Consider the following 72,089-nt stretch of genomic DNA (forward strand, 5'->3'; position numbering starts at 1 on the left):
CATCCACATCCTTCTGGTAATGTGGTGACCAGAACTGTACGCAGTATTTCAAATGTGACCAAGCCAAAGTCCGATATAATTCTAACATGACCTGCCAACTCTTGTAATGAATACCACGTCTGATGAAGGAAAGTACACTATAAGTCTTCTTGACCATTCTATCGACTTGTGTTGCCACCTCCAGAGTACAATGGACTGGAACACCCAGGTCTCTCTTGCCATCAATTTTCCCAGGGCGTTCCATTCACAATACAGTTTACTCCAGATTTGGATCTTCCAAAATTCATCAGATCGCCTTTGCCTGGTTTGAAATCCATCTGTCCCATTCTCTGCCCAACTCTTCAATCTATCTATATTCTGCTGCATTCTCTGACAGTCCCCTTCACTATCTGCTACTCCACCAATCTTAGTGTCATCTGCAAACTTGTTAATCAGACCACCTATACCTTCCTCCAGATCATTTATATATATCAAAAACAAGTGCGGTACAAGCACAGATTCCTGTTCTCCATTTTGAGAAACTCCTTCCACTGCTACTGTCTGCCTTCTGTTGCCCAGCCTGTTCTCTATCCATCTAGTGAGTACGCTCTGGATCCCATGCAACTTTAATTTCTTTATCAGGCTACCATGGGGAACTTTATCAAATGCATTCCTGAAATCTATGTGAATGACATCCACAGCCCTTCCCTCATCAATCAACTTCATCACTTCTTCAAAAACTTCTATAAAGTTGGTAGGACATGACATTCACTGCACAAGTTCATGCTGCCTATAACTGATAAGTCAATTTTCTTCCAAATGTAAATAGATCCTATCCCTCAGTATCTTCTCCAGCAGCTTCCCTACCACTACATCAGGCTCACTGGTTGATAGTTACCTGGATTATCCTGGCTACCCTTCTTAAACATTAGCAATTCTCCAGTCCTCTGGGACCTCATCCATGTTCAAGGTTGCTACAAAGATATCGATTAAGGCCCCAGCTATTTCCTCTCTTGCTTCCCCCAGTAAGCTGGGATCGATCCCATCCCGACCTGGGGACTTGTCCACCTTGATGCCTTTTAAAATACCCAACACTTCCTCCCTCCTTAAACTGACTTGACCCTGAGTAATCAAACATCTATCCCCAACTTCAACATCTGTCATTTCCCTCTCCTTGGTGAATACCGACGTAAAGCACTCATTAAGAATCTCATCCATTTTCTCTGACTCCGCACATAACTTTCCTCCTTTGTCCTTGAGTGGGCCAACCCTTTCACTAGTCATCCACTTGCTCCTTATATATGAATAAAAGGCTTTGGGATTTTCCTTAACCCTGTTTGTTAATGATATTTCGTGACCCCTTTTAGCCCTTTTAATTCCTCATTTCAGATTGGTCCTACTTTCCTGATATTCTTTGAAAGCTTTGTCTGTTTTCAACTACCTCGACCTTATGTATGCATGTTTTTTCCTCTTAGCTAGTCTCACAATTTCAACTGTCATCCAGCGTTTCCTAATCCTGCCATTTCAATCCCTTATTTTCACAGGGACATGTCTGTCCTGACTCTAGTCAACATCTCTTTAAAAGCCTCCCACATATCAAATGTGGATTTCCCTTTAAACAGCTGCTCCCAATCCACATTCCCCAGCTCCTGCCAACTTTTGCTATAGTTGGCCTTCCCACAATTTAGCCGTCTTTCTTTGGGACCACTCTCGTCTTTGTCCATGAGCATTCTAAAACTTACGGAATTGTCGTCACTGTTACCAAAATAATCCCCTACTGAAATTTCAACCACCTGGCCGGGCTCATTCCCCAACACCAGGTCCAGTATGGCCCCTTCCTGAGTTAGACTATTTCCACATTACTCTGTAAAATCCTCCTGGCTGCTCCTTACAAATTTTGCTCCATCTAAACTTCTAACATTAAGTGAATCCCAGTCAATGTTGGGAAAATTAAAATCTCCATTACCACCACCTTGTTACTCCTCTCTCTTTCCATAACCTGTCTACATATTTGTACCTCTATCCCATGTTCACTGTTAGGAGGCTTGTAGGATAGCACCAACATCTATCTTTCCTGTTTCTGAGCTCTGCCCATATTGCCCCACTGCTCGAGTCCTCCATAGTGCCCTCCTTCAGCACACCTGTGATATCCTCTCTGACCAGTAATGCAACTCCTCCATCCCTTTTACCTCCCTCTCTTTATCTGCCTGATGCATCTATATCCTGGGATACTTAGTTGCCAATCTTGCCCTTCCCTCAACCAAGTCTCAGTAATAGCAATAACATCGTACTCCCAGATACTAATCCAACCCCTCCCTCCTGCACCATCTCTCAAGCCACGCATTCATCCTGCCTATACTTTCATTTCGACTCTGATGAGCACATGGCACTGGTAGCAATCCTGAGATTACTACCTCTGAGATCCTACATTTTTAATATGGTTCCTAACTCCCTAAATTCTGCTTGTAGGACCTCATCCCATTTATTACCGATATCATTGGTGCCTACATAAGCCATCACAGCTAGCCGTTCACCCACCCCTTCAGAATGTCCTGCAGCCGATCTGAGACATCCCTGACCCGTGCAACTGGGAGGCAACATGCTATTCGTGAGTCTCGCTTTTAACCACAGAATCACCTATCTACTCCCCTTACAAAGTCCAAATTAACCATATCCACGGGCCCCCCTTAACAACTCCACTCACGACATCCTCAAAAAATTCCAGTCAATTTGTTAAGCAGTTCTGTTACTGTTTTCAAAGTTCTAAACTATAAAATATTTTATAATGAACTTGGGCATTTTCTCCACTGCTGATTTCCATCTAATTCATCTAAAATTTCTTATTTTCCCCCCCTCTCTCTCTTTTTCAATAGACATGTTAAATTAGCTTTCTCCACTCTGTAGGACCTATTCCACAGTCGATAAACAGATAACCATCAACGTTTCTAATATTTTACAACCACTTCCTGAAGCATTCCTGAAAATAGATTATTTGGCCCTGCTGATTTAACACACTTTAATTTTTCCAGAACCATTTTCCTCCAACAACTGATTTCCTTCAGTTCCTTCCTCTGATAAAACTCCAAGTTCACCAACATGTCTGAGATTTATTTGAGAATTCATTTGTGCAGAAAGATCCAGAATATGTTTATCTGTTATCTCTTTGTTCCAAGTATAACATTATAACACTTGTGTGGAATGTCCTTGAATGTCATCTGGACGTCCATATAAACAACACATTCCCTTTGCTCACACATCAATGACCTCGTTAAAACATGTAACCAGGTTAGTTAAAGATGTCTGACGCTTTTTAAATTCATCCTGACTTACTCTGATCAGTTCATATTTGTCAGACATTCTGTCTCGAAAACCAGATTTAATTACTTCCCAACAATAGACATTCAACGGAGACGTTATTGTGAGTGAGGTTAGTAAACACTGACACGAGGGGCTGAACAGCCTCCTCCTAGAGTCATACAGATGTACAGCATGGAAACAGACCCTTCGGTCCATGCCGACCAGACATCCCAACACAATCTAGTCCCACCTGCCAACTCCTGGCCCAGATCGCTCCAAACCCTTCCTATTCATATACCCATCCAGAAAACTTTAAAATGTGGCAATTGTACCAGCCTCCACCACTTCCTCCGGCAGCCCATTCCACACTCGCACCACCCTGTGCTTGAAAATGTTGCTCCTCAAGTCTCTTTTATATCTTTCCCCTCTTACCCTAAACCTATGCCCTCTAGTACTGGGCTCCACCACCCCAAGGAAAAGACTTGGTCTCTTTGCCCTATCCATGCCCCTCATGATTTTATAAACCTCTGTAAGGTCACCCCTCAGCCTCCGACACTCCAAGGAAAACATCCCACCCAATTTAACCTCTCCCTATAGCTTAAATCCTTCAACCCTGGTAACATCCTTGTAAATCTTTCCTGAACCCTTTCAAGTTTCACAACATCCTTCTGATAGGAAGGAGACCAGAATTGAATGCAATACTCCAAAAGTGGCCTAGGTGACCTCCCAACTCCTATACTCAATACTCTGACAATTAAAGGAAAGCATACCGAATGTCTTCTCCATTATCCTATCTACCTTTGACTCTACTTTCAAGGAGCTATGAACCTGCACTCCAAGGTCTCTTTGTTCAGCAACACTCCCGAGGACCTTACCATTAAGTGTATAAGTCCTGCTAAGATTTGCTTTCCCAAATGCAGCACCTTGCATTTATCTAAAATAAACTCCATCTGCCATTCATCAGCCCAATGGCCCATCGGATCAAGATCCTGTTGTAATCTGAGGTAACCTTCTTCGCTGTCCACTACACCTCCAATTTTGGTGTCATTTGCAAACTTACTAACTCTACCTCCTATGTTCATATCCAAATCACTTATGTAAATGACAAAAGGTAGTTGACCCAGCACCAATCTTTATGACACTCCACTGGTTATAGGCCTCCAGTCTGAAAAACATCCCTCCACCACCACCCTCTGTCTTCTACCTTTGAGCCAGTTCTGTATCCAAATGGCTAGTTCTCCTGTATTCCATAAGATCTAACCTTGCTAACCTGTCTCCCATGGGGAATCTTGTCGAATGCCTTACTGAAGTCCATACACATCCTGTCTAACGCTCTGCCTTCATCAATTCTTTCTGTTACTTCTTCAAAAAACTCAATCAAGTTTGTGAGACATGATTTCCCATGCACAAAACCATGCTGACTATCCCTAATCAGTCTTTGCCTTTCCAAATATATGGACAATCTGTCCCTCAGGATTCCTTCCAACAACTTCCTCGCAACCGACGTCTGGCTCACTGGTCGACAGTTCCCTTCCCACCTTTCTTAAATAGTGGCAACAATTAGTGAACCTCCAGTCTTCTGGCACATCATCTGTGACGATTGAGGATACAAATATCACAGTAAGAGGCCCAGCAATCTCTTCCCGAGCTTCCCACAGAGTCCTCAGGTACACCTAATTATGTCCTGGGGATTTATCTACTTTTACGCATTTCAAGACACCTAGCACATCCTCGTCTGTAATATGAACATTTTTCAAGATGTCACCATCTATTTCCCTACATTCTATATCTTCAATATCATTCTCCACCGCTAAATTGAAGCAAAATACTCGTTTGGTATCTGCCCCATCTCCTGCGTCTCCACACAAAGGTTGCCTTGCTGATCCTTGAGGGGACCTATTCTCTCCTTAGTTACCCTCTTGTCCTTAATATATTCATAAAACCGCTCCGGATTCTCCTTAACCCTATTTGCCAAAGCTATCTCATGTTGTTGCCCTCCTGATTTCCCTCTTAAGTATACTCCTACTGCCTTTGTATACCTCTAAGAATTCACTCGATCTATCCTGTCCATACCTGACATAACCAAACCCTTGTCATCCAATATTCCCTACACCTACCAGCCTTTCCTTTCACCCTAACTAAAATATACATTCTCTGGACTCAAGTTATCTCATTTCTGAAGCCTTCCCATTTTCCAGCTGTCACTTTACCTGCGAGCAACTGCCCCCAATCAGTTTTTCAGAGTTTTAGATTAGATTACTAAGTGTGTAAACAGGCCCTCCAGCCCAACAAGTCCACATTGACCATCCGAAGAGCAACCCACCCAGACCCATTCCTCTACATTTACCACTTCACCTAAAACTATGGGCAATTTAGCATGGCCAATTCACCTCACCTGCACATTTTTGGACTGTGGGAGGAAACCAGAACACCCGGAGGAAGCCCACGCAGACACAGGGAGAATGTGCAAACTCCACACAGACAGTTGCCTGAGTGGGAATTGAACCCGGGTCTCTGACACTGTGAGGCAGCAGTGCTAACCACTGTGCCACCATGCCTGATACCGGCAAAATTAACCTTCCTCCAATTTAGAACTTCAACTTCTGGATCTGGTCTATCCTTTTCCATCACTATTTTAAAATGAATAGAATTATGGTCACTGACCAAAAGCGTTCCTCCACTGACACCTCAGTCACCTGCCCTGCCTTATTTCCCAAGAGTAGGTCGAGTTTTGCACCTTCTCTAATAGGTACATCCACATACTGAATCAGAAAATTGTCTTGTACACACTTAACAAATTCCTCTCCATCTAAACCCTTAATACTATGGCAGTCCCAGTCTATGATTGGAAAGTTAAAATCCCCTACTATAACCACCCCATTATTCTGACTGATAACTGAAATCTCCTTACAAATTTGATTCTCAATTTCCTGCTGACTACTGGAGGGGGGCTATAATATAATCCCAACAAGGTGATCATCCCCTTCTTTTTTCTCAGTTCCACCCAAATAACTTCCCTGGATGTATTTCCGGGAATATCCTCCCTAAGTCCAGATGTAATGCTATCCCTTATCAAAAATGCCACTCTCCCTCTTCCTGTGCCACCCTTTCTGTCCTTCCTGTAGCATTTGTATCCTAGAACATTAAACGGCCAGTCCTCTCCATCCCTGAGCCATGTTTCTGTAATTGCTATGATGTCCCAGTCCCATGTTCCTAACCACGCCCTAAGTTCATATTCCTTCCCTGTTAGGCCTCTTGCATTGAAACAAATGCAGTTTAATTTATCAGTCCTTCCCTGTTCTCTGCTTTGTCCCTGCCTGCCCTGACTGTTTGACTTGCCTTTGTTCTCAACTGTAGCAATCTCAGAATGAAATCTTTCCTCACTATCTCCCTCGGTCCCACCCATCCATCTTACTAGTTTAAATCCTTCTGAGCAGCTCTAGCAAATTTTCCTGCCAGTATATTAGTCCCCTTCCAATTTAGGTGTAGTCCGTCCTTCTTGTAAAGGTCACTTCTACCTCAAAACAGCTTCCAAAAGTCCAAAAATCTGAATCCTTCTCCTGAACACCAGCTCCTCAGCCATGCATTCATCTGCTCTCTCCTCTATTTCTGCCCTCACTAGCTCATAGCACCAGGAGTAATTCAGATATTACTGCTCTCGAGGATCTCCTTTTTAAATTCCTGCCTAAGTCTCTGCAATCTCCCTTCAGAATCTCAACATTTTCCCTTCCTATATCATTGGTTCTAAAGTGTACCAAGATATCCTGCTGGTTCGTCTCCACCTTAAGAACATTTTGCACCCTCTCTGAGACATCCCTGATCCTGGCACCAGGGAAGCAACACACCATTCTGATTTTTCACTGCGGCCACAGAAACGTCTATCTGCACCTCGGGCTAGAGAGTCCCCTAACACAGTCGATCGGTTGGAACCCGACGTACCTCTCATTACATTAGAGCCAGTCTCAATACCAGAAACTTGGCTGCTCATGCGAAGTACCCCTGAGTTTCCATCACCCTCTACATTTTCCAAAACAGCATACTTGTTTGAACTGGGGATAGCCACAGAAAACTCCTGCAGCTACTTGCCTACCTCCCTTGCCTTTCCTGGAGTTATGATAAGAGCCCATGGGATCCAAGGCATTTTGGCAAATTGGATCCAAATATGAGGCAAAGAGTGATGGTGGAGGGTTGTCTTTGTGATTGGAAGACTGTGACCAGTGGTGTAAGACAGGGATTGGGGCTGGGACCCTTGCTGTTTGTAATGTACATTAACAAATTGATGGTGATTGTATAATTAGAAAGTTTTCAGAGGGCACATAAATTGGAGGTGTTATTGATATTGATTTGATTTTTATTTTAGTTTATTGTCACATGTACTTGAGTAAAAAAGCATTGGAGTACAGTGAAAAGTATGTAACGTCACCTCACAAGGTGCCATCTTAGGTACAAGGACCTCAGTACAGAATCATAAGAACAAGGTAGAAAGAAAGAATAAAGTTCAAAGTTACACGTTGCAGATCTTTTTAGTTTTAAGTAGAAAATTAAGAAATAAAGCTGGACGTTCAAGCATTAAAGCCTTTCTTAAGAACTTAGTTACCATGGGATCATACTTTAAGTAATCATCTCGAGACCAGAAGTCCGCGCTGAGGCCTTCCCAGGTGGAGAGACCACCATATACAGAAAGAACCACTATCGCCACACTAGGCCGAGTGATCATCATGCTGGGCTGAGAGGCCACCACATCGAACTGAGAGGCCACCATGTTGGACCAAGTGTCTGCCTCGTCGGGCTGGAAGGTCTCCCTGCCAGGCCAGGACACTGCCACACCAAGCCAAAAGGCCACATCAGGTCTGCACTAGGTCAGAGGCCTGGCGACTGAGGCTGGAGGTCCGTGCCTGGGAGAAGAAATAAGGGAGAAGGACAAAAGAAAAACACAAAAGAAAAGGGAAAGAGAAGTGGAATAGAAAGAAGAAAAGAAAACAGACGGAGCAGATGAACTCGGTCTGAAGTGTCCTACTCTGTTGCCATCTTGGATTACTGGATCTCAGGTTACAGTCTGATATTGATCAGCTTGTAAAATGGGCAGAACAATGACAGATGGAATTTAATCCTGATACCTTTGAGGTGATCCAACTTGGGAGGTCTAATAAGGGAAGGATATACACAATGAAAGGCATGTGCCTTGAGTGTCCTTATGCATGAATCACAGAGGGTTGGTCTACAGGTACAACAAGCAATTCGGAAGGCAAATACAATTTTGTCCTTCATTGCTAAAGGGATTGAGTTTGAAAAGCAGGAAGGTTATGTTGCAGCTGTACAGGGTGCTGGTGAGACCACACCTGGAGTACTGTGTGCAGTAATGGTCTCCTTACTTGGAAAAGCCTATACTGGCACTCAAAGGGATGCAGAGTAAGTTCACTGGGCTGATTCTGGGGTGGAAGGGGTTGGCTTATGAAGGGAAACTGCGTAGACTGGGATATATTCATTGGAACTTAGAAGAATGAGGGGAATATTATAGAAACAAATACACTTATAAAGAGAATAGTTAAGACAGAAGAAGAGAGGATGTTCCCACTGGCAGGTGAAATTAAAACAAGAGGGGATAGCCTCAAAATTAAGGGGAGCAGATTTAGGACTGAATTGAGAAGGAACTTCTTCACCCAGAGGGTCACAAATCTATGAAATTCCTTACTCAATGAAGAAATTGATGCTACTTCAGTAAGACAGATTTTTTTAACAATCAAGGAATTAAGAGATACAGTGAGAGCAAATGCCAGGTCTTGCGCTTTAGAAAAAAGACTACAGACATAGTCTATTTTCTAAACGGTGAGAAAAGTCATAAAGCCAAAGTACAAAGGGATCTGGGAGTGCTAGTCCCGGATTCTCTCAAGGTTAACTTGCAGGCCGAATCTGTGGTTAAGAAAGCAAATTTCAGGTTGTCATTTATCTCAAGAGCAGAAAAATGTGTTGCTGGAAAAGCACAGCAGGTCAGGCAGCATCCAAGGAGCAGGAGAATCGACATTTCGGGCATAAGCCCTTCTTCAGGAATTCTCCTTTGAGAAGAATTTAAAACTTCCCTTCTAGAATCAGAATTCATGTAGAAGACCAAAGGGAAACGACAGTAAGTCGAGCAGCTAGAATGCCTAATGATTATAGACTCTGTTAAATCCAAAACCCTGTAGATGCTGGAATCCAAAGTAGACAAACAGGAGGCTGGAAAAGCACAAAAGGCCAAGCAGCATCAGGAGGTGGAGAAGCCACCTGATGGGAAACTGATCCGGAAACCTTTTTCCCATCAAGACCAGAAATGGAGAAAAATAAAAATTGGGAGAGTGTGAGGAAGGCAGGTAGCCAGGGGAGAGAATGGACAGTAGGAAACAGCCCGAGAACTCCTGGATAACATTGGAATGGTCACAATTGGAGTCACAAAAACATGGTTGTGAGTTTCAGTGGCTGATAATTGTGATGTGGAGGATTTGGGCCTCAAATCAGCCCCAAAGATGAGGTCAAAGTTGTAAAGAGTCTGGTTGAACAGCAGACAGTGCTCAGGGAGAGGGACGGAGTTTGTACCAGGAGCTGAAGAGGATGGCTTTGATCCTGCCAATATGTTTCACAGTGAGCCTGGCTCCTCAGACCTGATTGCTCTTAGCTGCTGTGATTGTCACTGATCGGACACTTATTATTAGAGATTCTGACCACAGCAAAAAGCCCCAGTGTAAAAAATAACTGCAAAAATTGTCAGATCGCAAGGTTGAAACTTCACCAATAGAGGAAGTGAAAGAAGGAGCTCGGAGCAGCTGGACGTTTGTTACTGAGACGGGAGAAAACTGTGAACCGTCTGCACTCCCTGGAATCTGACAGGACAGGAGGAGGCCAATCAGCCCATCATGTCTTTGAATGACCCAGTTAGTCCCACTGCTCCCTTCTCTCTCCCTGTAACCCAGGAAATCATTCCTTTACAGCTCAATCTCCAATTCCCTTTTAATAGACCTCATGTCCACAGAGTGAGACTGCCCTGAACCTGTCACAGAGTCATACAGCACAGAAACAAACCCTTAAGCCAAACTTCTACATGCTGACCAGGTTTTCTGAAGTGAACTCATCTTATTTGCCTGCATTTCACACATATCCCTTGAAACATTTCCTATCTATGTCTATTGTATCCTATGTCTTTCTCATCCACTCAAAAAGCTTGATACCATCCAGAGCAAAGCAAACAACTTGATTGGCATCGCATTCTCAAAGCATCCAACTCACCGTCACTGACGCTCCATAGCATCAGTGTGTATTATCTTTAAGATGCACTGCAGAAATTCATCACAGATCGTCAGATAGCACCTTCCAAACTCATGAACAAAAATAGAAACCTGGGCTTCAAATTGGCATCTCATTCATTCATTAGATGACAAACTGTCTGAGCTGGGAAATGGAGCTCAGGATCCTGAACATTCCCTCTCCCCTCCTAAGGAACACTTCATTTGGTTTTGCATATTCACTTGTGGGAAGTGGGCTTCACCGGCTGGGACAACATTTTTTACCCTGTCCCTCGTTGCCCTGGAGTAGGTGGTGGGAAGCTGCCATCTTGAATTGTTATTGTCCACAAGCTGTAAGTTGACCCACAATGCTCTTGGGGAGGGAATGCCAGCATTTTAACCCAGCCTGGCTGAGGGATCAGCGACATATTTCCAAGTCAGCATGCTAAGCTTTTTCGATGGGAACTAGCAGCTCACAATGTTCCCATGTATCTGTTGCTCTTGTTCTAAATGGAAGTGAACATGGGTTTGGAAGGAAACCAAAGTAACTGCAGGTGCTGTAAATCCGAGACAAAACTAGAAAGTGCTGGAAAAGATCTGTAGGTCTGGCAGCATCTGTGAAGAGAAATCAGAGTTAATATTTCATGCTCACCCCGAAATGTTAACTCTGATTTCTCTGCAATTTGCTGCCAGACCTGCTGATCTTTTCCTGCAATTTCTATTTTTGTCCATGAGTTTGGAAGGTGCTATCTGAAGATCTGTGATGAATTTCTGCAGTGCACAAACCAACCAGCTCGATCAGTAATGCTGCTGCTGAGCCACTCTCAGTGGTGGACATTGAAACCCCTCACCCAGAGTACACTCCCTGCTGTCATCACCCTCAGTGCTTCCTCCAAATGTTGTTCAACATCCAGGAAAGACTGATTCATCAGCCAAGGGAGCAAGATATCTTGTAATCACCAGAAAGGTTTCCTCGCCCATGTTTAACCTGGTGTCATGAGTCTTCACGGGGTCCAGAGCCAACTTTGAGACTTCCCAGGGTAACTCCCTCCTGGCTGTAGAGCACTGTGTCATCAGCTCTGCTGGGTCTGCCTTTCTGGTGGGACAGGACACACGCAGGGACAGTGATAGTGGTGTCTGGCGCATTGTCTCGAAGGTATGGTTCTGTGAGTATGACTGTGTCAGGCTGTTGCTTGAGTCATCTATAAGGCAGCTCTCCTGAATTTGGCACTAACCCCCTGACGTCAGTAAGGAGGATGGAGCAGGGTAGACAGGGCTATTTCTGTCATTGTCTTTTCAGTGTCGAGATCGATGCCTGTGGTCCGTCCGGTCTCATTTCTTTGTTGAAACATTGTCATAATTGATACAACTGAGAGCCTTGCTCAGCCATTTCAGAGGGCAATAGAGAGTCAACCATATTGCTAGGGGACAGTGCAGTGTACCCTGGCAGTACATTCCAACCTCCCCCACTTCCCCATTCTGTATATGGAAGGCTAAAGCCTGCCAGCAGGATATTCATCCGCAGGAGCTATCACAGCCAGTGCGCAATTCTGTCCCCACATTAAATCCACACAAATCTTGAGTTCACATAGCGCCTTCAATGCGCAAAACATTCCAAGAATGTTCACAAAGTTGCAGTAAGAGGGATGGGGGAGGGGGTGGGGGAACATAAGAACTAGGAGCAGGAGCAGGCAATTCAGCCCCTCGAGCCCGCTCCACCATTTAATACAATCATGGCTGATCCCGTCTCAGACTCAACTCCACTTTCCTGCCCACTCTCCATCATCCTTTAACCCATTACCCATTAAAGGTCTGTCCATCTCCTCCTTGGTGTGAGACAGGGAAGGGACCACTCCATTTCAGAAAAGACTGACCGTGGAAGGGGAAGGAGAGGGGAAAGAATTGGAACATGTTGTGAATGGACGGGATGGGTCAGTGGGTCAGAGCCTGTCCTATCCCTCCAACTCACACTGATGGCCTGAGGATCTCCTCTCTCTGCTAGGCCTTCATGAAATGAGGTTTGTGTCCAAATCAGTCCCCAGTGAGAATAGGCCAACAGCACAGAACAGCACAGAACTGTCCTTCATTTGACAAGAATCTGTCCATCTTCTTGAGAGAGGCCAAACCCTGGTCGACGTGGAAATAGGGCCTTCCTTCAGGAGAAGACAGGGGTCAAGGGTTAACATCCATTAGTGGGGCAGAGCAGGGGGAGATTTATCCTGCATTCAACTGTCACCACCTTGGACACTGTCAGAAAGAGAGAGAAGCGAGACAGAGAGAGAGATAGAGAGAGAGAGATGCAGGGAGAAAGAGTTTGTGTGTGTGAGAGAGAGAGAGAGAGAGAAAGAAAGTGAGAGAGAGAGATAGAGGGACGAGCATCTGATACGGTGTCAGATATGTGAGGGGACCGAGAGAGGTAGAAATGGTGAGGTTGAGGGATAGAGAAACAAGATGTGAGACAGTGTGACTGAGAGGGATGGAAAGAGACAAATAGACAAGGAGAGAGAGAGAGAGAAAGAGACAGGATGGGTGTGAGACCAAGCATGAAGAAAGTTCAGAGGGAGGGTAGGGTTGAGAGAGAGAGAGAGAGAGAGAGAGAGAGAGATGAGAATGGGTAGATTTAGAATGACAGAGAGAGAGGGAGAGAGACTGTAAATTGGGAGGTAGAGAGGGAAGGAGAGAGAAAGAGGGAGGAATAGAGTGACAGATAACAATTGGAGGCTTTTAATTGAAGTGAGAGAGGGAGCGAGTAATAGAGACAGTGAGAGATGGAGAAACAGATGATGAGACGGAGTGAGAAAGCATCAGTGAGTTGGAGAGAGTGACTATGAGACAGAGTGTGAGAGAGAGAGAGAAGGAGAGAACATGAAAGAGATTAACAGTGGGAGAGAGAGAAAGAGGGAGAGAGAAAGAAGTGGCAGATGTGGGTCAGAGAGAGAGAGAGGGACAAGTCCTGGTCACCACCTTCTGGGAAGAATGTGATTGCACTTGAGAGGGGGCAGAGATTTCCCAGGATGCTACCAGAATGTGAGCTTTGAGAAAAGATTGGAAAGGTTGGGATTGTTTTCCTTGGAGCAGTGAAGGCTTAAAAGGGACCTGGTAGAGAGGGATAAGATTATTCAGGACAGTGATAGGGTGGGTAGGATGGCACTTTTTACATGAGTAAATGACTTAATAACCTGGGACAGAGATTGAAGCTAACACAGACATGGACACATAGACATTTGTAGCAGCAGTAGGCCATTCGGCCCTTTGGGTCTGCTCTGTCATTCAGTATGATCACGGCTGTATCAATTTTTGAATGTCATCATTTCTTCGAGGGTCGGTGTGGGTTTGTCGGGCCAAATGGCCTGTTTCCACACTGTAGGCATTCTATGATCTATGGCTGATCCTCTCTCTCAAAGCCATATTCCTGCCTTCTCCCCATTCTCTTCAAACTGTTAAAATGCAAAACAATTATCTCTCTCTTTTACTTGAATAGATTCAGTTCCTTTCCTCCACAGCCTTCAGTCGTAAAGAATTCCACAGGTTGACCTCCTGTGGAAATGTTTCCTCATCTCAGTCCAAAATGGTCTACCATGTATCCCCCTGAGATTGTGAGCCCTGGTTCCAGACTCCCTAACCAGGGGAAACCTCCTCCCTGCCCAGCCCTGTTACAATTTTATATGTTCCAAATTTTATATGTTCCTCTCATCCTTCTGAACACGAGTGAGTCCAGGCCCAGGTGAGTTGGAGAGTTGGAGAGTGAGAGGAGAGTTGAGAAGAAATGTTTTCACCCAGAGGGTGGTGGGAGTCTGGAACTCACTGCCTGAAAGGCTGGTTGAGTCACAAACTCTCATGACATTGGAGCAGTGTTTAGATATTCCCTTGTGTTGCTGTAGGCTCCAGGGTAATGGGCCAAGAGCTGGAGGATGGGATTAGTATAATCAGATCACTGTTGACCAGCACAGACACTATGGGCCAAATGGCCTCATTCAGTGCTGTTCACATCAATGACTCTCTCCGACAGAGAGAGAGAGAGAGAGAGAGGAGGAAGTGTGAGGGGCTGACGTGGCTCTCTTTGCCTGATGCTATTTACATACTGAGGGACACCCAGTCAGACTCTAACAGGCTGCAGCTTTATAAAGCAGAGCCCAGTGAAGGGAGAGTTTATCAGGAACCAGGCACACGGACAGGAGCACACACCATGATTTCACACATCCAGCTGATCTGGCCCCTGGCATTCTGTATTGCAGGTACAAATCTCTCTCCTTCCACCTTGAATCTTTAGCTGCTCTCCATTTCACTCCAATTTCACTGACTTGTGATTGAAGGGAAAATGCTGAAACCAGAGGAATGCTCAGTGACTCCAACAATCTCTCATTTGACAGGCTCTTTCTGTGACAGTTCTGACTTCACTGTGTTTGTCTCTGACCCCTCAGGTATCAGTGGGGACATCACCATGACCCAGTCTCCCCCAGTGCTGTCAGTGGGTTTGGGCCAGACTGCAACCATCACCTGTACGGCCAGTCAAAGCATTAGCAGCAACCTTGCTTGGTACCAGCAGCGAGAAGGTCAGAAACCCTCTCTCCTGATCTATTATGCAACAGAGCGATTCACAGGAGTCTCCGATCGATTCACCGGCAAGGGCTCAGGGACCAGTTTCACCCTGACAATCAGCAACGTTCAGAATGAGGATGTCGCTGACTATTATTGTCAGCAGGGTAGCAACTACCCTCGACACAGTGACACAGAGCTGTACAAAAACCTCAATACATGAAGCACTACCTCCTGTACTGACACATCCCAAAGTTATATAAAATGTACAATAATGGACACACAGTCCCACTGCCTGAACTGACATAACCCATAGTTAGATCGAAATGAAATTGAACAAATTACCTCATGCTGAGATTGTCACTGTCCACGACACACTCCAGTCCCTGTGGTGTCTCAACGCTAACTGAAGGCCTCAAGTTTCCCTCTTACACTCCATGGCCACATGTGAAGTGCAGCTGCAAGATTTAACATCGAAAAATAAATTTCACAAACCTCCAGAGCCCTGCTAGAATCAACCGAGAGAGACAGAGAGAGAAAGACACATGAATGAAGGAGAGACAGAGAGGGGCAGGGAGAGGGTGAGAGTGAGTGAGAGACAGCCAGAGACAGAGAGAGGTTGACAGTGATAAGAGGGAAGCAGAGAGCAGAGGTTTTTGTACAGCCTCTGCACAGGGAGCTTTCACTGTGGCTTACGTTCGGTAAAGGAACCAAGCTCAGACTGAGTAAGTAAACCTCAATCCTCTGTTATTAACCCTGTCAATACTGAAATACACTTTCTAAAATACAGTTGCTGAATTGTTGAAGGTGTTAGTGGGGAGCTGAAGTGAATGAAATGGTTGATTCAGAAGCACTGTGTCTAAAAGGGTGTACAGCTGTATTTCTATAGTTCCATTGCCCCCTTTAAGCAGCAAGATATAAGTCAGTCAGTTTTACTCACCGTGTGGAGGAGCTCTGTCCATTTGCAGCCTGTGATCCCATTCCTGCAGCATGGAGTGAAATCAGTGAGTAACCTCCTGTCAGTCTCAGTGTGACGGACACGGGCAGAGTTTGATGTGAGCTCTGGCTCCCTGTCCCAGTCTCTGATCTCACTGACCTCAGCAGCAGCAGCAGCAGCAGCAGCAGCAGCACAGTGAGACACCGAGCTCCCACCTCCCCCAGCTTTAACTCTGCTCAACCACACAATCACAGGACTGTTACAGTGCACAAGGAGACCATTCCATCCATCCTGTCTGGACTAGCTCTCCGAATGTGCAATTCAGTGAGTGTCATTCTCCTGCCTTCTCTCTGTCACCCTGCACATTGTTCCTTTTCAAATAACATTCTCATTCCCTTCGGAATGTTTCAATTGAAGCTGCCTCCACCACACTCTCAGGCAGTGCATTCCACCCCTTAACCACTCACTCGCTGAAAATGCTTTTCCTCATTTCACTTTTGTTACTTATCCAATTACTTTAAATCTTAATCCTTTCACAAGTGGAATCATTTTCTCCCTATTTACACTGTCCAGGCCCCTCCTGATTTTGAATTTCTGGAACAATTCTCCTCGCCACCTTCTCCAAAGACTTAGAGGGGACAAAGTTAAAAATCACACAACACAGGTTATAGTCCAACAGGGGCTTTATTTGTAAGCAGTGGCTTTCGGAGCGCCCCTCCTTCATCAGGTGGTTGTCAGCCGTGCTCCAAAAGCTAGTGCTTCCACATTAACCTGTTGGACTATAACCTGGTGTGGTGTGATCTGTAACTTTCTCCAAAGAAGACAGATTGGAAAATTTGGGACTATCTTCATAACTGATGGTCCTCATCCCTGGAATGATCTTTGTGCATATGTTTGCCAGCGCTACAAAACATTCATCTCCTTCCTGCATTATTCACATTATTTATGTCCCTCATGATATTATAAACCTCTATAAGGTCACTCCTCAGCCTCTGGCACTTCAAGGTAAAAGGTCTCAGCTTTTCCAGCCTCTCATGGTCACGGACTCATACAGCATGGAAACAGGTCTTTCGGTCTTACTTGTCCATGCTAACTAGATATCCAAAACTGACATCATCCCATTTGCCAGCATTTAGCCCACATCCCTCTAAACCCTTCCGATCCATGTACCCATCCAAACCTCTTTTAAATGCTATAATTGTATCTGTCTCCAGCACTTTGTCCAGCAGCTCAGTCCATACACGCATCACCCCCTGTGTGACAAGTTACCCCTCAGGTCCCTTTTGGATCTTTTGCCTCTCGCCTTAAACCTGTGCCCTCTAGTTTTGGACTCTCCTTCCCAAGGAAAAGACCTGGGATATACATCCAGTTCATGCCCGTCATGATTTTATAAACATCTATAAGGCCACCCCTCAGTCTCTGATCCTGCAGGAAAAATAACCCGTCTATTGAGCCTCTTCCGACAGCTCAAACCCTCCAGTTCCAGGCAACATCCATGTAAATCTTTTCTGCAGCATTTTAAGTTTAACACCATCCTTCCTATCACATGATGATCAGAATTGTTCACATTATTCCCAAAGTAGGCTCACTAATTTTCTGTACAGCTGCAAATGGTGTCCCAACTCTGATACTTAGTGCAGTGACCAATAAAAGCAAGTGTACCCAACACCTTCTTCATTGCCCTGTCTCCTTGTGACTCCACTGTCAAGGAATAATGCACCTGCCCCTGCACCTGCCCCTGTCCCTGCCCCTGCCCCTGTCAGGCAACATCCAAGGAGCAGGAAAATCGAAGTTTCGGGCAAAAGCCCTTCATCAGGATTCCTCTAGTCGAGCCCCCAGATTCAGTGCAGCCCTCTAGACCTGCAATCTTCTTCCCGACCTCTCCACCCCACTCCCTATCCAGTCTATCACCCTCACCCTCACCTCCTTCCACCAATATATTCCCAGTGCCCCTTCCCTAAACTCCGCCCCCCCACCTTTTATCTCAGCCCGCTTGGCACACCAGCCTCATTCCTGAAGAAGGGCTTATGCCCGAAGTCGATTCTCCTGCTCCTCGGATGCTGCCTGGCCTGCTGCGCTTTTCCAGCATGACACTTTTCAACAGAGAATGTTGGGAAAGGGTTGCTTTTCAGACTGGAGATGAGTTATCAGCTGTGTGCCACAAGGATTGGTGCTGGGTCCATGGCTTTTCATCATTGAAATAAATGATTTGGATGTGAATATAGGAATTATGGCGAGTTTGTAAATTTCACCAAAATTGGTGGGACAGTGGATAGTGAAGAAGCTTATCTGAGAGTGCAGTGGGACCTTGATCATTTGGGGAAATGGGCAGAGGTGTGGCAAATTGACAAAAGTGAGGACTGCAGATGCTGGAAACCAGCGTTCCAGAGAGACCACTCCCTCCGTGACTCCCTCGTCAGATCCACACCCCCTACCAACCCAACCTCCACTCCCGGACCTTCCCCTGCAACTGCAAGAAGTGCAAAACTTGCGCCCACACCTCCCCCCTCACTTCCCTCCAAGGCCCCAATGGATCCTTCCATATCTGTCGCAAATTCACCTGCACCTCCACATACATCATTTACTGTATCCGCTGCACCTGATGTCTCCTGTACACTGGGGAGACAGGCCGCCTACTTGCAGAACATTTCAGGGAACACCTCTGGGACACCCGCACCAACCAACCCAACCGCTCTGTGGCTGAACACTTTAACTCCCCCTCCCACTCCGTCAAGGACATGTAGGTCTTTGGCCTCCTCCATCGCCAGACCCTGGCAACACGATGCCTGGAGGAAGAGCGTCTCATCTTCCGCCTAGGAACCCTCCAACCACAAGGGATGAATGTAGATTTCTCCAGCTTCCTCATTTCCCCTCCCCCCACCTTATCTCAGTCCCAACCCCCGGATTAAGCACCGCCCTCTTGACCTGCATTCTTCTTCCTGACCTCTCCGCCCCCACCCCCTCTCCGGCCTATCACCCTCACCCTCACTGACCTTACTAACCAGTCTGTCATGTGGAACCTTGTCAAATGTTTTGCTGAGGTCCATTTAGACAGTGTGTACTGTTCTGCCTACATCAATCATCTCTTCAAACAACCTCAATCACGTTAGTGAGACATGATTACCATGCACAAAACTGCATTGATTGTCCAAATGCATGTAAATCCTGTCCCTCAGAATTCACTCCAATAACTTACCCAGCAATGACATCAGGCTCACTGGTTTATAGTTCCTGGCTTTTCCTTACAGCCTTTCTTGAATAATGGCTAACATTAGCCAACCTATCTGGTTCTCCAGCACCTCACTCATGGCTGTTGATCAGAAACATACCTCAGCAAGGGGTCCAGCAATCTTTTTCCTAGCTTTCCACAATGTCCTGGGATACACCTGATCAGGTCCTGGAGATTTATCTACTGTCTTGCACTTTAAGAAATCCTCTTCCATAATTGGACTTGCATAAAGACATTGCTATTTACTTCCCAAGTTCCCAAACTCCCATGTATTTCTCCATGATAAATACTGACCCGGAATATTCATTTAGGATCTGAACCATTTCCTGTGGATCCACCCAGAGGTACATTGTTCATCTTCATGGGGTCCTAATCTCTCTCTAGTTACTCTTCTGCCCTTTTCTTATTTACCATATTTCTACCACGTTTGCCCTCGAGTGAGTTTAGGAATTGTTTGCCCTCCCTCAAATATACCTTGACTATCCGTGGTCCACATCTTCTTCAGGACTTTCCTGACAACCTTTGACCCTACTTTATTCAGGTCCAATACATCCATATGCCATGAAAGCTGGCATTTTCCCCAGTCAGTATGTTTGACCCTGAAAATGCCTTTGTTCTTTTCCACTGTTGCCCTAAACCTTGTGATACAATGATCACTCTTCCCTAACGGTCCTCTCACTGACACTTGATCCACTTGGGCCTCCTCATTCCCAAGATCCAGATCTAGCAGAGCCTCCTTTCTCATTGGACTGGAAACATGCGGCTAGAGAAAATTCACCGGAACACACTCTCACAACTCTGGCCCCTCTCTGCCCATTACACTGCTACTACCCCAGTCTATATTCAGAAATTAAAGACACCCCTTCCACCCTAATTACAATGACTCTATTATATTTGCAGGTCTCTGTAAATTCTTTGCAAATGTATTCTTCCACATCCTTCCAACTGAGTGGTGACTTTTTGACTGCACTGAGGATTCTGTGGACCTTGGTGTTCCTCTCTGATATTCCGTCCTGGCTCCCACAGTCCTGCCAAGTTAGTTTAAACCCTCTCCAACAGCACTAGTAAATCTCCCCAAAGGAACTCAGTCCCAGCTCTGTTCAGGAGCAACACTGTCTGGTCTGTCCAGGTCCCATCTCCCCGAGACCCAGTTCCAATGTCCCAAGAATCCAAAGCCTCCCCTCCTGGACCCTTTTTCCAGCTCCATATTCACCTGTGATATCCTCCTGTTCCTCTTCTCACTTTCATGGGGCATTGCGAAAAATGTGACGATTCCTATTTTTGTGCTCCTGAAGTTAATTCCCTCCTGAGCTCCCGAAATTCTGACTGCAAGACTACATCCCTTTTCTCCCTCTGTCACTGGGAGTGATGTGGACCACGACTGCTGACTGTTCCCCCTCTCCCCTCAGGGTGCTCTGCAGCTGCTCAGTGACATCCTTGTCCCTGGCACCCGGGAGACAACACACCATCCTGGATTCCCATCTGCAGCTGCAGAAAAACCTATCGATGCACTCACTCTCAAATCTCCTCTCACTATCGCTTTTCCAGTCTTCCTTGTGCCCCCCTGTAGAGCTGAATCCCCCCTTGGCTCCATGGAGTTGGTTCTGGCTGCAATTCCCAGATGAACCACCATTCTTATCAGGATTCTGACCTGAACCTTGGTTGGAGAGTGGCATTCACTAAGGGGATACCTGTACTAGCTGCCTGGTCCTTTTGGACTGTCTGCTGCTCCCCCATTCCCTCTGTCCCTGCATACTCTGAAGCTGCGGAGTGACCATAGAGTCATAGAGTCTTAGTGATGTACAGCACGGAAACAGACTCTTCGATCCAACCTGTCCATGCCGATCAGATATCCCAACCCAATCTAGACCCACCTGCCAGCACACGGCCCATATCCCTCCAAGCTCTTCCTATTCGTATACCCATCCAAATGCTTCTAAAATGTTGCAATTGTATCAGCCTCCACCACTTCCTCTGGCGGCTCATTCCATACACGTACCACCCTCTGCGTGAGAAGGTGGCCCTGTAGTACTCTTTTAGATCTTTCCCCTCTCACCCTAAACCTATGCCCTCTAGTTCTGGACTCCCCAACCCCAGGGAAAAGACTTTGCCTATTTACCCTATCCATGCTCCTCATAATTTTGTAAACCTCTATAAGGTCACACCACAGCCTCCGATGCTCCGGGGTAAACAGCCCCAGCCTGTTCAGCCTCTCCCTGTAGCTCAAATCCTCTAACCTTGGCAATATCCTTGTAAGTATATTCTGATCCCTTTCAAGTTTCACATCTTTCCAATAGGAAGGAGACCAGCACTGCATGCAATATTCCAACAGTGGCCTAACCAATGTCCTGCATAGCTGCAACATGACCTCCCAACCCCTGTACTGAATACTCTGACCAGTAAGCAAAAGCATACCAAACGCCTTCTTCACTGTCCTATCTACCTGCGACTCCACTTCCAAGGAGCTATGAACCTGCACTCCAAGGACTCTTTGTTCGGCAACACTCCCGAGGACTTTACCATTAAGTGTATAAGTCCTGCTAACATTTGCTTTCCCAAAATGCAGCACCTCATACTTATCTGAATTAAACTCCATCTGTCACTTCTCAGCCCATTGGCCCATCTGGTCAAGATGCTGCTGTAATCTGAGGTAACCCTCTTTGCTGTCCACTACAATTTTGGTGTCTTCTGCAAACTTACTAACTGTACCTCTTATGCTCGCATCCAAATCATTTATGTAAATGACAAAAAGTAGAGGACCCAGCACCGATCCTTGTGGCACTCCACTGGTCACAGGCCTCCAGACTGAAAAACAACTCGCCACCACTACCTTTGAGTCAGAAGGTCTTCTACCTTTGAGCCAGTTCTGTATCCAAATGGCTAGTTCCCTCTGTACTCCGTGAGACCTAACCTTGCTAATCAGTCTCCCATGGGGAACCTTATCGAACGCCTAACTGGAGTCCATACAGATCACATCTACCGCTCTGCCCTCATCAATCCTCTTTGTTACTTCCTCAAAAAAATCAATCAAGTTTTTGAGACATGATTTCCCACACACAAAGCCATGCTTACTATCCCTAATCAGTTCTTGCCTTTCCAAATACATGTACATCCTCTCCCTCAGGATTCCCTCTGACAACTTGCCCACCACCGACGTCAGGCTCACTGGTCTATAGGCTTGTCCTTACCGCCCTTCTCAAACAGTGGCACCTCGTTAGCCAACCTCCAGTCTTCCAACACCTCACCTATGACTATCGATGATACAAGTATCTGAGCAAGAGGCCCAGCAATCACTTCTCTACTTCCCACAGAGTTCTAGGGTACACCTGATCAGGTCCTGGGGATTTATCCACTTTTATGCGTTCCAAGACATCCAGCACTTCCTCCTCTGTAATATGGACATTCTGCAAGATGTCACCATTTATTTCCATACAGTCTATATCTTTCATATCCTTTTCCACAGTAAATACTGATGCAAAATACTTATTTAATATCTTCCTCATTTTCTGTGGCTCCACACAAAGGCCGCCTTTCTGATCTTTGAAGGGACCTATTATCTCCCTAGTTACCCTTTTGTCCTTAATGTATTTGTAAAAACCCTTTGGATTCTCCTCAATTCTATTTGCCAAAGCTAATTAGAACAAGTCAACATGGATTTAGTAAGGGGAGGTCATGCCTGACAAACCTGTTGGTATTCTTTGAAGAGGTGACAAGTAGGTTAGACCAGGGAAATCCAGTGGATGTGGTCTATCTAGACTTCCAAAAGGCCTTTGATAAGGTGCCACACGGGAGGCTGCTGAGCAAGGTGAGGGCCCATGGTGTTCGAGGTGAGCTACTGGGATGGATTGAGTATTGGCTGTCTGACAGAAGGCAGAGAGTTGGGATAAAAGGTTCTTTTTCAGAATGGCAGCCGGTAATGAGCGGTGTCCCGCAGGGTTCAGTGTTGGGGCCACAGCTGTTTGCATTATATATTAATGATCTGGATGAAGGGACTGGGGGCATTCTAGCGAAGTTTTCAGATCATACGAAGTTAGGTGGACAGGCAGGTAGTACTGAGGAACTGGGGAGGCTACAGAAGGATCTAGACAGTTTGGGAAAGTGGTCCAGGAAATGGCTGATGGAATTCAACGTGAACAAATGCGAGGTCTTGCACTTTGGGAAAAAGAATAAAAGCATAGACTACTTTCTAAACGGTGAGAAAATTCGTAAAGTCAAAGTACAAAGGGATCTAGGAGTGCTAGTCGAGGATTCTCTAAAGGTCAACATGCAGATTGAGTCCGTGATTAAGAAAGCGAATGCAATGTTGTCACTTATCTCAAGAGGGTTGGAATATAAAAGCATCGTTGTGCTACTGAGACTTTATAAAGCTCTAGTTAAGCCCCATTTGGTGTACTGTGTCCAGTTTTGGTCCCCACACCTCAGGAACGACATACTGGCACTGGAACGTGTCCAGCGGAGATTCACACGGATGATCCCTGGAATGGTTGGTCCAACATATGAGGAAAGGCTGAGGATCCTGGATTGTATTCATTGGAGTTTAGAAGATTAAGGGGAGACTTAATAGAGACGTACAAGATAATACATGGCTTGGAAAGGGTGGACACTAGGAAATTGTTTCCGTTAGGTGAGGAGACTAGGATCCGTGGACACAGCCTTAAAATTAGAGGGGGTCAATTCAGAACAGAAATGCGGAGACATTTCTTCAGCCAGAGAGTGGTGGGCCTGTGGAATTCATTGCCGCAGAGTGCAGTGGAGGCCGGGACACTAAATGTCTTCAAGGCAGAGATTGATAGATTCTTGTTGTCTCGAGGAATTAAGGGCTACGGGGAGAATGCGGGTAAGTGGAGTTGAAATGCCCATCAGCCATGATTGAATGGCGGAGTGGACTCGACGGGCCGAATGGCCTTACTTCCACTCCTATGTCTTATGGTCTTATGGTCTTATCTCATGTCCCGTTTTTGCACTCCTGATTTCTCTCTTAAGTATCCTCCTAATTCCTTTATACTCTTCTAAGGATTCACTCAATCTATCCTGTCTATACCTTACATAAGCTTCCTCCTTTTTCTGAACCAAACCCTCAATTTCTTCAGTCATCCAGCATTCCCTATACCTCCCAGCCTTTCCTTTCACCCTGACAGGAATATACTTTCTCTGGATTCTCGTTATCTCATTTCTGAAGGCTTCCCATTTTCCAGCTGTACCTTTATCTGCAAACATCTGTCCCCCAATCAGCTTTCAAAAGTTCTTGCCTAATACCACAAAAAATTTGCCTTTCTCCAATTTAGAACTTAAACTTTTAGATCTGGTCGATCCTTTTCCATCACTATTTTAAATTTAATAGAATTATGGTCGCTGGCCCCAAAGTGCTCCCCCACTGACACCTCAGTCACCTGCCCTGCCTTATTTCCCAAGAGTAAGTCAAGTTTTGCACCTTCTCTAGTAGTTACATCCACATACTGAATCATAAAATTGTCTTGTACACACTTAACAAATTCATCTCCATCTAAACCCTTAACATTATGACAGTCCCAGTCTATGTTTGGAAAGTTAAAATCCCCGACCATAACCACCCTATTTTTCTGACAGACAGCTGAGTTCTCCTTACAAGTTTGTTTCTCAATTATAGGAGGTCTATAATACAATCCAATAAGGTTATCATCCCTTTCTTATTTCTCAGTTCCACCCAAATAACTTCTCTGGATATATTTCCGGGAATATCCTCCCTCAGCACAGCTGTAATGTTATCCCTAAGACAAAAACGCCACTCCCCCTCCACTCTTGCCTCCCTTTATTTCCTTCCTGTAGCATTTGTATCCTGGAACATTCAGCTGCCAGTCCTGCCCATCCCTGAGCCATGTTTCTGTAATTGCTATGATATCCCAATCTCGTGTTCCTAACCATGCCCTGAGTTCATCTGCCTTCCCTGTTAGGCCCCTTGCATTGAAATAAATGCAGTTTAATTTATTAGCCCTACCTTGTCCCTGCCTGCCCTGACTGTTTGACTCGCTTCTGTTCTCAACTGTACCAGTCCCAGATTGATCTCTTTCCTCACTATCTCCCTCGGTCCCACGCTCCCCTCCCCACCCCCCTCACCACCTTGCTAGTTTAAATCCTCCCGAGCAGCTCAAGCAAATCTCCCTGCCAGTATATTAATCCCCTTCCAATTTCGGTGCAATCCATCCTTCTTGTATAGGCCACTTCTACCCCAAAAGAGATTCCAATCATACAAAAATGTGAATCCTTCCCCCATACACCAGCTCCGCAGCCATGCATTCACCTGCTCTATCCTCCTATTCCTGCCCTCACTAGCTCGTAGTACCGGGAGTAATCCAGATATTATTACTTTCAAGGACCTGCTTTTTAAATTTCTGCCTAACTCTCTGTAATCCCCCTTCAGAATCTCAACTTTTTCCCTTCCTATGTCATTGGTTCCAATGTGGACGAAGACCTCTTGCTGGCCTTCCTCCCCCGTGAGAGCATTCTGCACCCTCTTTGAGACATCCTTGATCATGGCACCAGGGAAACAACACACCATTCTGCTTTTTCGCTGCTGGCCACAGAAACGTCTGTCTGTACCTCGAACTAGAGAATCCACGAACACAATTGATCTCTTGGAACCCAACGTACTCCTCATTGCATTAGAGCCAGTCTCAATACCAGAAACTTGGCTGTTCGTGCTATGTTCCCCTAAGAATCCATCACCCCCTACATTTTCCAAAACAGCATATCTGTTTTAAATGGGTATATCCACAAAGGACTCCTGCACTAGCTGCCTACCTCTCTTATCTTTCCTGGAGTTAACCCGTCCATGTGACTGTATCTGAGACGTTCCCCCCCTCCCTTCCTGTAACTGCCATCCATCACATACTGTTGTTGTTGCAAATTCTTCATTGCTTCCAATTGTCTCTCCAACCGATCCATTTGATCTGATAAGATTCGCAGCCAGCAGCATTTATGGCAGATATAATCCGCAGTAACCCTTAAACTCTTTAAACTCCCACATCTGACAAGAAGTACATATCACTCTATTAAAGGCCTTATTTTTCTCCTTCACAATCTACAGACCCAGAAAATAACAATGTCTTATTCCTCTACAAACCCTGCCCCAGGTTAAATTAATAGTTATGGCTTATATTTTAAGTTTAATCAAGAGACATATCTCCAGAAACATATAATCAAGAAAGAAGCGACTCTACTCACTACTGCAGATTCTCTGTAGGCTACACTTAAAACAACAATTAACTTATCTGATTCTGTGCTGTGAACTTCTCCCAACAGTTCCCCCAAGATCAGTTGTGAATTTCACAGTTTGATAATTTTCCCAGATGCACTCCGATGTCCAGCGATACATGAATTCAAAGAGCAAAGGCAGTAACTGTACAGGCTTCTCTCTCTCTCTCTCTCTCTCTCTCTCTCCTGCAATGACCTCACCATGTGCTTACTTTGTCTGTTCTTCTGCCTTTTAAAACTGCTGTTGTTTTGACTTTTTTTTCCAAAGCTCCAAAATAATGCAACAGCACATAAAACAGTAATTGCTGATCCTGCAATTCGAGGAAATCACCCCCAGCAGCTAAAATACCTCAAAAAAGGAGCAGCTGTTACAGCCAGAAAGTTTTCCCGTCCTCCATCTTGGATTACCCAGAATCTTTCTTAACATCTAGAAACGTGCTCTCCACGGAGCTCTCAGCCTCACGGACGCTCCGCACTGACACCAGCTGCTGCTCAAGCTCTGAAACCCAGAGCTCCAAATGCTGTCACTGACCACACTTCCTACACTCATGGTATTCCAGGAGCTGGGAAGTATCCTGAAATTCCCACATAGATGCACATTCTCTCCACTCTTTGGTTATCTCTTGGCAACATTCTGATGACAAACAGCTACAGCAGGGCTCACAGTGTTCCAGAGTTTTGGGGAGCAGAAAGCAGAAATAGGAGCAGAAATCAGCCATTCAGCCCATTGAATCTGCTCTGCCATTTGATCTTGGCAGATATGCTTCTCACCCCCATTCTCCTGCCGACTCCACGGGAATGTTTGATCCCCTTAACACTCACAAACCTATCTATCTCTGTCTTAAATATACTCTTCCCTCTGTAGCAATGAGTTCTACAGATTCACCACCCTCTGGCTGAAGAAATTCCTCCTCATCTCAGCTCAAAAGAGTCGGCCCTTCATTCTGAGGCTGTGCCTTCGTTACCTAGACTCTCCTTTTTTCGGAAACATCTTCGCTGCATACACTCTTTCCAGGCTGATCAATATTCTGTAAATTTCAATAAGATCCCTCCTCATCCTTCGAAACTCCATCGAGTACAGACCGAGAGTCCTCAACCATGCCTCATATGACAAGCCCTTCATCCCCAGGATCATTCTTGTAAATCCCTCCAATGAAAGCACATCGTTTCTTAGAATATGGGTCCCAAATCTGTTCATGATATTCCAAAAGTGGTCTGACCAGAGCATTACACAGCCTCAGCACTACATTCCTGCTCCTGTATTCTAGCCCGATTGAAATGAATGTTATCATTTCAGTTGCCTTCCCAAGCGCAAACTAGACTTGCCTGTTCACCTTCAGAGAAACCTGAACGAGGTTTGTGCTTTAGATTTCCAAAGCATTTCCTCATTTAGAAAACAGCCTTTGCATCTCTTCTTCCTACCAAAGTGCATAACCTCACACTGTAACACATTGTATTCTATCTGCCACTTCTTTTCTCACTCTCTGAGCCTATCCATGACCTTTTACAGCCTTCCCACTTCCTCAACACTGCCTGTCCCTCCACCTATTTCATGTCATCTGCAAACTTAGCAGCAATGTCTTCACTTCCTTCATTCAGATTGTTAACGCATGACATGAATAGTTATGGTTCCAACATTAACACCTGCAGAACTCTATTAGTCACCAGCTGCCATTTTTCCTCACCCTCTGCTTTATATCAACCTACCAGTCCTCAGTCCATGCCAGTACCTTGCCCCTAACTCTATGGGCTCGTACCTTATGTCAAAGGCCTTCTGGAAATTAAAATAGATTACATCTTCAAACTCTCCTTTGTCTGACTGGCTGGGAGCTGTTGCTGCTGTTCAGGACATTAGTTAGGCCACTTTTGGAAAACTGTGTGTAATTCTGGTTGCCCTGCTGTAGTAAAAATGTTGTGAACCTTAAAATGCTCCAGAAAAGATTTACAAGAATGTTGCCAAGGTTGGAGGTTTTCAGCTACTGGGAGAGGTTGAATAGGATCTAGTTTCCCTGGATTGTTGGAGGCTGAGCGGTGACCATTTTATGGTTTATAGGAGCATGAGGGGCATTGAAAGGATGAGTAGAGAAGGTATTATTTTCAGAGTTGGGGAGTCCAGTTCGAGAGGCATAGGTTGAAGGCGACAGGGGAAAGATTTGAAAGGGCCTGAAGGGGCAACTTTTTCACGTGGTGGGTGGTGTGTGTATAGCATGAGCTGCCAGAGGAAGAGGTGGAGGATGGTATGATTATAACATTTAAGAGGATGGGTACATGAATAGGGAGGGTTTAGAGGGATATGTGCAAAATGCTGGAAAATGGGACTAGCTTAATCGGAGGTTTGTTAAAGAGATATCGAGCTCCATCCTACTTTCCAGCTCTTGCTCCATAAGCCTGCGGTTTCACTGTTTCAAATGAATATCCAAGTGTTTTTTTCAATATGATGAGGGTTTCTGCCTCTCCAACCCTTTCAGACAGTGGGTCCCAGATCCCACCAGCCTCTGGCTGGAAACAATTACTCCACAATTCCCCTCGAACTCTGTGTCCAATTCATTTTAATCTCTCCCCATGGTTATTGCCCTCTCTGCTGATGGAAATCAGTCCTTCCTACCCACTCTATCCAGGTTCCTCATCATTTTACACACCTCGATCAAATCTCCCATCAGCCTCCTGTGTTCCAAAGAATACAATCCCAGCCAAACCAATCATTCCTCAAAGCTAAAACTCCCCATTTTTGACAAATTCCTCCTCTGTCCCCATCTCTAGTGGGATCACATCCTTCCTGTAATGTGGTGACAAGAACTGTACACTGTTCTCTCACTGTGCTCTAACTGGGGTTTTATACAGTTCCAGAATAAACAAACTCCTTGCTTTTGCTCTCAACCAAAAATGAGATAAGGGAGGTGATGGTCTAATGATATAATTACTGAACTCTTAATCCAGAGATCTAGATAATGTTCTGGGAACCAGGGTTAGAATCCTGCCACAGCTGTAGTGGAATGTGAATTCAATAAAAAAATCTGGAATTAAGAGTCTAATGATGACCATCGTTGATTGTCGGGAAAAAGCCATCTGATTCACTAACGACCTTTAGGGAAGGAAACTGCCATCCTTACCATGTGACTCCAGACCCACAGTAATGTGGTTGACTCTAAACTGCCCTCTGGGTGATTAGGGATGGGCAATAAATGCTACCGATCCAACAAAGCTCTCATTCCATCAAGGGAAAAAGAAAAACAGTTTATCCCATGTGTCTTCTTAACCACCTTACTGACCCGCATTCATTAATCACCATGGCCACATCTTCCACCTCACACACGTGTGACTTCCAGGTTCAAATTGACAAGAGACATTCCTTCGATATCTGAGAAACAGATAGAAACATCAACATAGGAGGCCATTCAGCCCCTCAAGCCTGCTCCACCATTCAATTTGATCATGGCCAATCATCGAACATAGTCCCCTGTTCCTGCTTTCTCCCCACATTCTTTGATCCCATTAATCCAAAGAAATATATCTAATTCCTTCTTGAACTCATACTGCATCTCATGCTGGAAAAATGGATGAGAATTATTGGGTTGTTGTTTTTTGACCAATGTGGGCACAATGGACTGATGGGCCTTTTGGGTCTCCTGACTCTATGACTCTATTATATTATGAATAACTGGGTACCAAGGACTGGCCCCTGTGATACCCCAACTGGTAACTAGCTGCCATTCAGAAAAAGACTTGTTCTTCCTGCCCTGTCTGCCAACCAGTTCCCAATCCATGTCAGTGCATGACCCCAATCCTCTTGTTCGGTAGGATTTCCCTGATTCACTTGGACATATTTCATCCTTACAGCTCTTTGCCTTCCTCAGGTCCTGTTCAATTTTAATCCTGCATTTTCCATCCTCCTCTCAGCTTTCTGCAGGTTTGAACTCCAGATAACCAACATCACCTTCCATGTTTGGTCTTCCCTAGCCTTTTGACATCTCAGGCTAAGAGTTTAGATTTGGGAGTCCCACCCTTACTCTTTGTGGGAACAGATTCTGAATGATCTCTGTCTTGTCACTTGAGGGCTCCCACTGCCTTGACATTGATTTCCCATCATGTCACTGGTTCCAGTCCACTTTTACTAAATTACCGAAACATTTAGTGAAATGAAAACTTTTACACTTGCTCCATGGTTCTCCATTTCCATCCCTAATTTCAATATCACTGAGTTCTGATCACTGTCACTGAAATGCTCGCCATCTTTTAGTTCTTCCAGCTGCATTCATTCCCCAAACGATGGTCCAAAACTGTCCCTTCTCTTTCACCATCACCTTCTCAGGGGCAATTAGGGATGAGCAATAAATTCTGCTCCTGCCAGTGACACTCATATCCCAAGAATCAATTTAAAAAATGTAAATTCTTTTGTCTGGTTTATTAGGTATTGGAGACAAATATTCAAACATTTTACCAGTGAATATTTTGAGAATTGAAATCCCTTTGAATGGCAGGGATTAAAATTGTTTCTCTTGTCTTTCAGGCCGTGAAAACTCTCAGCCCAAGCTGACCCTGCTGCCTCCCTCCCCGGAGCAGGTCAATGCCAAGGGCACTGCCACCCTGGTGTGCCTTGCCAATCACTTCTATCCCGATGAGCTGGAGGTGCAGTGGAAGAAGGACGGTGCAGTCATTTCGGACGGGGTTCAGACCAGCAACTACCTGCGAGCTTCAGACAGCACCTACAGTGTCAGCAGCCTGCTGACCCTCTCTGGGTCTGACTGGGAGTCCAATGCTCGCTTCTCCTGTGCCCTCACCCACGTGACCCTCCCCTCTCCCCTCAGCAAGAGCATCAGGAGATCAGAATGTGTGTAGAGTGTTTGAGACAGTCCACAGAGGAGACACAACTTTAAACAGAACAGGGCTGAACTGACAGGACAAAGATCATTGTCAGCACTGAATTTCAACTCTCTTCCTTCTCAGGACTGGCTCAGAGACACTTTTGAGGTTCCGGAGTAAAGGTAGTTCATTGGGACAGTGTCGATCGAGCTTTATGCTGTGTCAAACCTCATGCTCTTCCTGTTCTGGGACTGTTTGATTGGGACAGGGTTGATTTGTGATGCCAAGTAAAATCTCTTGAAGTTGCTGAAGGCTGTCAGCTGTATGAAACAATGTGAACCTTCGAAATTTCTGCTTCAATAAATCAGATCTCCTTCCTGCTCAGCAGCCAGTTCCAATTTAAGGTTTTTGTCACTATTTGAAGGGCAGGATTCTCATGTTATTGAGAAAATCTCTACAAGTGTTTTCCTCAAAAGCCATTGTAGCTGTGAATTTGTGCAGCTTCCTCTGTCTGGGCTGTTAATTGCAGTCTGTTTTCTGTCAATGTCAGTCTCGAAAAGGGAATAAAGATGATGAAGATTCAGTCTCTGTCTCTGTGTGCTTTGGAAATGGACCACTCCATTCAGGTGATTCGCTGCATGTCAGCATTACATTGTCACAATTGGCTACCTGGCCTGTCAATCCGTGGTAGATGATACTGACAACCAATCAGCAATCAGTTTCAAATAGTCCAGTTGGTCTGGAATCTGTGGAGGTTACAAGAATAGAAACTGAAAGCTGTTGGGATTCAATAATTACAATCTGAGGCATTCCGTGTTCTCTCTCTGTTCCAAACTCAAGTGGTGGGATCACACTGTGCACTCTCTGCTGCATGCTGTGTTTTAACTGAAATGACCTGAGGCCAATCACTGACACTGCAGACTGTATCTCTCTGAGTGAGTGTACTACATAATGCTGCCTGTAGGTGTCACTCTGAGTGTGGGTGTGTTATTCAAAGAGACACCTTCAGGCAGCTAGGGTTGTGAGCATGTTACTCAGTGCTGCCTGACTCTGTGTGTGTGTGTGTGTTAACTCAGTGTTGCCTGTAGGTGTGTCTCTGAGTGTGTATGTGTTATTCTGCACTGCCTGGAGGTATCTCACTAAGTGTCAGTGTGTTACTCTGTGTTGCCTGCAGGTGTCTCTCAGTGATGGATAGATGGCTTTGTGATGGGGATTGAAGATTAGGCCTTACTCTTCTCAAATCTCAGATGAAAAACAATTTAGCCTGCATTGGCAGCTCATTGAGGTGGCCAAAGTTAAAAATCGCACAACACCAGGTTAGAGTCCAACATGTTTCTCTGGAAGTACAAACTTTTGGAGTGCTGCTCCTTCATCAGGTGGCGAGTGGGGCAGGATCATAGGACACAGAATTTGTCATGAAATTTAAATGGCAGCTGAGAAAGGTGAATACTGAGTGTGTGTTCTCAGTAAGGGAGGGATTTCAGAGGCAATGCACTCTGTAGTTCCTAATGTGCTCCCCAATTACAAGGAGCCGGGGTCATTTCAATTGTGGTTGTCTGCTCAGCCAGTGCTGGCTAGCCATAGTCGTATTTCAAGCTCAGTTAGCCCTAAACCAGGTGCAGCAATATTACCTTACAGGGAGGGAGCTGTCTGAGTGAGGGAGGTTGAATTCTTGCAGCCCCAAGAGTGATTGCAGTGGATTAATTAAGGGTGCTACCACTTGAAAGTGTGACCTTCTCTCCCTCTGCCTCAGCTGTGATGACCCTCAGGGTTAAACTCACCACCAGTCATTTCTGTTTATAATGAGCGAGTGGGAGGAAGGGGAAAGTGAGGACTGAAGATGCTGGAGATCAGAGTTGAGAGTGTGTTGCTGGGAAACTACAGCAGGTCAGGCAGCATCGAGGACCAGGATAATCAATATTTTCGGCTTAAGCTCTTCATCAGGAATGGAGGGAAGGCATCTCTCCCAAAGGCATCACAGGCTGGATCGACGGGGCCACAAGAGTAAGCATGGGGAGATTGAGGGTGACAGAAGGAGGGGGTTGGTTGGCAGGTTGTTATTCAGAGTCAGGTACCAGAGTATCAGTCCTTCTGCCACTCCCCTTTTTTTTCTTTCCTTTTTTTTGTCATACACTGATCCAACTCCCAAGACAGGCAAAACACCCGAGTGGCCAGTGACAACCACTGCCCTTCACATCAAAGGGCAATCTTCTGTTTATTTTTTTTTGCGTGTGTGCAGGTCTGAGACACAGGGAAAGACACAAAGTGCACGAATCTTTATTTAATTTCCACCACCAGGAAGATATGAAAAACACCCGAGTGGCCAGTGACAAGCACTGCCGTTCACATCAAAGGGCAATGCTGTGTGATCAAAACAGTGAAGGGGAGGGTAGGGGTTAAATCAAAATAGAGTTGGACGGGGAAATAATGCACTCCACTCCCTGCGGCGCCCACCTCTCCCTGAACGACTCCAGGGTGTTGGTGGACACCGCGTGCTCCTTCTCCAAGGAGACCCGGTCTCTAACGTAACCCCAGAAGAGGGGGCCACTCCCCTTTTTATCTGTCAGCCAGAACTCCCTGATTGGACACGGTTAACAGCTCATCAGGGAACTCATATTATCAGAAAAAAATGAAACATTTATCGAACAAGGAGTTCGATAAGCAAGAACTAAACGACACGAGACAAAATGAGTGGTTTGAAAGATTTCATTACAGACATCACCAATTTGGCCCAACAAGTCCACACTGACCCACTGAAGAGAAACTCCCTGAGACCCATTCCCCTGCCCTATCACTCAACATTTCCCCTGACCGACGCATTCCTGAACACTGTGACAATTGTAACATGGCCAATTCACCTAACCTGCACATATTTGGATTGTGGGAGGAAACTGGAGCACATGGAGGAAATCCACACAGACACAGGGGGAGCATGCAAGCTCCACAAAGACCTGGGGCTGGAATCGAAACTGGGTCCCTGGTGCTGTGAGTTAGCCATGCTAACCACTGAGCCACCATGCCACAAATTTTAAAAAATGCCCAAAGAGTTGATCATTTGTTAAGCTCCGTGAGCCTGACGTGATATAAACTATAAACATGCAACCCACTGTCAGGGAAGGTAGTGCAGGGTGGAAACCTTACAACCTTTAAATATCATAACGTTCAAGGATCTGGGATAAGTGCAGGAAATTGGGATGAGAGTGCCTTTAGTGATAGTTATGTTGGTTCAGACTCAATGGGATAAAGGACCTTTTTCTGCTCTGTATCAATCTGTGCTCCATGTTGAGAGGGCAGTGCAGGTTAATGGTGACTAGGTGAGGCAGTTCTAAGATGGCAAACACATGATCAAGGGTCAGAGGAAATGGCTCAAGCTTCAGTGAAGGCCCAAGTAGGTGCTTGGGAGGAGGGTCAAGGCTAATGGAGACAAGGCCCATGGAAACTGAGCGAGGGCACAGGGTGCTGACTGGCATCTCATTGTGTTGTAGTGAGGTAAATGGGGACAAGAGGGGAGTGTGTAGGGAGTTTCAGTTTCAGTTAAAATGTGACCTTTGTCAGCAGCAGCATGACCTTCAGCACCAGGGAGTGTCCCTGACTGTGTCAGACTCACAGACCGCTCTCTGTGTGATTCCACACAGCCACTCGTCTGGTCACTACATAAAGCCTTGCTCATGTCTACACTACCATTTACACCACCTTCTACACCCACTGTCTGCACCTTCTGTCTACACCACTGTCTGCACCCACAGTCTACACCCACTGTCTGCACCCAGCATCCACAGCCACTGTCTCGTCACTCTGTGAACACCCACCGTCTACACCCACTGTCTACACCATTGTCTGCACCCTCCATCTACACCTTGCATCTTTCTGCTGTTGTAATATTGTATCCAATGATTTCATTGAGATTACTGCAACAGAAGCCTGAATTTTAGAACCAGCAATAATTGTCTTCTAACCATGACCTACAAAGTCTGTGTTCCACACTGGGCTGATTGATATTAATTACTGAATGCCATTTTGATTTCGCTGATGGCAGGACTGACGGATAAGGAGAGGTTGAGTTGATGAGGATTGTGTTTCCTGGAGTTTAGAAGAATGAAGAAAGGGAATCTTGGAGAAAGCTATAAAATTGGAAAAGGACGAGACACGTTAGATGGAGATGGGGAAGTCCAGAACCAGGGCACATGGTTTAAGATTAAGGGGTAAACTCTAGAGGACAGAGATGAGGAAATATGTTTTCACCCAGAGAGTGGTGAGCCTGTGGAATTCTCTGTCACAGAAAGTGGTTGAGGCCAAAACATGATGTTATCAAGAAAGAGGTAGAGATAGCTCTTGTGGCTAAAGAATCAAGGGATATGGGGTAGGGGTGGATTACAGTAATGTGCTCCATGACCAGCTTCAATCATATTGAATGGCATAGCAGGCTGGAGGGGACAAATGGCCTACTCCTGCTCCTATCCTCTATGTTTCTACATCACGTAAAATAGATTGCCAGGTGGAGATCACTCTGTCAGATGGGTAAGTATCCATTCATAGATTCCCCCCACACCACTCCCCTTTCATTTTAATTGAGTCCACTCCCTCTCTTCCTATGTCTTTGTTATCTGACCAGTGACCACACCTCCCATTTACCACCCCGGCAGGGAGCTGTGCTCATAACCCATCGTTTGTTTTAATTTGCTAACTGGGTGATGTGGATGGGGTTTTCAAAAACAGGAAGAGCTGAATTCTGATCAACTTTTGTGCTGATTTTTTTGTGTGCCTCCCTCAATATGGGTGACACAGCACTGCTGCCTCACAGAGCCAGGGACCCAGGTTCGAGAGTCAGACAGCATAGAGATAGGCCCTTCGGCCCACCATGCCAATGCTGACCAACAAACACTCAACTACACTAATCCCATTTACCTGCAGTCATCTGGAGCCTACCATGCCCAGGTATTATAAGTGCTCATCCAAATGTTTTTAAAGGTTGTGTAATTTTCAGCCTGCACCACCCTCTCAGGCAGCATGTTCCATATACCTACCACACACTGGGTCAAAAAATACTTCCACATTAATCTTATAACCTCTCGTCTTAAATAGATTTGGGTGAGGAGCAGAGGCTGCAGAACAGTGTGAGAGGTCAGGAGTGGAGAGAGGGAGAACAGTGTGAGGGTGAGGAATGGAGTTTGGAGAAGGAAGACACTTGTGTTCTGGAAAGCAGCACAAATAGGGAAGAGATCCAAGAGCTGATAGGAATAGTCTCCATGCTTCCTAACAGTAGCTTTAGGTGGGAAAGAGAATAAATCAGGAGATAATGAGGGCCTGTAACAAAGGCTGCGCATTAATTACAAATGACTTTTATCTTCATTGATTATTTATAGTCAGATTTTTCTTTGTCATTCATTGACAAAATGAGGGTGTCACTGCCTAGGACAGCATTTATTGCCCACCCCCAATTGCCCCAGAGGGCAGTTAACAGTCATCCATATTGCTGTGGGATTGGATTCCCATGTAGGCCAGACCAGGTAAGGATAGCAGTTCCCTTCCCTAAAGGACGTTAGTAAACCAGAGGGGATTTCCTGACAATCGACATGGATTAATGGTCATCGTTAGACTCTTAATTGCAGACTTTTAAATTGAATTTAAATTCCCCCATCTGCCACGGTGGGATTTGAGCCTGTGACCCCAGACCATATCTAGGTCTCTGTGCATTAATCACAGAAGGTTAGTATGTACGTACAGCAAGTCATCAGGAAATCTCATAGAACATTATGGTGTAGTGTGAGGGGAAACTGAATACAAGACTTCATTGAAACAAGCAAGATCCTTGGAGGGTCCTTGACCAGGTGAATGTGGAAAGGATGTTTCCTCTTGTGGGAGAATCCAGAACTAGGGATCATTGATTAAAATTAAGGGAGAGTCCATTCAAAACAGAGATGAGGAAGCATGTTATTCTCTCAGAGATTGTCAGTCTTTGAAATTCCCCTCCTTAAAAGGCAGTGGATGCAGAATTTAGAATCCATCCAGTGTGGAAACAGGCCCGTCAGCCCAACATGTCCACACTAACCCTCCGAAGAGCAACTAATCCAGACCCATTTCCCGACCTTATTTTACCCTAGGAAGAGGTAGATAGATTCTCGATGACTGAAGGGATGGAACGTTATCAGAGAATGTAGAGTTGAGGTTAAAATCAGATCAACCACGATCGTATTGAATGGGGGAGCAGGTTCAAAGGGCCGAGTGGCCTACTTTTGTTCCTTGCCCATATGTTGCCTCACAAAGCTTTGCACAAGCAAAGACTTCCACTCGTATTTTCTCTCTGCAGATTAAGCTGCTTGTGCAATAGGCCTCATCTGCACAGTGTTTTCTCCAGCCTTTCACTGTGAGGTTAAAGATAATGGTCCCATAATCAATCCATTAACTCTATGAGTTGGATTTTTGAAAACAATAAAATAAATTACAAGTCATGAAACAGACATTACAGCAAGCAAGAATAGGCAGCACGATGGCGCAGTGGTTACCACTGCTGCCTCACCGTGCCAGGGAACTGCCTCAGGTGGGTCTGTGTGGAGTCTGCACATTCTCCCTGTGTCTGCATGGGCTTTCCCTGGGTGGTCTGGTTTCCTCCCACAGTCTAAAGATCTGCAGGCTCGATAAATTGGCCATGCTAAATTGCCCAGAGTGTACAGGAATGTGCAGGCTTGGTGGAGGAACCATTGGAACATACAGAGATAGGATAGGGATCGAGATAGAATGACCTTCGGAGGGCGGTTTGGAGACAATGGGCTGAATGGCCTACTTCCACACTATAGGGATTCTCTGTTACAAATGCAAGTTTCTTCTTTCCATTCTAGCCCTGAAGCATGCATGTGGTTCTGTCTCATATCCACTCAAGGGATGGCAAACCTTTGAAGACAGGAACAGCCTCTATTCTGTTGGAAAGTACTTCTTCCACTCTGTGTCCTTCACAGCCTTGTAGACAGCAACAATGAAATCAGGAAGTAACCCAAAGCTATAATCTTCTGGGCTATTCATTAAACTGTGGAACCTGAAAAATACAATTAACGTCCAAGTCAATGAAGATATTTCTCAGCAATCACTAAATGCTGAGTTTTAGTACTCAGCAGGCCCCAGGAGTCAAAATAACTGAGTAGATCATTGCTCTGAATTGCTCATAAATATCACCTTCACATTTCTGGAGGCTTTGATCAAAAAGGTTGCTTACTCCTCTTCAATATACAGCTTAAAATCAACTCAAACTCCCAACCATCCAGCTGAGAGTAGAGCCCTGTACAAACTGGTACCTGGTCTGTGGGAGCACTGTCACCTCTGTCTCAGAAGTTTTGGGGAGTTTATTTTGATCATAGCGTCCTTCAGCACTGGAAGCTGTTCAGAGGATGTTCCCCAGACTGATTCCAGGAATGAAAGTGCTGTCCCATGAGGAGCAGTTAAAGAGCTTGGGCTTGTACTCGCTGGAGTTCAAAAGAATGAGGAGGGATCTGATTGAGGGATAGAAAATGTGAAAGGGGATTGAGAAGGTGGACGTTGAATAGATGCTCCCCCTTAATGGACAGTCTGGAACAAGAGGTCATCGATATAGAGTGAGAGGAGGTCAGTTCAAAACTGAGCTGAGGAGAAACTACATCTCCCAGAGGGTTGTGAATCTGTGAAACTCAATGCCCCAGAGAGCAGTGGAGGCAGAATCAATCAACAGATTCAAGAAAGATTCGTTTCTGATGGAAAGTGAGATAAAGAGCAATGGGGAGCAGGCAGGAGAGTGGAGTTGAGACCAGGATAAGATCAGCCATGGTCCTGTTAAATGGCGGAGTGGGCTCGAAGGGCTGAATTGACTCCTCCTGCTCCTATTTCCTATATGTTGAACACACAGTCAAGGCTGACACTGTAAAACTGAGGGAGCTGTTGTCTTTCAGGTGAGAGACAAAACAGAGGTCCTGCCACAATATATCGAACTGTACTATCTCCCCCAGTGACAAGTGCTGGAATTTGAATTCAAATCACAAAGCAAGCCACATTAATGGTGACCACAATAATGATCCCTGATTGCTGTCCAGCCTCAGCCTTACCCAGTCTGGACTTCATGTGACTCCAGCCCCACAGCAACCTGGTTAACTCTTAGGTGCCTTCTGAGAGGCCACAGCAAGGCCAGCAGTTCAAGGGAAATTAGTCTTGGGTAACAAATGCTGATCTATGCCAGTGACACCCACCTCCCAGAAAACAGAATGCAACAGAGATTGGTGTCAGCCAAAATTGTCAGATCAGACTCTCAATGAGATGGGGAGATGGTTAAAGATGTATTCAGCTCAGTATGGAACAGGTCCCCACTTGTTAGCACATCGTCACTGACCAAATAAGTGAGAGAAAACAGAAAACGAAAGGTGAGAACCCTCAAATGTGGGAATATCAGTGAGAATTCAGGCAACTGAAGGAAGACTTAATGAACTGCAAAGGAAGACAAAAAGTAAGTCAGAGTTACAGAAAAGTGATTGAGAAAGAGGCCTGCAAAGGGTCACAAGAATAACACAAATGTTTTACACGAAAATTAGAAAATCAAGGGGGCTCCAGTGCAATGTGAGCCCTTTAAAAACAAACTGGGAATTCCATGAATGAGACTAAGGGAATGGCCGATATGTACAATAATTAGTTGTGTCAGTCTTCACAGTCAAGGAACGGGATAATGCAGCTTATATTCCAGGGAGGTCCTGCCAAAATTGAATACTGGAATTCGCTAAACTTGATACATGCCAGAAAACAGCGAGCAGCTCTAAAGGCTGACAGATCTCCAGGACCTCAAGGGTTTAAAGGAAGGGGGAGGGGGGAGAAGTTGCAGAGGCTTTTCCCATCAGGTTCCAAAGCAGCAACGATTCCTTTAGTTTGGAAAATGTCTTGCTGTAACTCCATGGGTTCAAGAAAGATGAGAGCGGGAACCATGGAAATTACATTATGGTCAATCTAACATCTCTTTTGAGGGTATCATTGGAATCTATAATAAACAGCCGAGAGAATGAACATGTAGAGAATTGAAAATTGCCCACACAGATTTGTGATGGGTAGGTTCTGACTAATGAACCAAATGCATAAACTAAATAGTCGATAGAGCAGCAAGTTCAGAAGTACTCGATAATTTCCCACAAAACAGTCTGCTGATCAAAGTTAAAACCCATGGGATTGAAGATGAATGTTTGACTTGGTTAGGAGGCTGGTTTAGTGACAGACAACAGGGAAAGAAAGTGATGACCGGTGTTCCACAAGGATTCTGTGGTGAGACCGTAACTACTTACTGTATGTATTAATGAGAATCATAGTTCCACATTGACACAAAGACTGATGGAATAGTAAGCAGTGCAGATGGTCTTTTTGTATAAAACTCACTCCGAGGACATGAGTGTTGCTATCTGGGCCAGCATTTATTACGCATTCTGTGTTGTCCTTGTGAATCATGAATCATCATCTGGACTGACCCCATTCCTGTACTGCAGAAGACATATCTATGGACTGTGTAGAAGAAACCCACACAGACATGGTGAAAATGTGCAACCTCCACACAGACAGTTGTCCCAGGGTGAAATTGAACCCAGGCCCATAGTGCAGCACTAACCACTGAGCCACAATCCTGCCCTTTGCAAGGTGGTGGTGAGCTGCCTTCTTGAACCACTGCAGTACATGTGCTGTAGATAAACCCACAATGCCCTGAGGGAGAGAATTTCAGGATTTTCATCCAGCCACACTGGAGGAACAGTCATATATTTTCAAATCAAGATTCTATGTGGATTGGAGGGGAACGTGTTTTTGGTCGTGTTCTGTGTCCTTCTACATGGAAATGATCATGGGTTTGGAAGGTGCTGTCTCAAGAGACTTGGTGTGAATTCCTGCAGTGCATCTTGTAGATGGTGTACACGGCTGTTACTGAGCATCAGTGGCTGAGGGAGTGTATGTTTATCGATGTGGTGCCAATCAGGCAGGCTGCTTTGTACTGGATGATATCAAGCTTCTTGATTGTTTTTGGAGCTGCACCCATCCAGGCAAGTGGGGAGTAACCCATCACAGTCCTATCCAAAACTTGACTGATCTTTTCTTAATTCATTTACTGGATTGGGCATCACTTGCTATGTCAGCATTTATTGCCCAGAATCAAGTGGGGTGGCACAGCACTGGGACAAAGGTTTAATTTCACCTTTGGGCAACTGACTGTGTGGAGTTTGCACGTTCTCCCTGTGCCTGCCTGGGTTCTCTCCAGGTGATCTGGTTTCCTTCCACAGTCCACAAACGTGCAGGTTAGGTGGAATGGCCATGGGAAATGCAAGGTTACAGGGGAGTGGGTCTGGGTGAGATGCTCTTTGGAGAGGCAGTTTGGGCTGAATGGCCTGTTTCCACATTGTAGGGATTCTATGAATTTCTTCACTCAGAGGTTTTTGAATCTTTAGGATACTCATCGATACTTAGGCGTTTGAATAAATTCAAGATAGCGATAATAGGGGAGGCAATGAGTTAATGGTGTCATCACTAGATTCTTGATCCAAAGAGCCAAGTAATGTTCTGGGGGAGCTGGGATCGTTGTGGGGCAGCACGGTGGTACAGTGGTTAGCACTGCTGTCTCATAGCACCAGAATCCCAGGTTCGATTTTAGCCTCGGGTGATTGCCTTTTATGGAGTTTGCGCATTCTCCCTGTGTCTGCATGGGTTTCCTCTGGGTGCTCCGGTCTCCTCCCACAATCCAAAGATGTGCAGGTCAGGTGAATTGGTCACGCTAAATTGCCCATTGTCAGTGGTGAATATGAGGAATGAGTCTGGGTGAGTTACTCTTCGGAGGGTCAGTGTGGACTTGTTGGGCCAAAGGGCCTGTTTCCATACTGAAGGGAATCTAATCTAAATCCTGGCAATGCATGGAGTGGAATTTAAATTCAAAAAGGCTCTGGAGTTAAGAGTCTAATGACAACCACTGTTGGGGGAGAACACTGTCAGGCCCACTAATGTCCATCAGAATGTTGTCCTTGCTCATACTGACTGACATATGACTCCAGACCCACAGCAACATAGAATCATAAAATCCCTACTGTGTGGAAGAAGGCCATTCATCCCATCAAGTACAAGCAGCATCTCACCCAGAACCAGCCCCCTCTCCTAACCCTACACTTCCATGGCCAATCCAGCTAACCTTAACATCTCTGGACTGAGAGAGGAAACTGAGGCACCCAGAGGAAACCCATTCAGACACAGGGAGAACATACAACTTCACACAAACCGTTGCCTGAAGGTGGAATCAAACCCAGTTCCCTGGCGCTGTAAGGAAGTGGCGCCAGCCACTGTGCCACCCATTCCTCATCTCTGATCGAAATGTCTAACCCCTTATTCCCAGACTGGGACTCTGCTTTAGAATCCCCAGGTAGGGGTTCATCCTTCCAAAATCTACCCTGTCAGGGCCCTGGAGAATTTGAAATGTTTCAGTGAAATCTCATCCCAGCCTTCTGAATTCTAGGGAATCCTGACCCAGTCCCCTCTCGCAATCATTAGACAATCCCTCAGCCCGTCACATGAACTGTGGCTGGGTGTGATCATCTCAGTAAGAGTTTCAAGGAGGGAAGGAGAAAGGAAGACTTTTTGTTTTGAATCGATGCTAAAAACTGAAAAAGCAGGAACATATTGTCACTAACTATTTTCAAATACTCTTACTTTTCATCAAAGTGCCGGGTGAGGTTTCTTCTGAATTTCAGGAGGTCACTGGTGAGATGTCCTTATATTCTTTATTCTTGCCTTGTCTCTTGTTCATGTTATTGAGGAGAATGGAGTCAAATGAACAGCAGAGTTTGTTTTCTCTGTTGATTAAATTCACCTTGCTTGCTCCTCTGAGCATCTGAAGAAAGGGCGAGGCTCTGAAAGATTATGTTTTCTAATAAACCTGTTGGACTATAATCTGGTGTCGTATGATTTTTGATCTTGTCCTCTGATCACATTCAGGTTATTCCTCCGGGCACTACATGTTCTTACTTCTCCAGGCCAGGAGGTGGCGATCTCGACAATGGATTTCACAATGGTCTCCATCAGAGAGGACCCACAAATCAGGGACAGCGATTCAGAGATTACAGGCTCCTCAGTCCCAGACCCGAGCACAACGGGCCCCCTGGCATCCCAGGTACCGTCTGTTGCGTCTCGGACACTGTACATAATGCAAACAGTGGAATTGATCGTTCTGATTTTTCCCAACCTCACCAGGTCTCCACAATCATTGAGATTCGTTAAATGCAGCCTTTGCCAATTAAGGACCCTGATTGATGGGAAACAGACTGAAATGGGTCAATAATACAGTATTGGGAAGTTACAGACACAGATTGCCAAGTGGAAATCTGATGCTGTGGCTCGAACAGAGATCGGGCGGGACTGGGGATTCCTGGATACAAGGTGTTCAGTAAAGATAGGAAAGATGGAAAACTGCGAGAAGTGGTGGGATTGTTCTGGGTCCAGACAGAACTGACCAACCTTAGGCCCTGAGATATGATGGAGATGAAGGGTTTCACAAGAGAGCAAATGGAATGAACAAAACAGGTGCATGTGAAACACCCACGCCTTCCCTGAGAGAGGGAGACAAGAACAGGGATATTCTCAGAGAGAAAGGATGCTAAAAATGGTATCACCCCGAGAGTGAAAGGTGGGGTGGAGACAGTGACAGCGACACCCCCCAGAGAGTGGTGAAAGTAACACTGACACATTTAAAACTGTATTAGCACAAGCGAGAATTCAAACAGACACCCACTCCGTCACGTGGTGTTGAAGATGCACTTTCCACATCAAAACACATTTGCAAACCTTTTAATCACACGTCAGGGGAGAGAAACATTGAAAACTGTATTATCACGAGTTAGGGTCCATTGAAATCTTGAACTATAATGTGAAATGTTCTGAGCCGTAAACAACACTGGTGTATTGACGTCATTATTCTGGATTAGTGGTGCTGGAAGAGCACAGCAGTTCAGGCTGCAAAAGCCCTTCATCAGGAATAAAGGCAGAGAGCCTGAAGTGTGGAAAGATAAGCTCGAGGAGGGTGGGGGTGGGAGAAAGTAGCATAGAGTACAATGGGTGAGTGGCGGAGGGGATGAATGTGATAGGTGGGGGGCGGGGGGAGGGTGGAGTGGATAGGTGGAAAAGAAGATAGGCAGGTAGGACAAGTCAGGACAAGTCATGGGGACAGTGCTGAGCTGCAAGTTTGGAACTGGGGTGAGGTGGGGGAAGGGGAAATGAGGAAAATGTTGAAGTCCACATTGATGCCCTGGGGTTGAAGTGTTCCTTGGCGGAAGATGAGGCGTTCTTCCTCCAGGCGTCTGGTGGTGAGGGAGCAGCAGTGAAGGAGGCCCAGGACCTCCATGTCCTCAGCTGAGTGGGAGGGGGAGTTGAAATGTTGGGCCACAGGGCGGTCGGGTTGATTGGTGCGGGTGTCCTGGAGATGTTCCGTAAAGAGCTCTGCTAGGATGTGTCCAGTCTCCCCAGTGTAGAGGACACTGCATCGGGAACAATGAATACAATAAATGATATTAGTGGATGTGCAGGTAAAACTTTGATGGATGTGGAAGGCTCCTTTAGGGCCTTGGATGGAGGTGAGGGAGGAGGTGTGGGCACAGGTTTTGCAGTTTCTGTGGTGCCAGGATGGGAGAGTAGGTTGAAGGGGGGCGTGGACCTGACCAGGTAGTCATGCAGGGAACGGTCTTTGCGGAAGGCGGAAAGGGGTGGGGAGGGAAATATATCCCTGGTGGTGGGGTCTTTTTGGAAGTGGCAGAAATGTCGGTGGATGATTTGGTTTATACGAAGGTTGGTGGGTGGAAGGTGAGCACCAGGGGTGTTCTGTCCTTGTTACGGTTGGAGGGGTGGGGTCTGAGGGCGGAGGTGCGGGATGTAGACGAGATGCGTTGGGGGGCATCTTTAACCACGTAGTGACGTCATTATCTTATTACACAATATTAAAATCTCAGTCAAACTTTTTCCTGCGGACAGTGTATTTAAAATATCAAGAGTCTTCCCACATTATTGGTTTGATCAGTGACATAGCAAGGAAGCAGTAGCTGCCCCATGAACTCCAACAAAAGAATGAGAACAGGCTCTTCATGCGGAACTGGCTCCTGAGAATCCAATTCAACAGGGAACAATACAGCACAGGGACAGGCCCTTCGGCCCTACAGCCTGTGCCAACACATTTTGCCCTTGCATACTGAAACTGTCTTCACCTACAGGATTCATATCCCTCCATTCCCTTCCTATTCATGCATTAGTGCAGGTATTTCTTGAATACTTCTATTGTGTCTGCTTCCACCCCCTCCTCTGGCAGTGTGTTCCAGGCACTCAACTCCCTTTGTGTGAAATACTTGCCTCGCACATCTCTTTTAAATTCCCCCACCCCTTGAACTTATGTTCCCCAATAATTGTCCCCTCCACCCTGGGGATAAAAAGCCTCATATTCTCCACTCTACATATCCCATTCACAACTTTTATAAACTTCTATCAGGACACGCCTCATTTTTCTGCATTCCAGTGAAAACAAACCCAGTCTATCCAACCTTTCTTCAGGACGACTATCCGCTATACCAGACAATATCCTGATAAACATTTTCAGCACCATCTTCAAAACATCCACATCCTTCTGATTGTGTGGTGACCAAAACTGTGTACAATATTCCAAGTGTGGCCTAACTAATGTTCGATAAAGCTGCAGCATAACGTGTCTATCCTAATACTCAATGCCCCTTCCAATGAAGGCAAGCATGCCATAAGCCTTTTTTACAGACTTACCTCCCCGTGCTGCCATCTTCAGTGATCTGTGAACATACACGCCCAGATCCCTATGCATATCAATACTCCAAAACCTTCTGCCATTCACTGTATAATTCCCACCTGTACATCACCTTTCAAAGTGCATCACCTCACATTTGGCTGGCTTAAACTACATCTGCCATTTTTCTGTCCATGCATCCAACTGATATAATATCCTGCTGTATCCTCCGACAATCCTTCTCATTTTCTGCAACTCTACCAATCTTTGTATCAACCGTAAACTTACTCATTGGACCAGCTACACTTTGCTCCAAATCATTTATGGAGATCATGAACAGCAGAGTTCCCACCATTGATCCCCGTGGAACATCACTAGTCACAGCCCTCCATTATGAAAACCGTTCTTCCATCGCTACCATTTGTCTCCTGTGACTAACCTAGTTCTGTGCCCAACGCTGGGAACAATTTAGAGAAGACACCTTGTTGCCAGCTCGTTACTGCAACTTGATCCAGTTCATTCAGACAGAGAAAAAGGACAATGTGCAGATTGTTGAACAGGCCCCTACACCTGGGCCTGAGGCAGGAGCCCAAGCTCCAACACACTGGCCTCACTTCACACCAACCTTCACACAGTGCGGGGTCATGAACTCCGGGCATCAATTCCACTGGGACTGGGACTGGGATGGAGTGAGGGAACAGGGACAATGTCGAAGAGTCAATAAGGAGTAAAGCAAGATGGAGAGAGTGTGTTGGAAAGTGTTTAATGGAGGAAACATACTTTGTGATACCCAATACTGACAATGTCTACGTGTATCACAGATTGAAAAAAAAGCACAATCTGAAGACAATCTAAAGTCACATCAATGTATTTCTTTTTGATATATCATCGCATGCAGAGCATTTTCATTGTGGTATCCTGATTCGAGAGCTGTACTCTCTCAGATTGAGCCGGTTGGATCCTCGCAGAGCCCCAGTTTATTTGTATTGTTCAGGAATGTGGGGGATACCGATGGTGGACTGGGGTACACCTGATGAAGGAGCAGTGCTTCAAAAACTTGTGATTTCAAATGAACCTGTTGAGCTAGAGCCTGGTGTTGTGTGCTCTCTGACTTTGTATTGTGCGGACACAGTGAAACAGCTGCCTTCCGGTAACTATAGAGTACTTGCACTGCTGCTGAGGATTATGGGTAACGCCTGCTTCCATTAGCCATGAACAAACCCGCAGTCATTCCCGTGGATTCCAGTGGGAATGAACGGTCAGTTGCTTCACAGATATTACATGGTTCACCGTCGTCATCTCCAGGACAATTCGGGAAGAGCAACAAATAACCGACACGTCAACGCCCGCTCCATCCCAGGAGAAATCAAAATAAATGTCATCCAATTCAAATGACCAAACTGGTGAGGCTTGAATTCATCTCTTTGAAAGACTGAAGCGTCACCCAGAAACAGAGCCTTGAAATGGGTGAACCTGGTTTGTCTGACTGAAGGGTGGAGTGTCCTTCGGATTAGCAGTGGGATCAGCAAAAAAAATAATTATACGCAAAGATCTAACAAACAGCCATCAAAGCGTGCCACCAAAGCGCAAAGATCAGTATTTGAAGCTCCACGTCTCCATCTCCATCCATGTTTGTTACTCTTCCAACGTGACTCCTTCCTGAAGTGCGTTGATTCAAGTCTGCTCCAACGTTCTCTGATAAAGTAGTTCTGATCTGTGAGTGATCGGGGTTTTGTTAAAGAGATATTGAGAAAAAAGGACCGATGCCCTTTCGGGAAGGAAATCTGCCATCCTTACCTTGTCTGGCCTACACATGACTCCAGACCCACAGCAATGAGGTTAACTGTTAACCACCCTCTGTAATAGCCGAGCAAGGCCCTCCATTCTAACAATCACTGGGAAGTCTCAGAAACAGAATGAAACTTGATGGACAACCTGGCATCGACCTTGGCACCGGAAACAACATCAAACACAGCCCTGTCGACCCTGTTGCATCCTCCTTACTAACGTCTGCGGGCTCGTATCAAATTCAGGAGAGCTGTCTCACAGACTAGACTTACAAGCAACAGCCTGACACAGTCATACTCACATAATTATACCGAACAGTCTCCCAGGCACCACCATCGCCAGCCCTTTATAGGCCCTGTCCCACCAGCCGGGAAGATCCAGCAGAGGTGATTGCACAGTGATATAGAGCCAGGAGGGAGTGACCCTGGAAATCCCCAACATTGACTCCAGACATTTCGAAGTCGCATGGCATCAGGCCAGACATGGACACGGAAACCAGTGGGTGTCCCATCAGCGGTAGGGATACAATTGGAGAAAATTCTGAAGGTCGAATGAATCTCCATATTGGGGTAGTCAGCACGGCTTTGTCAGAGGGAGGCCATGCCCAACAAATCTTGGAATTTTGTCGAGAAGGGGAACATGTGTGTAAATGCAGGGAGGTGCAGTTGATGTGGTTTATATGAATTTCAGTAAGGCCTTTGACAAGGTTGTACTTGGGAGACTGATAAAGAAGATGTACAAGGCTATGGGATGCAGGGTAACTTGGCAAGTTGGATCCAAACTTGGCTTTGTGACAGGTGACAGAAGGTGATGCTAGAAGGTTGTTTGTGTGACTGGGTCCAGGGTGCAGTCGGATATCACAGGGATCAGTGTTGGGTCCCTCATAGCTCGTGATATACAGGAACAATGCCGAAGGGAATGTGGAGCTGGATGATAACTGGGTTTGTGGATGATGTGAAGATTGGTCGGATGGTTGACAGTGAAGAAGAAGGTTTTCGGTTACAGCAGGGTATAACCAGATTGGTCAAATGGGCAAATCAGAGGCAGATGGAATTTAAACCAGATAAATGTGAGTTGATGCACTTTTGATATGTAACGTGTTAACAGGGCAGTTATGAAGGCAGTTGGGGTACATTTTAGGTGGAGATTAAAAGAGCATGGAGGATATGTTAGAACTATACAGAACAGTAGTTCGACAATACCTGGAGCACTGTGTGCAGTTGTAGTCACCACACTGTAGGAGGGATGTGATTACACTGGAGGGGGTGCAGAGGAGATTCAACAGGATGTTCCCAGGGATGGAACATTTCAGATGTGAAGAGGATGAATAAGCTCCTGTTGTTTTCTTTGGAGCAGAGAAGGTTCGGGGAGTTGGGGGGATCCTGATAGAGGGGGAGAAGGTTATGAGGGGAATAGACAGGGTGATAGTAAATAGCTGTGCCCCTGACTGGGAGGGTCAAGAACAAGTTGGCTCACATTTAATATAAAAAGCAGCAGCTTTAGAGGGGATTTGAGTAAAAGCTTTTTCACCCAGAGGGTGGGGGGGGGGGGGGCGGTGGAATCGGGAATGTCTGGGACGGGAGTTGAGGTGAGAAACCTCACAACCTCCACAAAGTACTTGGATGAGCAAGTGAAATGACCGAACATTCAGGGTTATGGGCCCACTTCTGGAATGTGGGTGGAGTGTTGATTTAGTGTTGCGTTGGTGGCATAGACCTGATGGGGCGAAGGGCCACTTCTGTTCTGTATGATTCTATGAATTCTCCCACTGCTTACCATGTACTGTTCTCCTTCGGCTGATGAATCAGTCTCTCAGCCACGTTGAACACAGAATGTACACTGGGTGGGGGACTTCAAACTGCACCAGCACAAAGGAATTTTAATAAACGGCCATTCTTTTGTTAGGTTTGTTCTGTATTGGATACAAATGTTCAAACTGATAGTTCTGCTCATTAATGTTTGGAGAGTTGAAATCCTTCCGAATGGCAGGGATTAAAATTGGTTCTTTTGTCTTTCAGGCCGTGACAACTCTCAGCCCAAGCTGACCCTGCTGCCTCCTCCGCTGAGCAGTTCAATGCCAAGGGCACTGCCACCCTGGTGTGCCTTGCCAATCTCTTCTATCCCAATGAGCTGGAGGTGCAGTGGAAGAAGGATGGTGCAGTCATTTCGGACGGGGTTCAGACCAGCAACTACCTGCGAGCTTCGGACAGCACCTACAGTGTCAGCAGTCTGCTGACCCTCTCTGGGTCTGACTGGGAGTCCAACGCTCGCTTCTCCTGTGCCCTCACCCATGTGCCCCTCCCCTCTCTCCTCAGCAAGAGCATCAGGAGATCAGACTGTGTGTAGTGTGTTCAAGACAGTCCACAGAGGAGACACAACTTTAAATAGAACAGGGCTGAGCTGGCAGGACAACGATCATTGTCAGCACTGAATTTCAACTCTCTTCCTTCTCAGGATTGGCTCAGAGACACTCCTGAGGTTCAGGGCTCACGCCAGTTCATTGGAATAGTGTAGAAGGAGCTTTACTATGTATCTAACCCTCGCTGTCCTTGTCCAGTGAGTGTTTGATGGGGATAGGGGTTACTTGTGATGCCACATAAAATCACTTGAAGTTGCTGAAGATTGTCAGTTGTACAAAACAATGTGAACCTCAGAAGCCTCTGCTTCAGTAAACCAGATCTCCTTCCTGCTCAGCTGTCAGTTCCAATTTAAGGTTTGGTCACTGTTTAAAGGGACAGGGTTCTCATGTTATTGAGAAAATCTCCGCAAGTGTTTTCCTCAAGCTCCATTGTGACTATGAACGTGTACAACTTCCTCTGTCTGGGCTGTTAATTACAGTTTTTTCTGTTGATGACAACTTGGGAAAGGGAATAAAGATGAAGATTCAGTCTCTGTCTTGTGAGTGCTTTGGAAATGTACCACCGCCCCCTCAGGTGATTGGCAGAATGTCAGCAAATGATTGTCGTGATTGGCTGCTTGGCCTGTCAATGAATGACGCATTGGCTAAACTTTGGACAGAGAGCCGATCATCAATCATTTCCAAGTGATTCCTTTGTCTGGGAATCTGTTGAGTTTACAAGATTCCAAACAGAACAGAAACTGAAAGCTGCTGGGGATGAATCACTACAATCTGAGATATTCCCTCTTCACTCTGTTGGTCCAAACCCAGCTGGTGGGATCGCACTGTGCTCTCTTTGCTGCTGCTGGGTAACACCTGAAACGAATTTAGGCCAGTCACAGATGCTGGACGCTGCAGTCGTGACGTTCACTTCTCCCACCTGACCCTGTTCCTAACAGTGACAGCTCAAAACTGAACTGAGTGAGGTCTTAGTTCAGAGAGAGGATCAGTCAGGATCTCACAGCATACATGCCCCTGTATGTGTGTGACATTTACCCAACACTGTCTGTCGGTATGTTGGTCAGTGTGGGTGTGACTGTCATTCACTGCTGTCTGTAGCTGTGTGTCTGTCAGTGTGGGTCCCACTGTTACTGTAACAACTGCACAGAGGCCAGTATCCCATCATTTGGAGGTTCCTTGACACTGACCCAGCTCCTTCAGAGGCAGCTCTCAGAGCAAACAGCGTGTCTGACACTCCTGTTTCTTTCTGATGTGGTGTCGGACTGCAATGGGCAAGTCAGAATTCACACAACACCAGGTTACAGTCCACCAAGTTTATTTGAAATCAGGTTGCTGCTGCATTGTCATGTGAAGAATCTCAATAAAAATCTGTTGGACTATAACCTGGTGTCATTTGATGTGTGGCTTTGTTTATTTCTGTCAGCCATATCTCCCTGATTGGATCAGATTATCCACCCCAATCAGGGAATTCATATTCTGTTAGATCCACTTGGCTGACATACAAGCTTCCGGACAGTACAATCGGACACTCGGATCCTCTTTCCCAATCTCAGCCAGCTGGAGATGGTAGAGGGGAGGGGGAGCACATCTTGCTCAGGAGATGGAGCTGTCTTCAATTGCCCAGCTCCTAGCCACCCAGTCAGTGAGCATACCATGCAGTATAACTGATCACACACAGGTCTTTCTGATGGGGTACACAGCATGACTAGCCTGGGCTCTCTGCTTCCAACTAGAATGATGTAGGTTCAAGGACTGAGCCAGAGATTTGGGAATGGTGTTGTGCTTTGACATTGTGATGTACACAGGAAGGGGAATCCTGCTTTCTCACACGGACAGACTTTTGGATAAGCCATTAACCCTGTCGAAACACCAGCCCTCTGAGATGAGTGGAAAACTTGCCCTGGGACTAATTTTGAAAAGCAGTGAAGGCCTCCAGTTGCCTAGTGTCATTTGTTTCTCACAGTCCACATCATCTAGCTCCCCCTCGCTCCCCAGTCACAGTCCCTGGGCCATGGGTCTCCCCCTCACTCCCCAGTCATGGAGCCTGGGCCCTGGGTCTCCCCCTCACTCCCCAATCACAGAGCCTTGGCCCTGGGACTCCCCCTCACTCCCCAGTCACGGAGCCTGGATCTCCCTTTGTTCCTACCCCCTCCCCCTGTCACAGAGTCTGGGAGGGAGTCATGAAGTAATGCTCCGAGCCTCGAATGTGCCATCGAAGGACAGCAAAGAAAACCCCGATTGAAGGAGGGGACGACGTGCTGGGTTACGTTGTCTCGAGGAAGCTGTTCAATATTGAATGGAACCAGCAGGAGAGGGCTGGACAATCAAGTCTCTGGGCCGTAAGCAAATGGGAATGGGACATGGTACAGGCAGATACACGGAGATGGATAATCACATAGAGAAGACCAAACTAGAAATGAGACACTAATACACAGGAGGTGGAGTTTAAAGACAGAAAGTGGAAGGTCATGCACTTCAGTAGGCATAACTAAAATACAGATTATTATTTAAATGGAGAGAGATTCCAACAAAGTGCAGAGGGATCTGGGTGTTTTTCTGCAAGAAACACAAAAAGTTAGTGCAGGTGCAGCAAGTCATTGAGAAGGTGAATGAAATTGAGGCCTTTATTGCTGGGCTTGGAGTGTTAAAGTAGATAAACCTTGTTATAACTATACATGGTGTTAGTGAGTCTGCACGTAGAGTACTGTCTGCAGTTTGTGTCCCTGTACTTATGAAAGCATGGACTGACATTGGAGTCCTCCTCCTGCTCCTATTTCCCATGGTCTTGTGTGCTCCAGTGCCATTCTCTCACAGCAGAACTGGTTTGGAGCCTGCCTGCAGTAGCAGCCTCCAGCCTCTGGGTGGTGCCTTGCCCAGCCTCCTGATTCCTCTCCCCAGTCTCCTGCTGCAGCAGGTGGGGGAGTCGATACAATGGTCCACTCGGTTATCCTCAATCCCTCCCCCATCTCCCAAACTCTCCAATCTGGCCTTCCACCTCATGACTGGCAACTGTGCCTTCAGTTTCCCAGGCCCTCAGCACGAGAATTTCCTCCACAAACCCCTCTGACTTCTTCAAACGAGCTCTTAGTCTCCTTCTGGTCATCAACAAAAACACCATATGTGCCCAACTTTTGGATGGTTCCTACACTAAAGATGTTATGTCAATACAAATTGTTATTGTTGCTATTACTGACTAGAAGTCATTTATTGACAGGTTTCACTGATATAAAAGGAAAGGGAATGACCACTGGCTGTGGAGAGGTAATCATTTTCAACCAGCTGTACCACCACTACCAGCTCACCAAGCTTCCTTGATATAGCTCCTTCCAAACCCCCCAACAGTTCCATCTCGAAGGATAGGGGCAACATACATATATGGACACCAGACCCTGAAACATCCCCTTCTGGTCACTCACCACCCTGACTTGGAAATATATCATTATTCCTTCACTGTCACTGGGAAAGAAAATTCTGGAATTCCCTCCCAAAGAGCATTGTGGGTCTTCCTACAGTACATGGACTGCAGCAGTTCAAGAAAGCAGTGCACCACCAACTTCACAGGGTAGCTAGAGATGGGGATAAAATGCTGGCAAAGTCAGTGTCGCCCACATCCCATGAATGAATTTTAAGAAGCCCCTTTGCCTTGTCATCTCCCGCCTACCCAGCCCAATACTCAGGCCTCACTTACTGCTTGGGTTTTATTTTCCAGCATCTTCCATTCTCTGCTCCGTGTCCTAGCCCCAATGTCCTAGTCGCTGTTATTGTGGGAGCTGGCTGAGTGTAAATGGAATGATGCATTCCCACATCACAACATTGTCTCCACATCAGACGTATTCCATTGACTGTAAAACAGCATTGAACCTCATGAGCTCATGAACGGTGAAACAGAAATACAATTCTCTCTTCTTTTTGTTCCCTCTCCATGCCTTCCCATCTGTTCCCTCACAACATCCTTCCCTTGTTTAAAATCTAGAATGACTCCTACTTCTCTGGGAGACAATACACTGTGACAACATTTGAGACTGATGACCAGCTTCTCGGTGGGCTTTGATTGTGAAGGTCAATAACACTCTCATTGGGACTTCACCTGGGTTGTCTCCAGTCAGTCAGTGTTATTGCTCTGGGGCCAGACAGTCCTGACCAAAGAGGTAAAAGCAATGACTGCAGATGCTGGAAACCAGATTCTGGATTAGTGGTGCTGGAAGGGCACAGTTTGCCCGAAACGTCGATTTCGAAGCTACTTGGACGCTGCCTGAACTGCTGTGCTCTTCCAGCACCACTAATCCAGTACTGACCAACCTCAGACCCTGTGACCTGATTGAGATGAATCGTGACCTGTGCTGGACTTTAACACTCGGGTCAGTGTAGTGAAGCAGGGATTACCCATTTCCCAAGAGAATAAAATGAATTAACAAACCAGGTGGATGTCAATTCCCTCCCTGACGCTGGGAGAGTTGGGGGACAAGGACAGTAACATCCTCAGACAGAAAGGATGGCAGAGATAGTTTGGCCCCAAAGAGGGAGGGGACAGGAAGAACTATACTACCCTGAGAGAGAGGGGACAGTTACAGCGACACTCCCCAGAGACAGTAACTGCCTGTTAACTATTTTCTTGTGGTGTTCTGATGAATGTCCTTGGGAAAATAGTTTGGTTTATATTTTCTCAGTAGTATTTGGGTTTGCTGAGTTGATTCAGTAATAAGTATTCCAATTCTACATTTCCTGTAGCAGCAGATCCACTGAAGGTCATCCTTTCATTTGGAGTTTGCCCAGGTTTCTGTCCAGGCTGATACAACATGATCTACCAGTGCTGCTCCTATTGGGCTAAGCCATCACACACGGGGGAATCTGACGGGCACTTTCTCTTTGTGCGGGTAAAGGGAGAGATTTGCTTTTACTGCAATGGCGGCCAAAGATATGGATCAGTGGAAATGGGTAGTTTTCCTTGAAAGCTGTAGATAGTGGGATGAGAATTCAAACATCCACCCATTACGTCACACAGTGTTGAAGACACACTGTCCTCATCAAAACATGTTTGCAAAGCTCTTCGTAACACATAAGGGGAGAGAAACATTGAAAACTGTATTATCATGAATGAGGGTCCATTAAAAACTAGGACCATGACGTTAAATGATCCCGGCACTGATATATTTCCATTATTAGTTTGTTAAGCAATATTAAAACATCTGTGATCAGAAAGAAAAACCAAAACATTGTGCAGATTGTTGAACAGGCCCCTACACCTGGTTCTGAAGCAGGAGCCCAAGCTCCAACACACTGGCCTCACTTCACACCAACCTTCACACAGTTCGGGGTCATGAACTCTGGCCATCAATTCCTCTGGGACCTGGATGGATTGAGGGAACAGGGACAATTGTAGAAGAGGCAATAAGAAGTAAAGCAAGATGTAGAGGGTGTTTTGGAAAGGGTTTAGAGGAGGAAATATACTTTGGACCACACAGTACTGACATAATCTATGTGTATCACGGAATGAATAAATAAACACACTATGAAGGCAATCATATCACAGGGGAAATTTCACTGGGGTGTGATAAGTATCTTGGTTCAAAAGCTGTTCTCCCTCTCTCTGTGGAGGAGAAAGTCAGGACTGCAGATGCTGGAGATCAGAGCTGAAAATGTGTTGCTGGAAAAGCGCAGAAGTTAGGCCACATCCAAGGAACAGGAGAATCGACGTTTCTCGCTTATGCCCGAAACGTCGAATCTCCTGTTCCTTGGATGCGGCCTGACCTGCTGCGCTTTTCCAGCAACACATTTTCAGCTCCCTCTCTCTGTCCCCATTTCTACAGATTGAACCGGTTAGACCCGAGCAGGGCCCAGTTCATTTGTTCTGTTCAGGGACAGTGAAACAGCTGCCCTCTAGTGGCTATAGAGTGCTGGTACCGCTGCTGAGAACCGGGGCCATGAGCACCTGAACGAAACAGCAGTCATTCCGGTGGGAATGAGTTATCAGTTGTTTCGGCCTCATTCCCCAGTCAATCACTCAGGCCATGGCTGACCTGGAACATATTCCTCCTTAATTCTGTAACCCTTACCATTCTGAGTGAATTAACTTTGAACCTTAACCTTGATAGCTTTTTCAGATTGAAAGTTCCAGATTTCCCCCACTCTTTGTCAGAAAGAGTTCATCCTGAAATCATTCCCAATTCTAATTTTATCCATTCTCTTGTTCTGGACACTGGAGAATACAGTTTACATCAACACTGTTAATCATTTCCAGAGAAAAGCCTTGCTTTTACAACCTGTTCTCTCTCATTAACAGTTTCTGATCTGAAGGTTACATGACAGGCTGGATACTGAGAGGGTGGTTCCTGTTACAGGGCAGACGAGAACAGGAGGGCCAATTTAACACAAAGCAGTCTCCCGTTTAAAATGAAGGAGGGTTTTCTTGCTGAGGGTTGACAATCTGTGGAATTCTCTTCTCTACATGGGAATGCAGGTTGGGCCATTGCGTTTAGTCAAGGTTGAGGTAGACAGATGTTTGATGAACAAGGCAGTTAAGGATAATGGGAGGGCGGAGGGAGGCAGAAAGTGCAGCTTAGACCATAACCAGATGAGCAGTGATATTCTTCATTGGCACAGCAGCTCCCAAAAGGCCTGCTCCTGCTCCTGAGTCCTATGTTCTGGCAGAGGCTGCAGCAATCCAGGACCCTCATCTTTCCTTTGTCACTCACTGACAGAAATATAATTTCAAAACAAGCATTATTTTATTTAACAAGGCCAAGTCAATTATGGTTGCTGACATTTTCTCAGCTCTCTTTTCATCTCAGCAGGGCTTTAGAAACATGTGTATTGTGTTACATTGGAGAGGAGACAGACACAAGACAGAGTGAGGCCTCAGAGACACAGACAGCTTTCACTCTGCATAGCAAGGCTGTCACGGGAAACATCTGGTGAAAGGTTTGGAGGGAGGTGGAGAGGAGAGAGGCATGGGAAAAGAGACCTTACAGTTCAAAATAAAAGCTCAACACATAATGCCATCATCTAGTTAATTAATTTGAGAGGATTAGAAACACATAACAGTGAGTGTGTGGTGGATCAGAAGCTCAAAGGCAGACAGCAAAAAGCTGCATTATTCTTTCTCGGGGAGTTCATGTCATTGGCAAGCCTCAGATTTATTGCCCATCTCCAGCTGCTTGGACTGAGTTATTTTCTGAGCCAGATCACAGGGCCATTAAGAATGAATCACGTCGCTGTGGGACTGGAGTCAGAGACCAGGTGATGACTGGGTTTGCTTGCCTAAAGAACATTTGGGAACATGACATTGAGTTCCATGGCTTTTTTTGGACACATCCCAGCACCTTCTTTCCCAGATAATACATTACTCACCACCGCCCTCTCCAGGACAGTTAGAGAAGGGCAATAAATATCAGACCCATCAATGCACACTCCATCCCTGATGTCTGATGTGTCTGTGTGTCTCTCAGACGTGACTGACCAGGCAGCAAGGGTTTCAGCAGCAACAACGGTGTTGCTGTAGTTCTCCTCCCACTTTCACCCATCGACTTACAAACTCCTTCTGTGGAAAGGACTCAGTACCTGCCATCGCCTGCTTCAATGTCCCACATGCCACCTCGAGATAACAGACCCACACGCCCTCTACCATCATCTGGTCTCCATCTCTCTCCTGAAGGCACTATCTCTGGTTGGGAAACAGCTTCAGCCTCCCCAGGTGGTCACATTCCTCCAAATGTGGGCCGTGATGAGGAAACAAGGCAGGCTATTGGACCAGGAGGTGTCAGCCTGGTCTCAGTGGGGAGCACTCTCCCCTCACACTCACGATGTTGCAGACTGGGTGGATGAGCTATTGGGAAATGCAGGGTTACAGGGATAGTGTTGTGATTTGGACCTGGGTGGGATGCTCTTCGGAGGATTGGTGTGAACTCATTGGGGTGAATGGCCTGCTTCGACATTGTACAGATTTCATAATTACATGATTCTATCACAGAAGCAAATTATCCAGGCTGAGAGTGCAGTGCAGCGCTGAGGGAGTGCAGCACTGTCAGAGGGTCAGTACTGAGGGAGTGCAGCATTGTCAGAGGGTCAGTACTGAGGGAGTGCAGCACTGTCAGAGGATCAGAGGGTCAGTACTGAGACAGTGCAGCACTGTCAGAGGGTCAGTACTGAGGGAGTGCAGCACTGTCAGAGGGTCAGAGGGTCAGTACTGAGGCAGTGCAGCACTGTCAGAGGGCTCAGTACTGACCGACTATCTTTCAGATGGGATGTTCAGATGTCTGCCCTCTGAGGGGGCATTGAAGATCCAAACCTCTCAGATGCCATGACAGTATTAGAAGAGCAGGGCAGATCCCCATGGTGTCCTGGTAAATATTTATCTCCCAACCAACATCAGTAAGAATCTGATTCTCTGCTCATTACCAGACTGCATGCTGGGATCTTGCTGTATACAATCTGAGGTGGGGATAGGTGCTACACAAGTCCATGTCTTTCTTTGAGGTTGCAGTCTCCAGATCCTGACCCTCGCCCATTGTCAGAGCACTTTCACCTTCCAGGGGCCATTGGGTCATTAGGAGCAGTGACCCTGTCTGGTGACCCTGGGGTGGGGAGGTTGGGGGTGGGGGGGTGGGTTGGGACTGAGGGGGGAATGACAGCATTCTCCGACAGATGGAATGCTAAAAATGCTATCACTATTAGAGTGAAAAGGTGGGGTGGGGACAGTGACAGTGACCCCCTCCACAGAGAGAGGGGAAAGTAACACTGACACATTTGAAACTGTATTATCACAAGTGAGATTTCAAACAACCACCCACACCATCATGAGTCTTCCCACATTGTTGGTTTGATCAGTGACGTAGCAAGGAAGCAGCAGCTGCCCCATGAACTCCAACAAAAGAATGAGAACAGGCTCTTCATACGGAGCTGGCTCCCGAGAATCCAATTCAACAGCAGGGATCAAAGAACAAGAATAATACAGCACAGGAACAGGCCCTTCGGCCCTCCCAGCCTGTGCCACCACATTTTGCCCTTCCATACTGAAACTGTATTCACCTACAGGATTCATATCCCTCTATTCCCTTCCTATCCATGTATTCATCCAGGTATTTCTTGAATGCTGCTATTGTGTCTGTTTCCACCACCTCCACTGGCAGTGTGTTCCAGCCCCCCACCATCGTTTGTGTGAAATACTTACCTCACACATCTGTTTTAAACACCCACCAGCTACCCCCCCCCCCAAAAAAAAACCTTGAACCTGTGTCCACTTGTAACTGACTCTGGGGAAAAGCCTCATACTTTCCACTCTCTCCATGCCATTCACAATTTCATAAACTTCTATTCGCTTGCCCCTCAACCTCCTGCATTCCAATGAAAACAAATCCAGTCTATCCAACCTTCCTTCATAACTAAAACCCTCCATATCAGACAGCATTCATGGTAAATCTTTTCAAAGAGAGGGTCATGTGGTGACCAGAACTGTATGCAAATGTTCCAACTGTGGCCAAACTAAAGTTCAGTAAAGCTGCAGTATAACTTGTCTATCCTAATACTCAGTGCTCCTACCAATGTCGCCAAGCGTGCCATTGGCCTTTTTTACTACCTTAGGTACTGCTACCTTCAGTGATCTGTGAACATGTACACCCAGATCCCTCTGCATATCAATACTCCAAAAGATTCTGCCATTCACTGTGCAGGTATTCTGCCACGTGCTTCATCTTTCAAAATGCATCATTTCACATTTATCTGGATTAAACTTCATCTGCCATTTTCTATCCATGCATCCAATTGTTCTATGCCCTGCTGTATCCTCTGATAATCTGATCATTAACTGCAACTCCAGCAATCTTTGTGACATCCACAAACTCATCAATTAGACTAGCCATGTTTTCAACCAAATTATTTCTGTAGTCCATGAACAGCAAAGGTCCCATCATTAATCCCTGTGAAAACCCACAAGACACAGCCCTCCATTCTGAAATCCATCCTTCCATTACTACCCTCTGTCTCCTCTAACTCAGCCAATTCTGTGCCCAGTGATGGAACATTTTAGATAAAACACCTTGTTGCCAGCTCATTCCTGTAACTTGATCCAATTCATTCAGAAAGAGAAAAAGGACAATGTGCAGATTGTTGAACAGGCCCCTACACCTGGGCCTGAGGCAGGAGTCCAAGCTCCAACACACTACACATGAAACTTAAGTCAGAGTGGGGTCATGAAGTCTGACCATATTTTCCTCTGGGACCGGGACGGAATGAGGGAACAGGAACAATTGTAGAAGAGTCAATAAGGATTAAAGCAAGATGGAGAGGGTGTTTTGGAAAGGGGCTAGAGGAGGAAATATACATTTTGTCACCCAACGCTGACATACTCTCCGTGTATCACCTCATGAATAAAACAGCACACTGTGAGGACAATCAAAAGTTACACCAAGGTACTTCTTTTTGATATATCATAGCATGCAGAGTATTTTCATTGTGGTGCAATTAGGTATCCTGGTTCAAAAGATGTACTCTCTCTCTCTCTCTCCTCGTTTGTACAGATTCAGCCAGTTAGATCCTCACAGAGCCCCAGTTTATTTGGACTGTTCAGTAATGTGGGGATGCCGATGTGGACAGGGGTACACCTGAAGAAGGAGCAGCGCTTCAGAAGCTTGTGATTTCAAATGAATATATTGGGCTAGAACCTGGTGTTGTGTGTCCTCTGACTTTGAATTGTTTGGGCACAGTGAAACAGCTGCTTTCTAGTAACTATGGAGGACTTGCACAGCTGTTGAAGACTATGGGTAATGACTCCTTCCATTAGCTGCAAACACACCAGTAGTCAATCCAGTGGATTCCAGTGGGAATGACCAATCAGTTGCTCTGACCTAGTTCCCCAGTTAGTCAGGCCATGGCTGACCTGGAATACATTCTCCCGTTGTCCTGTATCCCGTACTGCGCTGAGAAAATGAACATTGAAACCCAACCTCAACAGCTTTTCATTTTGGATTGAGGGTTCCAGATTTCCATCACTCTGTCGGAAGGAATTTTTCCTGAAATCGTCTGAATTACAATTTTAACAAACCTCCTGTTCTGGACTCTGGCACTGGAGAAAGCAATTTACATCAACATTGTTCATCATCTCTGGGGAAAAGTCTCACTGATGTAACCTGTTCTCTCGCTCATTAACAGTTTCTGATCTGAAGGTGACATGACAGGCTGGATACTGAGAGGGTGGATCCTGTTTTCGGACAGATGAGAACTGGGGGGCCAGTTTAACACAAAGCAGTCTCCCATTGAAAAGGAAGGAGGGGTTTTCTTGCTTAGGGTTGACAGTCGGTGGAATTCTCTTCTCTACATGGGAATGGAGGTTCACTCATGGAGTTGGCTCAAGGTTACAGTAGACAGATGTTTTGATGAACAAGGCAATTAAGGATAATGGGAGGGGGTGGGGAAGCGGAAAGTGCAGGTGAGACCATAAGCATTGATCTTCTTCATTGGCAGAGCAGCTCCCAAAAGGCCTGCTCCTGATCCTGGGTCCTATGTTCTGGCAGAGGCTGCAGCAATCCTGGACCCCCATCTTTCCTTTGTCACTCACTGACAAAAATGTAATTTTAAAATGAAAATTATTTTCTTGAACAAGACCGACTCAACTCTTGTTGCAGTCATTTTCTTTGCTGGCTTTTTATTTTAACAGGGTTTTAGAAACACGTCATTTGTCTTATGTTGCAGTGGAGACAAACACAAGGCAGTGAGGCATCAGAGAACACCGAGAGCTTTCACTCTGCACAACAAGGCTGTCAGCACAAGCATCTGGTGACAGGATTGTAGGGGGTTGAAAAGGAGAGAGTCACGGAGAAAAGAGACCTATAGTTCAAAATAAAACCTCTTCATATATTCCCACACTCTAACGAATTAATGTTAGAGGATTAGAGACCCAGAACGGTGATAGTGTGGTGGCTCAGACGCTAAAAGGCAGACAGCAAGGAGCTGCATTAATCCTTCTCATTATTATTTCTGCTTCATCATTGGGGAGCTTCATAATTATTGCCCAGCCCCAGTTGCTTGGACTAAGTTCTTTGCTGAGCCAGATCATGGGGTCATTAAAAATGGATCATGTCACAGTGGGTCAGGAGTCACAGACTGGGCTCCCTCGCCGAAAGAACATTTGTGAACATCACATTGATTTTCATGTATTTCTTTGTACAGATTCCAGCGCATTCCTTCCCAGATATTACATGGCTCGTCACCGCCCTCTCCAGGACAATTAGGGAAAGGCAACGCCCGCCCCATCCCAGGAGAAATCAAGAGAAATGATGTAAAATTAAAATGATCAAACTGCTGAGGCTTGAATTCATCTCTTGAAAGACTGGAGCTTCGGCCAGAAGCAGTGCCATGACATGGGTGACACTGGTTTCTCAGACTGAAAGGTGGAGTGTCCTTCGGATTGACACCGGGATAAGGCGCAAAATGAATTACACTCAAAGACCGAACAAACGGCTATGAAAGTGTGCCCCCAAACTGCACAGAACAGCACTTGTGGCGACGCGTGCCCGTCTCCATCCTTGCTTGTTGCCCTTCCCTAACTGTCCTGGAGAGGGCAGTGGTGAGCCATGAGTGTCTTGAAGAGGATCTGACAGAGGGACAAGGTCATGTCCTCGGCCTGAGCACAACTGCCTGACCTGCTGTTTTTTTCCAGCACCACACTTTTCGACTCCGAGTAAACTATCCCTCAGGAGAATGAGCTGTGGCACATGAGAAAACGTGAGAGTGTTGGAAAGGCACCACCAGCATGGTCAGCCTGCAGAGGGTCAGAAACAGATTTGACGAATGAGCTGATATCCTTCTGAGCTGAAATACAGACTCAGGCTTTCAGAGCCACACAGTTTACATTGTTACTGACCTTCGCCCCATGGGCAATGCTCCAGTTTCAGAGTTAAAATGGTTATTGGATTGAAATCCACCTCAGAAGCAAGAGCACAGAATCCAGGCTGAGACTGCGGTGAACTCTTGCACCATGTTATGTGTGGGATGTTCATTTAAAGTCCCACCAGCACCACCCAGACCCCAATCCCTCCACCTCAGGAAGCTCGACAAGATCCCATTCTGAAGAGATTTCCTCGGGTATGCTGCTCAATATCTATCTAACGCCACCAAAACAGATTTGTCTCATCATTCATTTGCTGATTTTGGGACTTCAGCATTTTGTCTTGTGAAGGGGATTGCACTGCGCACGCCTGGGACGATTAAAAAAAAAACTGCACCAACAAGAGTTCTTTGTCCATTATCATGTAAGAGGGGAGCAATGAGCAAGTGAAAATCCAGACTGAATGCAAACACTGAAGCTTCAGCTGAAAGGCTTTTTGCACCATGTTAACCTGCTCCCTGGGCATTTCCTTCCAATGTCCGAGATGGTTATCAGGCTGGCTTGGAGGCTTGCAGGAGGCTGGAAGAACAAAGCAAGTCAGACAGAATCTAGAAGTGGAGAAGTTAACATTTCGGGTATAACTCTTCCTCAGAACTGCAAATGAGGGTAGGGGGAGCTGCAAATCAAGGTGGGATCAGCTGTTTGGGCAGGTGGAGGGGAATGGTGGAGTGGTCCACCATTGAATTATGAACACAGGTAGAGGGTTTGAAGTGGTTGGTCGATGGGAGGAATGAATCCATTTGGTGGCTAGAAGGGAGGGTCCGTGAGTGGAATAGAATGGAGGAGGGGGACAGGAAAGGGTGTCGAAAGTTGGGAAAGGGAGGCTTTTTGAAATTGGAGAACTCAATGTTGATTCCTCTGGATTTAAGCTACTCCAGGCAAAAGATAAATATTTGTTCCTCCAATTTGCAGTCTGATTGCTTGTGGCAATGGAGGAGGCAGAGGATGGTCATGTCAGAGAGGGAATAGGAAGGGGAATTGAAATAGGCAGTGACTGGGAGGCCAGGTCAGCCTTTGTGAGCAATATGCGGTTTACGTTCGGTCTCACCGATGCAGAGAAGACCACAACGGGTGCACTGGGTACAATAAACTAGGTTGGAGGAGAGGCAGGTGAACCTCTGTCTGACCTGGAAGGACTGGGGTCCTGCATGGAAATGGCAGGCATGGTGTGTCAGCAGGTTTTGCACCTTTAACGGTTGCAGGGGAAGGTACCAGGGTTTTGTTGGGGGAGAAGGTGTGAAGAGTGGTGAAAACCAAGGATTGGCAAAGGGAACGGTCCTTGTGGAAGGCAGAGAGGGGTGGGGAGGGGAGGATGTTCTTGGTGGTGGGGTCTAGCTGGAGGTGGCAGAATTGTTTGAGGATGATACATTGGATGTGGAGATTGGTGGGGCCTAAGGTGAAGACAACGGGGACCCTGTCTTTATTGCATTTTGGAGGGGGGTGTTTAGATTTGGGGAGCAGAGAATGGAGGAGGTGCGGTGGAGGGCTGGCTGGATGGCAGAAGTGGGAAAAGTTCAAAATAGGTAGACATCTGGGACACTTGGGAGTGGAGCATCTCATCGTTCAAGCAGATGTGATGGAGATGGAAGAATTGGGAAAACGGGATGGTGTTCTTGCAGGATACTGGTGGGGAGAAGGTGTTGTCTAGGTAGTTGTGTGAGTCTGTGGGTTTACAGTAAATGTCTGTTCCTAGACTATCACCGGAGATGGAAATGGGATGGTCAAGAAAGGAGAAGGATTTGTCCAAGATAGACTACGTGAATTTAAGGGCAGGTTGGAAGTTGTTAGCAAAGTCAATGAACTGCTCCAGTTCAGCCTGGGTGCAGGATGCAGCACTGGTGCAGTCACTGATGTAATGGTGGGAGATTTGGGGAACGGTGTCTGTGCATGTACTGGTGAGGTGTTGTTTGATGGAGCCGACAACAAGCAGACATAGCTGGGACCCATGGGTACCCACTGGATTTGGAGGAAATGGGAAGAGTTGAAGAAGGCTGACAGATCACATGGAAATGTTTGGAAAAGGTACACAAGGGCACAGTCCAGGCTTCCTGTAAATATCAGCCTTCCTTCTTCATAGGAGCTTCTCTATGGCGGTTTCAAGTACACATCCTCCGTGGAAATATCACAGACTTTACTGAAATGGAATGAACTGAAAGAAGAGAAGGAAATGGGAAGAATTAACCAGACAAGGGTAAGCATCAAGAGAGATGGGAGTGTGTGGGAGATTCCGTGGCATTAAAAAATCCCAAAGGAATTTCACAAGAAAAACTCAAATCTTTACAAGGATATAACAGGGAGATTACTTACTGACATCAAACAGGTTGAGTATTCGGGGCCATGTGCCTCTGGTGCCTAACTCTATATGAAACATTACATTCAAGGACAGTTGATGTGTAAATAAAGGGTGACTTGATGATGTGGAGTTATTTCATGATCAATGACCATGGGCATAGACTTAAGGGAAATGGCTGAAGATTAAGAGGGAATATGAGGAAACACACTTGCATGCAGAAGGTGGTAGTAATTTGTAACTCGCTTTCTGTAAGAATAGTTGAAGCAGAAGCTCTCCCATAACATTGACGTATTTCAATGTGCAGCTGTAATGCCAAGGTATACAGGGATACAGGCCAAGTGCTGGAACATGGAATTAGAATAGCGAGGTGGTTGTTTGACTGGCTTTGGCTCAATGGGCTGAAGGGCCTTGTTCTTGGAGACCTGTTGTAGATGTCTGACTCTGCCAGGACTCCAGGAATGTGGCTGAACCTTATCTGCCATTTGAAAGGGTCAGCAAGCCACTCAGTTTCAGGGAAGTTAGGGATGGAGAAAAAATGATGTTCTTGCAAGTGACACCCACATCCCAGGAAAGAATAGACGGCCTCAGTGATATCACCGTCACCTGAACCTGCAGGTTTCAAGCCCCACTCCAGACAATGGAGCACTATCCTGAGGCTGGCAAAGGCAAAGACGCCATCTGCTGGATGATCGGTTAAACCACTGCCCTCTCAGGTCGATGTGATTTTCAGGGATTTGAGACCATCTCAGGGAAAATCTCCCCAGTGTGCTGACCAATGCTTCTCTTATAACCAATGACATTAAAACAGATACAAAAACAAAGTCCTGCAAATCTCAAATAGAAGTGCAATGCTGGAGAAAGGGAACAGGTACAGCCACTGTGGGAAGAGGAGGATTAACTTTTTGGGTTCAGTGATGCTTTATCAAAAAGGCAGCAAATTTTTATTTATATTTAATTTTCTGCTGTTTTATATTATTTTATTTAAATATTGTTGAAAACAAGTTTACCCACTTGATTGGAACCGCATTCACACACATGCATTCCCCCCACACCGATGCTCAGTAACACCTCTTTGTACTATTTACAAGATGCACTGCAGAGATTCACCAAAGATCCTGAGACAACAGCTTCCAAACCCACGACCACTTATATTTGGACAAGGGCAGCAGGTACACGGGACCATCACCCCAGCAAGTTCCTCTCCAAGTCATTCACCAGTTTGACTTGGAAATATGAAGCTGTTCCTACATCATCACTGAGTCAGAATTCGCTTCCTAAGGACATTGTGGATCGACCAACAGCACACGGACTACAGGGGTTCAAGAAGGCAGTTAATCACCACCAGGTCCAGGGCAATTAGACGCAGATAGTAAGACGCCTGGTACAAGAGTAGGCATGCTTCAGGACCAGGAAGTGAGACTGTGATGTTTCAGTTATTCCTGGACATTGGTGTGACCACATCTCAAATACTGACGGTAGTTTTGGTCTCCCTATTGAAGGAAGAATAATAAATGCATCAGAGGTGGTTCACAGGAATTTTACCCGATTGATCCCTGGAATGAGTGGGCTGGGTGATGAGGAAAGACTGGAAAAGGGGATAAAGGGAATGGGGCGGAGCCGGGTGTTGAGGTGGGGATAGGTTGAGAATGGTAGAGTGTATGACCTGATTATTCGATGGGAGAGATTAATTTGTATTCATCCCTCCCATCAACCAATCAGGTAGTACCCTCTACTTATCTTCACCTATTCCCATTTTACCACCCTGCCCCCACCACTGCCTTTATCGGCAGCTCCCCCATCTTTCCCCCACCTATTCCTGAAGAAGGGTTACAGCCAAAATGTTGACTTCTCCACCTCCTGATGCTGCCAGTCTTGCAGTGTTCTCCCAGCCTCCTGCTTGTCAACCTTGGATTCCAGCATTTGCAGTTTGTTTTGTCTCTAATCTCTTCAGGGGCCTAGATGAGAGTGAGGAAATTGGGTTTTGATGGAGCTACCCACAGACTCAAGTCAAAAGAAGCAAAGCAAGAAAGGCACGTGGATTGAATACAAGAGAGCAAATTGTGAGGGAAAACCAATTATTACCAGTTTAGCCATTGCAAAGGAGAGAGTGACAACATTGAATTGCTTCTGGTATCATCCTCTGAGCCCGAACATTTCACAGTGCCAGCTCCACATCCTTCCATTGGCTTTGTCATTGAGAGTCAACAGTTCCCTTCCCACAGCCCTTTTAAAAATATCCTGTTCCAGGGAATCACTGACACAGAAAATATTTCACCTTTTCTGGGAAAGTTGGAGAAATGTTGGATGTCAAGGAGCTATTCCTCAGCCTTCAGGGTCTGACAGAAGGATGTGTGCAGTCTGTGGATTCTGGAGACAGATCACTGAGATATTCCTCACTCCCATCAACACCTGACTTTATTCTGACATCAGTTTCTATTCTTCATTATAAAGTGCCCCCCCCCCCCCCAGTTTCAGACTGGACATTTCACACCCAGCCCCCATGTCCTCACATTGGAATCAAGAACCAAACTTGCCCCATCTCAGGATTGCCCTCTGTATGTGGTGTCAGTGTGTTAATGTTGTGTTTGAATGAAAGAGCCACGGTGGAATCTGGGACTGAGTCCAAGGGGTTTGTGAGCCACCAGCAGCCTCCCCGCTGTGTGAGGGTCTGTTTGGATAAAATTTCAGCCCCATGTGTTCCCACTGATACTGAGTCATGGAGTGAGATTGCCGGAGCCACATTTGGACTGAAAAACACAACAGTCAGGACAATGAGCTGCTCTGGAATCCACCCTGAGCCCTGGATGATCCTCACTGAGATGGCCCAGGGGCTACAGAGTATGACAGCAGAAAGTGGAACCAGTTTATCATTGACTGTCCTCCCCAGCCGTGACTCCCAGACTCCCCCTGGACTGAACATTCTCAATCTGACCCCAGGGACGCCCAGGACAATTTCATTTCATTTGAAGAGTAAAGAAAACCCAGGTCTAATTTATGGAATATTTATTTCCCAAATTGTTATTATGCAATTGTTATTCTGAGTAACAAGGTCCTGCTTGTCATATTCATCAATATAGGGGTCCCAGTGGCTCTGGCTCCCTAACAGTTGATTTGAATTTCTTGGCTTGTGATCTTGCTGTGTCTAAGGGATGGGTGAGCGTTGATGGGGAATTTCCATCAGATTATTGTGTTCACCATTCTCCCTTCCTGCCTTCCTTCTTTTCCCCATTTATTGGGAAAGATTTCCTTGAGGTTGTGCATTCCTGCTGAAAGCGCCCCTTCTGGACACAATGGTAGCATTGCCCTCCTGCTCGAGGGACCCCATTGCTCCCTCTATTCTCCCCCTCATTCTCCAGGCCTTGAGGGTGGAGGTTAACACTTCACACAGCTTTCCCTGAGGACTCAGCTCTGGCCATTTCCAAAGCAGACACGAGACAGAGACTGAATCATCTTCATCTTTATTCCCTTTTCCAAATTGACATTGACCGAAAACAGTCAGCAATTAACAGCCCAGAGAGACGAAGCTACACAAATTCACAGCCACAATGGAGCTTGAGGAAAACACTTGTGGAGATTTTCTCAATAACATGAGAATCCTGTCCCTTTAAACAGTGACAAAACCTTAAATTGGAACTGGCGGCTGAGCAGGAAGGAGGTCTGTTTTACTGAAACAGAGATTTCTGAGGTTCACATTGTTTTTGCACAGCTGACAGGCTTTAGAATCTTCGAGAGGTTTTACTTGACATCGCAAGTTAACACTGTCCCCATCAAACACATCCAGGTCAGGGAAAGCATGGGGCTACATAAAGAGTAAAGTTTTCTCTACACTATCCCAATGACCTGCCTTAACCACTGAAGCTCAGAAGTGTCTCCAAGCCAGTTCTGAGAAAGAAGAGAGTTGAAATTCAGTGCTGACAATGACCTTTGTCCTGCCAGCTCAGCCCTGTTCCATTTAAAGTTGCGTCTCCTCTGTGGACTGTCTCTAACACTCTACACACATTCTGATCTCCTGATGCTCTTGCTGAGGGGAGAGGGGAGGGTCACGTGGGTGAGGGCACAGGAGAAGCGAGCGTTGGACTCCCAGTCAGACCCAGAGAGGGTCAGCAGGCTGCTGACACTGTAGGTGCTGTCTGAAGCTCGCAGGTAGTTGCTGGTCTGAATCCCGTCCGAAATGACTGCACCATCCTTCTTCCACTGCACCTCCAGCTCATCGGGATAGAAGTGATTGGCAAGGCACACCAGGGTGGCAGTGCCCTTGGCATTGACCTGCTCCGGGGAGGGGGGCAGCAGGGTCAGATTGGGCTGAGAGTTGTCACGGCCTGAAAGACAAGAGAAACAATTTTAATCCCTGCCTTTTGAAGGTACTTCAACTCTCTGAACAGTAACTGGTAAAACATTTGAACATTTGTATCCAGTCGGTAAAAACAATGACTGCAGATGCTGGAAACCAGATTCTGGATTAGTGGTACTGGAAGAGCACAGCAGTTCAGGCAGCATCCAAGTAGCTTCGAAAGCGACGTTTCGGGCAAAAGCTGCTGTGCTCTTCCAGCACCACGAATCCAGAATTTGTATCCAGTACCTAGCATACCTGACAAAAGCTCTGGCATTTTAAAAATTGATTTTTGGGACATGTACGGCACTGGCAGAGCCAGTTGCTGCTCATCCCTAACTGTCCCCGAGAAGATGATGGTGACGTAGCAGAAAGAGAAGGGACAGTCCTGGACCATCATTTAAGGAATGAATGTGGGCAGCTGGAAGGGCTAGCAATGTGGGAGCATTTTAGTGACAGTGATCGGAACTCAGTGAGATTGATAATAAGGATGGAAATGGAGAACCATGGAGCAAGTGTAAAAGTTTTCATTTGGGAACAACCCATTTTACCAAACTGTGTGGTAATTTGGTAAAAGTGTACTGGAACGATCGACTTGATGGGAGATCAGTGACAGGGCAGTGGGAGGCCTCCAAGGATGAGACAGAGACAGAGATCATTCAGAATCTTTTCCCAAAAGAGTAAGAGTGGCATCCCAAAGAGAGAGTCTCAGCAAAGATGTGAAACTATCGATATGATGTGGAGGCTCTGGTGTCGAATGGGGTGGACATGTTCAGGGGTCACATAACACCAGGTTACAGTCCAACAGGTTTAGTTAAAATCACAAGCTCTTGAAACGCTGCTCCTTCTTCAGGTGAAGTGACTTCAGTGCTGAAGGAACAGTGCTCTGAAAGCTTGAGATTTGAAATAAGCCTGTTAGACTATAACCTGGTGTAGTGTGACTTCTGACCTCAAATGAAGCCCAGTTAGAGCACAGTGAGAGAACTGCATGCAGTTCTGGTCACCACATTGCAGGAAGGATGTGATCTCCCTAGAGATGGGGACAGTGGAGGATTTTGTCAGGAATGAGGAGTATTAGCTTTGAGGAATGATTGGTTTGGCTAGGACTGGTTTCTTTGGAATGCAAGAGGCTGAGGGGAGATTTGATCGAGGTGTGTAAAATGATGAGGGGCCTGGATAGAGTGTGTAGGAAGGACTGATTTCCACCAGCAGAGAGGGCAATAACCATGGGGAGAGATTGAAATGAATTGGGGGCAGGGTTAGAGGGGAGTTGAGGAGTAATTGTTTTCACCCAGTGGCTGGTGGGATCAGGCTGAAAGGGTGAGAGCGGCAGAAACCCTCATCACATTGAAAAAACACTTGGATATTCACTTGAAACACCAAAGCCTCCAGAGCTATGGAGCAAGAGTTGGTATGTGGGGTGGAGTTTGACACCTCTTTAACAAACCTCCGATCACTCACAGCTCGGGAGAACTTTATCTAAGAACACTGGAGCAGAGTTGGATCAGCACACTTCAGGAAGGAGTCACATTGGGTGTCCATGTAGAAGGTTCGAGATTTTGATTCAAATCTTCCAGCTCAGCACTGGGGTAAGGTCAAAGGTGAGGCTGCAAAGAATCTCAGTGTCCTGGATCAGACAGTGTCATTGATCTTAATGATCCCATGTTCCCTGGAAGATGGAAGCGTGCATCCAATGGGCAAGGGTCAGGTTCAGGAGACTCCAACCTCAAAGAAAGACTTGCATTTATGTTGCACCTGCCTCCACCTAAGGATGTCGCAGTGGCTCTTTCCAGCAGACTGTGCTCAGCAAGATCCCAGAGAGCTGGGTGACAATGAGTCGAGGATCAGGTTTTTAGTGATGCTAATTCGGGAATCAATATTGACCAGGACACCAGGGGAAACAGTCCTGCTGTCTGTCTAATAGAGCCATGGAATGGCATCTCTGATATCTGAAAGGCTCCCAGTGCATCAAAAGAGAGACTTGTATGTCAGGGTCTCCCAAAGCACTTACAGAGAGTGAGGGACTTGTCTGAACACTGGTCACTGTTTAATGCAGAAAACATAATTTGTACACAGCAATATCGCGCAATCGTAAATGAGATTATAAGCATGTTCAGTGATGTTTCAGGGATTAATATTGACCTGAAGTCAACCCAAAGAGAAAGAAAACAGGTTCACTTGCACAGAACGTGAGAAAATGAAAGGCACAGGAGAAGGTGGGATTCGTGGTGAGTGATGGGTTTGATTGTTACGAGAAAAGAAAACGAAGGATCAGAATTTGTGAATGTCATATTGTAACAAGGCAAGACAGAAGTGCAGGGGAACTTGACAGTAGAAATAACTTAAAGTCTTTGTATGATAACACATGAAGCATTCGGAATAAGGTAGACAGAGTGATGCCACAAATTGAGGTTCCCAAGGACTTTAAA

General features: G+C 46.0%; 2 gene segments (V, D, J or C); one reads left to right on the forward strand and one right to left on the reverse strand.

Annotated features, from left to right (window-relative positions):
* Positions 1 to 14,697: 14,697 nt before the first annotated feature.
* On the forward strand, positions 14,698 to 31,844 carry LOC140479572 (Ig kappa chain V region Mem5-like). The segment is given in 4 exon segments: positions 14,698 to 14,764; positions 14,951 to 15,246; positions 15,757 to 15,790; positions 30,969 to 31,844. Coding segments are annotated over 4 exon segments (708 nt in total).
* A 36,927-nt stretch (positions 31,845 to 68,771) lies between these two features.
* Positions 68,772 to 72,089, reverse strand: part of LOC140479571 (Ig kappa chain V region Mem5-like) — a 12,701-nt gene continuing 9,383 nt past the window's right edge. The window contains 1 exon segment of the V gene segment in view: positions 68,772 to 69,649. Coding sequence covers positions 69,321 to 69,649 — 329 coding nt within the window.

The sequence above is a fragment of the Chiloscyllium punctatum genome, chromosome 7 (assembly GCF_047496795.1).
Source record: "Chiloscyllium punctatum isolate Juve2018m chromosome 7, sChiPun1.3, whole genome shotgun sequence".
Classification (NCBI taxonomy): Eukaryota; Metazoa; Chordata; class Chondrichthyes; order Orectolobiformes; family Hemiscylliidae; genus Chiloscyllium; species Chiloscyllium punctatum.